Source organism: Oncorhynchus mykiss, chromosome 11 (assembly GCF_013265735.2).
Source record: "Oncorhynchus mykiss isolate Arlee chromosome 11, USDA_OmykA_1.1, whole genome shotgun sequence".
NCBI classification, from domain to species: Eukaryota; Metazoa; Chordata; class Actinopteri; order Salmoniformes; family Salmonidae; genus Oncorhynchus; species Oncorhynchus mykiss.
Window position 1 is genome coordinate 27,011,413 of NC_048575.1, and position 58,541 is coordinate 27,069,953.

At 43.2% G+C, this 58,541-nt stretch overlaps 2 protein-coding genes across 4 annotated transcripts in view; both read right to left on the minus strand.

Moving 5' to 3' along the window:
- Nucleotides 1-430: 430 nt before the first annotated feature.
- LOC118937384 (armadillo repeat-containing protein 4-like) lies at nt 431-20,686 on the minus strand. Its single transcript, XM_036936301.1, has 8 exons — nt 20,603-20,686; nt 20,050-20,310; nt 12,570-12,727; nt 11,982-12,180; nt 11,661-11,767; nt 10,740-10,876; nt 9,682-9,837; nt 431-526 (listed from the first exon to the last, which is right to left on the minus strand). Exons 2-8 carry the CDS (start codon nt 20,271-20,273, stop codon nt 431-433), a joined length of 1,077 nt encoding a protein of 358 aa, XP_036792196.1. The 5' UTR covers nt 20,274-20,310; nt 20,603-20,686.
- Nucleotides 20,687-48,801: 28,115 nt separating this feature from the next.
- The window catches only part of LOC110536594 (MAGUK p55 subfamily member 7), a 292,189-nt gene continuing 282,449 nt past the window's right edge, over nt 48,802-58,541 (minus strand). For all 3 annotated transcript variants that reach the window (XM_036935251.1, XM_036935252.1, XM_036935250.1), the window contains 2 exons: nt 57,012-57,155; nt 48,802-51,110 (listed from right to left, as the gene is read on the minus strand). In XM_036935251.1, the coding sequence (XP_036791146.1) occupies nt 50,931-51,110; nt 57,012-57,155 (324 nt within the window). In that variant the 3' untranslated portion in view covers nt 48,802-50,930. The remainder of the gene's footprint in view (nt 51,111-57,011; nt 57,156-58,541) is intronic.

Sequence of the window (58,541 nt, forward strand, 5' to 3'; positions counted from 1 at the left end):
TGGCGCCACCTAGTGTTCTACGCTAATATACAGTAAAATTGTGTTTCACCTGCTATTCGCCATTCTTTACTTGGGTTTCTCTTACGTTGGTTGGATCACTTCCATGAAAAAATATGTTGTGAGAGAAGTCAGGTGTGGTGGTTAGGTTGGCATGTTGGTGACAGTTTGGGATATGTGAGACTCAGGTAGGGTCTCCATCTTCCTGCACCTGGCAGTCCTGGTAACTAGGGTTAAGTCAAGCTAATGAAATAATAGCTCGCTCATCCTACCTCCCCTACCAACTTACACCTGTGTGTGATCTTAGCTAGGAAAACACTTGCATATGTAAGCTATTTAGTGGGCGGGGACAAACAAAGGAAGCTTTTAATACGGTGTAGCGTCGAAATGTGTAATTGTGTGTTTGTGTCTTTGTTTATGCGGTTCATAGCAATTACTGGAACTCTGGAGCTTGAGAGCCAGGCGAGCGGTGTCCTCCATTGGCTGCAAGTGCCTCGGCGAAGCCTTTCCAATTGACCAATGGCCTGGGCTGAAATCAAACCACAGAATTAGAGGCGTCTGTGGAGCAGCAAAGGCCTTGTTATATTTTGGTTGGCTGGAGAACAGGCGATCTGGTCAGGCTGTTTATGGAGAGTTCCCGTCTTAATTTGTGGGACTGGTGGCGTGTAACCTAACTGTAAACAAAGATCCTGAATTATTCTCCTCTGCTGTCTGTCCATACTCCATACGGCCGCCCTGGCCAATTATGGGGTGTTTTGGTTTAAAATTAGAGGAGGATCCTTCTTCTTGCTCTAGACTACTATTTTTCTCTATCCCCATTTCCTTCCAAAATTGCTGTGGTGTGGGGGTCTTCCAAGATTTTTGTTGTTGTCAAAATCTGTTGTTGACAAAATATGAAATTCTTATACTTCCTGGACTTTTGTCATGAAGTCAATCAGCCGGTCTTTTTTGAAACTATAGGCTACAATCTGACACCATTACCCATCTCTGTATGGATGATTAAACTCAGATTAATCCATTCACAATACTATAAACTATTCCAGGTTAAATACACTTTTCCAGCCGAATACTGTATTGCTTTATGTACAGTAGCATACTACTTTATACACAACAGTATACATTGAGCAGGCTTGGCAACATGCAGTTATGTGAATGTTCAGCTACTTCTCACATTTTGAATGTGTTGGTCCTCTGGTTCAGACAAAACACCAGAAGTATGAGTATAACATGATTAAAGGCAGAAATAAAACTCCAAAATGAAAAATAATAAGAGAGAAGATAAAAATAGAGTAGGTAAAAATAAATGGCAGCAAATTACTATCCCTCTGGAGTGGGACAGACATGCCATTTTAGAAAGGAGACTTACTTAAATAACATAGGGAGTAATTATAGATCTCAAATAGAAAGAAGTTACTGAAATAATAAAGTACCACCATGGCCTGTCAAGACTCTTCATCTATCGAGGAGCAGTCATAGAGGGCAAAATAATGTAGCCTTGGATGAAATAGGCCATGCCACCATCAATGTTTTGGTCTTCATGGGAAAACTATGAGACCATGCAACACACCAAAAACATACACTAGACTTCAGCTATTTGTAACTTTTCTATAGCTTTTTTTTACCTACGGAAGTCCAGAGAGGACATATGAAAACAAAAATTTATTTCCTGCGTAGTTTCTCTCATGATCAAGACATAACAAAAGTTGTTTTGTCGAAATCACAAGAACATTTTCTGGTGATCACAACATAACAAAAGTTGTCTTGTCGAGATCATGAGATAATTAAAAGTACCAGGCATCATCCATTAATTTGTTCAAATGCACGATGAGCACTTGATCAAGGAGTCTTGTGGATACGTTGATCGCAGCGCGGGGCATTTAAGCCCTGAATGATCACTGACATGCAGCCCCATCTCCCAGTCTGTGTGCTGCCCCCAAGACCACAGCCAAGCAAGAAACAACACAGCTAACTTTGCTAGTCTTGTCAGCTAGCTAGTTAGCTAAGTAGTCTTGTTAGATAACTAGCTTGCAAGCTAGCTTGTTATATTTGCTGGTTGTTAGCTTGCATAACTGATATGTGCATAGTTATAAGGGACACTTCATGTTTTGTGGATCATATTTACATTAACAGTGGGTGAACTGATCAGATTCAATTTCAGTCTCTGAGGCTGATAAGTTAGAAGGCTACCTTGGAGGTGTTTTCATAGGTAAGGCTCCTTGCAGGCAGATTATCTGTCAAAGAGATTCATAGGCAGATGCATATCTGATCCAGAGGGGTGAGCTCATTCCTGGCAGGCTGATCAGATTCAATAGCAGCCTCAGATGCTGAAAAATCAGGATGCTGCCTTGTAGGCTGTTTCATATCGAAAGGCTTCTTGCAGATGGCCTACTTGGAAGTGGTGGAAAAAGTACCTTATACTTGAGTATAAGTAAAGATACCTTAATAGAAAATGACTCAAGTAAAAGTGAAAGTCACCCAGAAAAATATTACTTGAGTAAAAGTCTAAAAGTATTTGGTTTTAAATATACTAATAGTAAAAGTACAAATCATTTGAAATTCCTTATATTAAGAAAACCAGACAGCACAATATAAATATATACATTTTTACAGATAGCCAGGGGCACACTCCAACTCTCAGACATCATTCAAAATGAAGCATTTGTTTAGTGAGTCCGCCAGATCAGAGGCAGTAGGGATGACGAGGGATGTTCTCTTGGTAAGTGTTTGAATTTGACCATTTTCCTGTCCTGCTAAGCATTCAAAATGTAATGATTACTTTTGGTTGTCAGGGAAAATATATGGAGTAAAAAGTACATTATTTTATTTTACATTAAGTAAAAGTAAAATTAGTCAAAAATATGAATATGCAGCATCCTGACTTATCAGTCTCTGAGGTGGCAATTGAATCTGATCAGCCTGCCAGGAATAGAGCCCATCCATTCTTGATCATATACACAATGCACTGACTGCTAATCTGCGTGCCTATGAAACAGCCTGCAAGGTAGAATCCTGATTTATCAGCCTCGGAGACTGCTATTGAATCTGATCAGCCTGTCAGGAATGGAGCTCAGCCACTCTGTACATTTACATATTTATACACATATCAGTTATGCAAGATAACAACCAGCATATATGACACAATTATTATAGCTAGCTAACAAGACTAGCCAAGTTACAGTTCCTTCAGAAAGTATTCATACCCCTCAACTTTTTCCACAATGTTTTTTTGTGTAACAGCCTGAATTTAAAATGGATTCAATTGAGATTTCCTGTCACTGGTCTACACACAATACCCCATAGTGTCAAAGCGTTTTTCAAAATGTTTACAAATTAATACAAAATTGAAAGCTGAAATGTCTTGAGTCAATAAGTATTCAACCCCTTTGTTATGGCAAGCATACATTTAACATGTGTACCTCATGTCTGTACCCCACAAATACAGATAATTGTAAGGTCCATCAGCCGAGAAGTGAATTTCAAACACAGATTCAACCACAAAGACCAGGGAGGTTTTCCAATGACTCACAAAGAAGAGCAACTATTGGTCGATTTAAAAAAAAGCAGACATTTAAAATCTCTTTGAGCATGGTGAAGTTATTAATTACATTTTGGATGGTGTATCAATAAACACAGTCACTACAAAAATACAGGCGTCCTTCCTAACTCAGTTGCCGCAGAGGAAGGAAACCTCTCAGGGCCTTGCCAGATGACATTCATCTCTGAAACTCATTTAGATAATACCTTTGATGATACAGTGGTAGCAATACAAGGTTATAACATTTACAGAAAAGATAGAAATGCCAATGGTGGAGGTGTTGCTGTTTATATTCAGAAGCACATTCCTGTAAAGATTAGAGAGGATCTTATGTTAAATTCTGTTGAAGTAATATGGCTACAGAAAGCCCATTCTGGTGGGAAGCTGCTGTAGACCACCAAGTCCTATTAGACAGTATCTGGATAACATGTGTGAAATGCTTGATAATGTATGCGATATCAACAGAGAGGTATATTTTCTGGATGATGTAAATATTGACTGGCTTTCATCAAGCTGCCCACTCAAGAAAAAGCTTCAAACTGTAACCAGTGCCTGCAACCTGGTTCAGGTTATCAGTCAACCTACCAGGGTAGTTACAAACAGCACATTAATTAAATATCAACATATATTGATCACATCATTACAAATGCTGCAGAAATTAGTTTGAAATCAGTATCCAGATCCATTGGATGTTGTGATCACAACATAGTAGCCATATCTAGGAAAACCACATTTCCAAAGGCTGGGCCTAATATAGTGTATAAGAGGTCATACAATAAGTTTTGTAGTGATTCCTATGTTGTTGATGTAAATAATATTTGTTGGTCCGTGGTGTGTAATGCGGAGCAAACAGACACTGCACTTGACACATTTATGAAATTGCTTATTCCAGTTACTAATAAGCACGCACCCATGAAGAAAATGACTGTAGAAACTGTTAAATCCCCGGGGATTGATGACGAATGGACATATTGAATGGTTGAGAGGGATGAGGCAGAAAGAATGGAAAATAAGTCTGGCTGCACAACCGATTGGCAAATTCAGAAATCATGTGACTCGACTGAATAAAAAGCAGAAGAAACTACACTACGAAACAAAGATAAATTACATAAAGAATGATAGTAAAAAGCTTTGGAGAACCTTAAATGAAATGTTGGGAAAAAAGGCCAACTCAGCGCCATCATTCATTGATTCATCACAAATCCAACTGATAGTGCCTACTTCAATCATTTTTTTCATTGGCAAGATTAGCACATTTAGGCATGACATGCCAGCAACAAATGCTGACACTACACATCCAAGTATATCTGACCAAATTATGAAAGACAAGCATCGTAATTTTGAATTCTGTAAAGTGAGTGACATTCAAATGACTGATGATTGGCTGAGAGAAATGTATGATAAAAAGATTGTAGGAGCTGTTTTGTTAGACTTCAGTGTGGCTTTTGACACTATCGATCATAGTCTGTTGCTGGAAAAACGTATGTGTTATGGCTTTACGCCCCCTGCTTTATTGGGGATAAAGAGTTACATGTCTGAAAGAACACAGAGGGTGTTCTTTAATGGAATCCTCTCCAACATAATCCAGGTAGAATCAGGAATTCCCCAGGGCAGCTATGTAGTCCCCTTACTTTTTTCAATCTTTACTAATGACATGCCACTGACTTTGAGGAATGTCAGAGTGTCTATGTCTGCGGATGACTCTACACTATACATGTCAGCTACTACAGTGACTGAAATGACTGCAACACTTAACAAAGAGTAGCTAAGTATTAGCTTAATAGGAAGAAGGCAGTTTCTGCTGAGGTGATGGACAGGCTTTAAGAGACGTACAACGTGAGATCAAAAGGCAGATACTGGTGGACAAGGAGGCATACAAGGGTGGAGAGGACCCTCTCCTCAGGAAACTCAAGGGTGGAGAGAACCCTCTCCTCAGGAAACTCAAGGGTGGAGAGAACCCTCTCCTCAGGAAACTCAAGGGTGGAGAGAACCCTCTCCTCAGGAAACTCAAGGGTGGCCTGGCAAGGGATTAAATCCATGGCTAGTGCCCCCCACATAGGCAGGGGAAAAACCAGTGCTGACCTTGGGAGACATGAGGGCCAGTACATGGCTATAGAACTGAATGTTTTCTTCTCAAGATTTGAATCAGAGATAAAACAAATGGAAGCATCGTTACAAATGTTTGAGAGGGTTGTTGTTAAACAGGTTTATGTTTTGAAGTTGTTCAGGGGATGTAACACACACAAAAGCCCCAGACAAAATAAGTGGACATGTGTTAAAGATCTCATCCAGGCCTGTTGAAAGTACAGTCTCTGTTGACTCTTTTTGTAGATCAGGTCTGTACATTTACTCCACAGAAGCTTATTGTCCAAGAGGACACCAAGATAATTGTATTCCTCTACAATCTCTATGTTCTGACCTCCGATAGATGTTGCAGAGGTAGGTGTTGTACGCTTCTTGAAGTCTATGCTCATCTCTTTGGTCTTGTTGGTATTGAGGACCAAGTGTAATTTGTCACGCCACTCTACAAATAAATTTAGGACCAGGCCATGGTGTTCCTCGACATCATGCAACAGGCTGACCAAGGCAGTGTCATCAGCCAACTTAACAAGGTGTCTGTCAGGATGGGAACTAGTAGAACTATTAGTGTACAAGATGTACAGGAGTGGGGACAAAACACATCCCTGAGGAGAGCCTGTGTTGGTGGTGTGTATGTCCGACACGTGGGGACTTACCTTTTTGACCCGCTGTGACAGCTCGGGAAGTCCAACAGCCACAAAAACAGCCCCCATCTAAGGAGAAGTCCCAAATGAGCTGGATTGTGTTGAAGGCAGAAGAAAAGTCAACAAAACAAACTTTGACATGGGATTTGGCACCCTCCAGATGTCTATAGACCATGAAGAAGAGAGTAAGAATGGCATAATCAACTCCACTGCTGGGCTGAAAGGCAAACTGAAACTTGTCGAGGAGCTTCTGGGTGGCGCTGAGAACATGACTTTGCACAATTTTCTCAAGACATTTCATTACTAAGGATGTCAAGGCAACAGGGAGATAGTCATTCAGCACAGATGGATTAGATGCTTTAGCAATTGGTATAATTATTGAGTTTTTCCACAATAATGGCACGTGTTGCTGGTCGAGCGAGGATTGGAAAATGTCTGTAAAAACCCCAGCCAATTGTTCAGCGCAGTGCTTTAAGGTCAGGGCCCTCCGCAAGGCCCACAAAATCATTTTCTATTTTTTACTACAGCTGACTTCCAAATCATTGGAACAATTATTATTTTTGTGCCACGTTCCAAGCCCTCACTGAGACACCTGAAACTCCAAATATTTACACATGTTATGGACTTGTATCGATAATGACTTGATCCACACAGTGATGGAAAATCAGAAGAGGTGCAACAAATGTGCAGCTGTCAGCTAATGGGTAGCTGTCAGCTAATGGGTAGCTGGCAGCTAATGGGTAGCTGGCAGCTAATGTGTAGCTGTCAGCTAATGGGTAGCTGTCAGCTAATGTGTAGCTGTCAGCTAATGTGTAGCCGTCAGCTAATGTGTAGCTGTCAGCTAATGGGTAGCCGTCAGCTAATGGGTAGCCGTCAGCTAATGTGTAGCCGTCAGCTAATGTGTAGCCGTCAGCTAATGGGTAGCCGTCAGCTAATGTGTAGCCGTCAGCTAATGGGTAGCTGTCAGTGGCGGAGCTCCGCGAGACTCCGTGTGGAGAGTGAACATGACAGCAGAGATAGATTGATTTCGGGACATTTGAATTGCATTTTTGCATGTGATCGCGCATGCATAACACAGACACCATGATGTTCAACTTCTAATCACGTTGTAATTTTCAGAACGAGTCAGTCCAACACTCGTTCTGTCAGTCCAACACACCAAGGAAGGGAGTAGCATTATGCGGTACGCTTCCCAGGTGCTGCACTCTTCTCCTCTGGCTGCCTCTTGCTTATTTGATTGAGAATGTCTGATCTAATAAAACTGTGAAAAAAAATCTGCTTCCGCGATGCTGGGAACGAGTAGATCATGTTCAGAGATTGGTGTTGTTATCTTTGGCTATCACCCTGCCAGGCTTCATGTTGACTTGGATCACAACCATTTTGGGCTCTTGGTGATACAATCAGAGAGCAGGTCCCGGCCGGAGCAGTTTCAGACGTACAGTTTTTTGTCCTCAAGATTGAGAGCAAATACTTTTTTGCTGTATGTCTGAACAAGTTACAGATATTCCACCAATCAATACAAAAGGCTTTTGATCTGCAATCAGCCTTCACTGAGTCAAGCTGACCCTTTCTCATATAAGAAGTGTGCTTCAGTATTGCAGAGGGAAAATCCTTTGGTGGGGTGTAAAAAGGCCAGAAAGACATTGCCTGATTTGAGTGCAAAACACTCCCTTTATATCACCTCACCGTCACAATTCAATGTTTTTCTACATAACTGTAGAAACTTCAAAGGGCAAAAGAAGTAGGCAGAGAAATCCTGTGACTTGATTTGTATCTCAGCTACCTCATTTACAGTAGTGTTTTACGGCCTACTGTCCAACATCCTCAGACCGACAGGTTCAACCTCATGGCATCACTCCTCACAGACACAGGGCTCATAAAACATTAAAGCCTGGATGGCCATTTTACACAGCACAGCACAGCGGCCTGGCACTGCTCATTGGGGTTTATACTGCCTCACTTACCCGCCACTTAACCTAACCTGTCTCTCTGTGGCACTAAGTCACACTGACTGGCCAAGCACAATTCAATTTAAAGTAATGAGGCGGCTCTTTCTCCTTGATAATATCGTTATTTCCAAATGGGGAGAACAATGGTTGTTATAGGCCACTGTAGTTACATGATGTAAATGGTAAATGTCTCAGGAACGACCATGGATTATGGAGGAGGGGCTATTATGGCAGATCGTACTTCAGACAACTCTTGTATGTCAAACAAGACATTTCCTTTGTCTTAAGCTTATTGTCCATAAAGCAAGCACGGACTTACCAGTTCCTGAAATTGATATATTATTGTCTGCCAGGCTTTACATTTGCAAACTACAATATATTAGTGTGACAACGTCCCACTGGTTGAGTTGTCAAGTAACGTGAATTCAACGTGAAATCAACCAAACATTTCACCATGTCATTGGATTGAGGTAAAAAGTTGGGTGGGGGAAAAAAGACTAAATTCTCTTACGTTGGTGATTTTTTTGCAAATCCAATTTGTTTTCCACATTGATTCAACGTCCTCACATAGAATTGTTGTTGTTGAATTGACATGGAAACAACGTTGATTCAACCAGCTCCTCATTTTAAAGAGCAAGATTTACAGAAAGGGGTAAAAGGAAATCAGTGTTAATCACATTTCCGTTCCAATAGCTCAAGGACAGAATGATCGTGAATATAAACCAGCCCAGGAGAAACCGGCAAGAGCAACAATGACCATAGTCTTTGCTAACAGAAATGAACGATTTAAAGTGGGAAAACACTCTTATTTGTTTAGCTAGTCTACTTTGTTGTAACTACTCATAAGACAGTCCAAATAGACACGAGGAAACTAATAAATACTCAATATACTTGTTGAATCAATTAAATAAAACATTGTGTCCTTTCCTAGAACATAAATAAATGTACAAAGTTTCTCCGTAAATATTTGGCCCCTGTAGCTGTATAGCTAGCATGCCTGTAAATTATACAGCATTTTCCAACAGTACATTATCGAGTCACTCGTGACAAAAAAATATGTCCAGATATTCAGATGATAAACACATTTTTTTCCCACCACAGCTTGAAGTCATTATTGGGGTGATTTGTTAATTCATCAAATCACTTAAGCAGGAAACAGCACTACTGAATGAATCACTGGCATTTCAGGGCAACACATGACTCTGTCTGTGTGAGTAACTGGACTGTTTTTTAAATTGTATTTTTTTTACATTCTTTTCAACTGGTGTGATTTGGAAAGTAAGGTTAGGTAGTGCTGCAATAGCTTCAGAGAGTTCTCACTGTGCACCGTGACAACCAGACACTAGCTCACCGGGGAGGACAAGCGCAGACACTGATTCACAATCCTAAACGCACTCTACTATGCATTACATTACGTCATCTGTGATCAGTTCGAATGCATACTGCTTCGTGGGGTTATCGGCAGAGCAAATATTACTCGGAGAAAACCCGCAACCTGCTTCACGTGAAACCCTACCTGTTTATTTATGTTCTCTGCAAAATGGGGAGACTTGCTTTTCAGAAGGGTTACCAGGTCTCTGTAGACATCGCTTGTTCTGTCATAGGCATTTTCCTCACCCTCCTGCCTTATGCCCTGTGAAGACCAAGATGACATTTTATGTATCAGATCAACACTACTAATACATAATACCATGAAGCTATTCACTGTTACTGGCAGAGACCCCTAGAGACTAACTATAGGCTCAGTTGGATATCTGTCAGAACAACTGAGGTTAGAGAGGGTCAAGGTATCAAAACGCAGCTTCACAGGCTGGAATTCAAAACCAGTGTGCACCGCCTGCACCCACAATATGTTCAACTGTCATCTTTTAGGTGTCATTTTTGTAAATATGCCATCAATGTCATACATGTCGGAACACGGGTTTCAGTGTCCTGAATTGAACCATTTCCAGGTGAGCAGACGGGGAGACAGGAAATGTACTAACTCGGGCAAATCAGGCAGTGACGGAGAGAGTGAAAGACGCTGAGGCATGTAAAATGTTTTCTTATGATTAATTGCAGACACGTTAAGGTCAATGGGGTGGTTGTAAATGTTTAACAACACAGGGCAAACTTGGAATTCGACCATACAGCTAACGCTACTTCAGTACATAAATCGCAAAACTTTTCAGTGACACTTACCTAATGTTTTGGAAACTTTACGGGCTATCATTAACAGAAACGTTTTATATCATAAAAATGTAGATTAAGATTATTTTTAACTTGCCGTGCTTGTTCATAACAATTGGCAAACATTCTGTGCTAAAATATCTTGACTATTAATTGACCGATGCCTAAAGCATTTATGACAAAACACATCCTGTAGACTAAAAATAATATCTAATGCGGAGAATGGAATACTGTTGACTGAAAGAGCGTTTCTTGATGCAGGATTTCTGTTTGACAGTTCAGACATAATCCACAACTAATTTGCTTCTCAGTCTACTGGAAACTGGTGGTGATTCAGTGACACTAATCTATCTCTAGCTATCTTACCCCGTTGAGAAAGACTCCAGCTGTGCTGCAGGTGATGTGCAGGGGCTGAGTGTCACACGGCTTTATCACTAGGTAGCAGATCTCACCATGCACCTGCCTCCAAGGAGGAGTTCGACAGCCATTGGTGAACTCATAATCTGCAGAAAAATAAGAAGAGCGTACCAGAGCATGTCAGTTCAGTGTACAATGTACATGAAATCAATAGGATTTCACCATACAGTAGTAATGTCTCTATAGGGAATTAGGCCACATTGTGAGTTTTCCCTGAAGGTACAGAACGTATGAGGGGATCGAGGATTAGAGGGAAAATACAGATCCAATACGGGTTCAAAGTGTGCAGCATCACAGGAGAAATCCTCGCTGGACGACGGATCAACTCCACCTCAGAGAGAGCAGTACAGGGGCTGGCGTCCCAAATGGCACCCTATTCCATATTTAGTGCACTACTTTTGACCAGGGCCCATAGGGCTCAGGTCAAAATGAGGGCACTATATAGGGGACAGGGTGCCATTTGGGACGCATGACAGGTCTGAAGACAGAAGACCAGGTTATTTAGAGCTCGCTGTGATTTCACTCCCTGATAAATCATCCTCTGAAAACAGCTACCCCGCAGAGCATCGTGACACACATACCACCCTATTTTAATGTGCTCGATATGACAGGTTGGAGACTATTTGCATAGAAGTTTTTTTCAAAAGACTGCATTTATCACTGGGGTGGTGCGTTTCCCACTGAACGGTTAATTGTTATGTCATCGCAAATGTGCCGCGCCGACTGAGGCAAGTGAAACAATTGATTGTCTCAGTACATCTGACATGTATAATGACTAACATGTTTTTCAGGGTTGAACACAGATATTTTGTATATCCCAGTATTACCCTCTAATAGCAAAAGAAAGAAAATGGGAAAGATAACTCAAACCTGATGTGTATTGAACAGACGTCAACACCCTTGTCTCCCCTTCACTGCAGAAGCTTTTCAGCAGCTCAACATCATTCTTCACTGCGGCAGGACTGAGCCTAACCTCCCTGTACAAAAAAAACAAAAACAAATACAGACAATTCATCTTGGGCCCATTTGTGGTTGTTCTGTCTGGTAAGAAACTGTTTTTTAATCAGTGAAACCCATATGTTTGGACTTGTCTGAAGTGGGAGTGGGAGTCAGTGTGTGAATTAAGATAGATTGATTTGTTATTGATAGAGATTGCAGACAGAGTGAGGAGGAGGAAGGAAAGGCACCCACTGGGAGATCTGCTTGAGGGAGCTGCTGAGGAGCTGAGTGTCCAGCTGCTGCAGTAGGATGATCAGCTTCACTTTGATCTCAGTCTCCTTGGCCTGGTCCCCCTCCTTTACCTCCTCCAGGAGACGCAGCACAGAGCTGTCCTCCCCCTCCACTGTGGCGAAGCTAGGTCCCAGCATCTTCGCAACAGGGTCTCTGTTGGCTACAAATTACAGTAAAAATGGTTAAGTCCATCATTTTTTTTTTCACTTTTCACGTTTATTTTGCCAGATTGTCCCATTGAGGTCAAACGATGTAGGCCTATTTTAAGAACGTCCAAGCCTAGGGTATTATAGACATACAGTAGATTAATGTTTTCTTTTCTCAAACTAACATAGCTATTAGCAAGTACCACATTATGGCTTGGAGGGTACAGTAAATATGACTGAAGAATTGCAAACATAATCTGATGCCAGTTTCTAATTGGATGAAAGCAGACGATAACAAGGAGGACAAACAAATTATGCCTGTGGCTTATGGGAAGTATGCAGCTTTGACTATTTAGGATGCAAATGGGATGCAAAGTCTCATTCTGTGGTTGACATGGTTTACCTTCCAGGCAAGCTCGGACCTCCTTCAGCTTCTTATCCGTTGCCAGCTGCACTATTTTGGACAGCTGACTGAAGCTGTGCACAGAAATGCTCGGAGGGGTGAGCTGCAACATAGGATGCCCATCCCTGTCTGTTTCCTGTGACTTTACAGTGGGGCCACTGAAAATAGAGAAACACACATATTTTTAAGCATAAACTGGCAACAAGCACACCGTTTTCCTTCTCTATCTAGGCCTAGATACTTTTTCCATTCTGTGTCTATGCTAATGTCATAAATATGCTTTTCGGAAGGAAAGGGGAATGTTCTCAGAGTTAACAAATGCGCACTTTTGTTATCAGTGAAATCTACAGTAAATGCACCTGTTTGGTTTCCCTTAGAGAAAAAACACGTGTTCCACATGTGATTGCATGTGATCACGTGATCTTAGTTGAAGTTAATATGATAACATGTAAAAGCAACATGCACAGAACATTGGCTAGTTTGACCCAGAGTGGATTTTTCCATGTAACATTTCTAGTGTTGAGTCAGGTGTTAACTCTGTAAGTGTGAAATTAACACTCATTGGTGTAAACGAACCCCAGTGTTGGTGGTAATAAGAAGTGTTAAACCAAAACCACGGCCATCATTATCTTATTTCCCAGCATGCTCTATTGCAGGTTGATTATTAGAATTGTTTGTTTCAATATCTATATTTTTGCATGTATATTGATTGATTAATGAATCTACTTATTTCTAAACTAATCCAATCTGTTACTTGGACTTATTGCACCCGTTACTGAAATGGTTGTTCCAGTTTCTCTGTTTAAGTTAGTCTCATAGATAAATAATCATTTTAAAAAGTATAATATTGAGCTGACAGACATGATAGAGGTGGTGGAGTGGCCATTTTTATAAAACATATTTTCTCTGGCTCTTTACTGAAATCCATGTCTCTTGCTAAAGAAATGACGATAATAACGAGCAACTATCTTTAAGACTTTGTCTGGGGAAAAATGTATCTACAACTGTTAAAGGGATCTATCGTCCTCCTTCGGCTAACCTTAGTTAACTCGTTTGTAGTCTTCCTTTACTAATTCAAAAGTTATTATCCTGGGTAACGTAAATTATGATTGGGAAATAGAGGCTTCGGACAATCGAAAAGACATGTGTAATGATCTAAACCTAACCCAGCTGGTGACTAAGCCTAATCTGATTATTATGTAACACCTCACATTGTTATCAGGAAATATTCCAAAAGTATGGGAATCAGCTCTTGTGCTGCCACTTCATAAGGACGGGGATAGTAGGGATTTTCATCATTGTCACCCCCATTTCAAGGCTTCCTTGTCTAGCTAAGATTCTTGAATCCTTGGTAAATGTACAACTTTGCTCTTTTTTATCTGAGAAATGTATGTAAAATGTAAAGCAATCAGGGTTTAGGCCTGAGCATAGAACTAGTACAGCAACCACTTCAGTTGTTAATGGTCTTGTCAATGCTTTAGACACCTAAATGACATGTGCTGCTTTGTTTGTGGACCTGTCAAAAGCTTTTGATACTGTTGATCATGCTGTTCTATTGAATAAGATGTCCTCGATAGGCCTGAGGTCTGACGCGTGTGAATAGTTTAATGATTATCTTAGCGACAGAGCTCAGGCCATCGTGATTGATGGGGTTATGTCTGCATTTCTTGATGTGCATAAAGGTGTACCACAGGGGTCGATTTTGGGACCTGTTCTTTTCCCTATTTAAATAAACACCATTAATCCATCTGTAACAAATTGTAAACTTCATCTACAGTGTATTTACCCCCTTTTCTGATTTTCTCTATTTTTGCATATTTGTTATACTAAGTGTTATCAGATCTTCAACTAAAACATAATATTAGATAAATGGAGCCATACAAAACAAATTGATACTTCTTTACTTAATTAACAAAGTTCTGCAACACCCAATTCCCCAGTGTGAAAAAGTAATTTCCTCCTTACACTCAATAACTGGTTGTGACACCTTTAGCTGAAATGACTGCAACCAAACACTTCCTGTAGTTGTTGATCAGTCTCTCACATCGCTGTGGAGGAATCTTGGCCCACGCTTGCATGCAGAACTGCTTTTTTCAAGTCCTGCCACAACATCTCAATTGGGATTAGGTCTGGACTTTGACTAGGGCATTTCAAAACTTCAAATGTATTGCTTTTTAACCATTTTCATGTAGACTTCATTGTGTGTTTTGGATCATTGTCTTGCTGCATGACCCAAATTAGCTTCAGTTTCAGCTCATGAACAGATGGCCTGACTTTCTCCTGTAGAATTCTCTGATGCAGAGTAGAATCCATGATTCCTTCTATTAAGGCAAGTCGTCCAGTTCCTGAGGCAGCAAAGCATCCACAAACCATCACACTACCACCACCATGCTTGACCATTGGTATGAGGTTCTTACTGTGGAATGCAGGGTTTGGTTTTTGCCAGACATAATGGGACCCATCTTATCCAAAAAAGTTGACTCAAGTTTGTCAAAAAGCACCTGGATGATCATCAAAACTCTTGGAAAATATTCTATGGACAGATGAGTCAAAAGTATAACTTTTTGGACGACATGGGTCCAATATATATTTGTGTATAATGTGCATATTCACAAGTGCATTCTGATAGTATTCAGATCCCTTGACTTTTTCCACATTTTGTTACATAACAGCCTTATTCTAAAATTGATTAATCCCCCCCCCCCTCTCCTCATCAATCTACACACAATACCCCCATAATGACAAGGCAAAAACAGATTTTTAGATTTTTTGCACATTTATTTTAAAAAATAAAATAAAAATGTAATATCACATTTACATAAGTATTCAGTCCCTTTACTCAGTACTTTGTTGAAGCCTCTTTGGTAGCGATTACAGCCTCAAGTCTTTTTGGGTATGACGCTGCAAGCTTGGCAAATCTGTATTTGGGGAGTTTCCCCCATTCTTCTCTGCAGATCCTCTCAGATCTTCTCTCGGTCAGGTTAGATGGGGAGTGTCGCTGCACAGCTTTTTTCAGGTCTCTCCAGAGATGTTCCATCGATTTCAAGTCCAGGCTCTGGCCGGGCTACTCAAGGACACTCAGAGACTTGTCCCGAAGCCACTCCTGCATTGTCTTGGCTGTGTGCTTAGGGTTGTTGTCCTGTTGGAAGGTGAACCTTAGCCCCAGAATGAGATACTTACTTACTTACTGACTTTATTGTCCCCATGGGGAAATTTTGTTGCAGTGTCATGTACACATTTAAAGTGGCGTTTAAATACAAAACAAGATTGACAACACAACTATCATAACAGTTACGCACCAATAAAAATAATAATAGTAAGAAATAAGAAATACAACTTTTTTTTTTAAATAAGAAAAGACTAGCCTGCTGGCCTTACGGTGTCAATGGGAACATTCCCTGAGCTATTTAGGAGGGATATCACACCTGGCACAAATGATTGTCTCGTTCTGTTTTTCCTGCTGAGGGGTGCCCTATACCTGCACCCAGAGGGGAGTAATTCAAAGTCCAGGTACAGGGGGTGGCTTGGGCCTAAAATGATTTTGTGAGCCTTACAGAGGGCCCTGACCTTAAAGATCTCATCCAGGCCTGTCTGTTTGACTCCAAGTACCTTGCTTGCTGTGGTAATACTCCTTCTCAGCATGTTTCTCTGGCTGACAGTGGCATTACCAAACCAACAAACAATACAAAAAGTTCAAATACTCTCAATAAAGGATTTGTAAAACAGAGTCAGTATAGTACAGTCTATATTAAAAGATCCCAACTTTTTTAGAGAGTACAGTCTCTGTTGGCTCTTTCTGTAGATCAGGTCTGTACATTTACTCCACTGAAGCTTATTGTCCAAAAGGACACCCATATATTTATATTCCTCTACAATTTCTATATTCTGACCTCTGATAGATGTTGCAGAGGTAGGTGTTGTACGCTTCCTGAAGTCTACGCACATCTCTTTGGTCTTGTTGGTATTGAGGACCAAGTGTGATTCCTCACACCACTCTACAAAGTCATCTAGGACCGGGCCATGATGTTCCTCGTCATCATGCAACAGGCTGATCAAGGCAGTGTCATCAGTGAACTTAACGAGTTGTCTGTCAGTATGGGAACTAGTACAACTATTAGTGTACAAGATGTACAGAAGTGGGGACAAAACACATCCCTGAGGAGAGCCTGTGTTGGTATTGCGTATATCCGACACAGGGGGACCTATTTTGACTCGTTGTGAGCATTGGCTCAGGAAGTCCAACAGCCACAAATCCAGCCCCCCGTCTAAGAAGAAGTCCCGAATGAGTCTCTGTGCCAGAATGTAAGGCTGGATTGTGTTGAAGGCAGAAGAAAAGTCAACAAACAGAACCCTGACATGGGATTTGGCACCCTCTAGACGTCTATAGACCATAAGAATGATATCATCAACTCCTCTGCTAGGCTGATAGGCAAACTGAAATGAGCACTCTGGAGAAGGTTTTCATCAAGGATCTCTCTGTACTTTGCTCCGTTCATCTTTCCCTCGATCCTGACTAGTCTCCCAGTTCCTGCTGCTGAAAAACATCCGCACAACAGGATGCTGACACCACCATGCTTCACCGTAGGGATGGTGCCAGGTTTCCTCCAGACATGACATTTGGCATTCAGGCCAAAGAGTTCAATCTTGGTTTCATCAAACCAGATAATCTTGGTTTCATCAAACCAGATAATCTTGTTTCTCATGGTTTGAGTCCTTTAGGTGCTCTTTGGCAAACTCCAAGTGGGCTGTCATGTGCCTTTTATTAAGGAGTGGCTTCCATCTGGCCACTCTACCATAAAGGCCTGATTGCTGGAATGCTGCAGAGATGGTTGTCCTTCTGAGAGATTCTCCCATCTTCACAGAGGAACTCAGAGTGACCATTGGGTTCTTGGTCACCTCCCTGACCAAGGCCTTTCTGTTCCGGATTTCTCAGTTTGGCCGGGCCGCCAGCTCAAGGAAGGGTCTTGGTGGTTCCAAACTTCTTCCATTTAAGAATGATGGAGGCCACTGTGTTCTTGGGGACCTTCAATGCTGCAGACATGTTTTGGTACCCTTCCCCAGATCTGTGCCTCGACACAATCCTATCTCAGAGCTCTACGGTCAATTCCTTCGACCTAATGGCTTGGTGTTTGCTCTGACATGCACTGTCAATTGTTGCACCTTATGTAGACAAGGTGTGGACATGGACTCCAATCAAATTGTAGAAACATCTCAAGGATGATCAATCGAAACCGGATGCACCTGAGCTCAAGTTCAAGTCTCATAGCAAAAGGTCTGAATACTTATAAAAAACAGAAATACCTTATTTACCTTGGTAATACATTTGCCAACATTTTTAGAAACCTGTTTTCGCTTTGTCATTATGGGGTATCGTGTGTAGATTGATGAAGAAAAATACTAATTTAATCCATTTTAGAATAAGGCTGTAACATAACAAAATGTGGAAAAAGTCAAGGGGTCTGAATACTTTCCGAATGCCCTGTTTGTTGTATCATACAGGGCTCAATTGAAAAAAAAAAAGATTTGAGTCTCTATATGTCTTCCCTGTTAAAATAAAGCTTAAATCAAAAATATATATACTGTATATATTTTTCTTCTCAACCGAAAAGTCATTCTGAATGCAGGTTGGAGGTGAATAAATGGATTTCCCCATTGTGGCTGGATTCCAATAGGAATTACTCATCACTTTGCAAGACAGCATTGAATGACTTGCAGGCCAGATATGGCCTGTAAACCATGAGTTTCAGGCCACTGTATTAGGGTAAATCTAGTCCCTCAAAATAAGGCCGTATGAAATATGTGTTGTATTGTCTTCAACAATTACATTTTAATGATAACATATTTGGTTAGGATCTCTCTTGGTTAAGGCCACAGGACTGAAAATGGATGAATGCAACCATGTCTCTGTCACTAACAATTCACTCAAAAGACACTCTGGGAAATATGGAAATAAAGTATTTTCAATAAGCAGTGTGTTAATTTAACAGAGGAAAGTGTGGACCCGTATAGACACTGGACCAGTGTTAAATATAACACTCTCAGTGTTGATTTAACACCGGACATATAGCTGTGTGTGATAACGTGAAACTATACACGTGAAAACATGATCGCATGTGAAATAAATGTGACAACATGGGAATGCAACAATTCAACAGTTTTTTCACGTGAAAATGCAATTCCACATGCGAGGTAGATTTTCACATGTGAAAATGCAAATTAGATTTTCAAGTGAAAGTTTTTTCACATGAAACTGCAAATTTCACAGGTAAACAAACGCACATTTCACGAGAATCTGCAATTCACATGTGAGGTGAAAACATGGTATTCCCCTCATGTGAAAATGTGGTGTTAACATTTGAACTTAAAATGTTACACATGTGAACAACTGGTTTCACATGTGAACAACTGACGTGTCTCTATTTTATTTACATGTGAAAATGTTAACGCAAATGCAATTTTCACATATATTTTTTTTAGAAGGGAATCATATGATATGGTGGTTTTAAAGTAAGTGGTACACTGCTGAAATAGAGTAAAAAATGTAACATGATCACTTAGTTCTGACTTTTCAATATGACCCTAACTAGGATTTGAACTCACAACCTCTGGATTTGACTATTCTCTCATCATTGATTTCATTTACTTATTTTAGCAATTTGAGGATTTTCTGTATAGTCTGTTGGTGAGGCATTTTAACATGTTTTAATGTTACCCCCTAATTCACTAAGATAAATATAATGGTTTTTCTTGAGTTTATATTTAAGCAGAGATTCACTTTACTTAAGTCCCAAGTGTAGAAAGACAGGTGAAATCAGTCATTGACACAGGCGTGGCGGCATACCAGGAAGATCGGAATGCAATGAACCAAGAGGTTATGAGTTCAAATCCCAGGTGATGACATGTTGAATAACAAGTATTGTACAAATAAAAAAACACAATTGAATAATGTATGCCAAAATGTTTCAAATATGTAAGTTGAAAACACTATGTTAAAAGTACTGTTTGTGTGTGTATCCTAACAACTCATTTTTGTTCGCACCTGTGAAATCTCATGTGGGAAAAAATATGAATCCGCATTTGGAAGGTTATATCGTCACATGTGAAGTGTTCCAAAAACACACGGTTTCACATGATTTCAGATGTGGAATTTCAGATCTGAAATCAAATTTCACTTGTGCAAAATGTGGAAAATTCACATGTGAAATCATGTTTTTTTCCCCCCCGCAAGGGTTACCATTTACCAACTGTAGAATAACAACTAATCACAGGCAGACAGCCAGGGAAAAAAAGAACAGACTTTTCTGATGAAGTAGTCTAGATGTTTCCTGTCCTACTGAAGTTGAACAGAAAACAAATACATTCAAGAACATAAATATGAGTCCTGCTGCAGGGCTCAAAATACGTTTAGACTCCATGACAACATCCCCAGTCAGTAACATTACACCAAGCACACAGGCAGCACCGTTTGCCTCGTGATTACCTTATGTCATACTCGGTTTTGAAATCAGAAGCCTCCAAAGAGGTAGTCCACTGCAACGGCTCCTTGAACACATGCTTGGCCTCCTGAGGGTGTCTGGAGCTGAACTGTTCCACAAACTCCAGGATCTCTTTCAGCAGAGACTCGTTGACTGGAGTGATCTCCAGTTTTCCAGTCCCAGAACTTGCTGTGGTCCATTGCGCTGCTCTGGTCAGCGCTACCCCCATGGTAGCAGCTGTGTGGGACTGGCAAAGTCCTGAAACGCTATGTGGGATTAATTGGTGACAATTACACTTTTAGCAACAAATGTCAACAAAATATTGAATCGCTAGCTACAGTTATAGTAGACTGGCAGATAAGACGGTATCGACCTAGCTATGTTAACAGCCGGTTATTCACTAATGTAACGTTAGCTAGCCAGCTGACCCCCGCGTTGCTTACATCCATCACATCCCAAACTTTTGAAAGGTGTTGAAGCTTTCATACACAAAAAAACGTATAAAATGTTTTAGCTAAGTGTACAGTAAACATTTATCTTTTACATATGACAACTTACCAGCTATTTGAAATTGTCTTCTAGAGAACCCCGAGCTAGCTACCAATCAATGTTAGCAGTTTAGTCGGTTTCCTTGGAAACAGACAAGCACCACTGCCTCAAGTTGCTAGGATACCTCTCAACAACGTTGCGGGAGGCGTGTCAAAAATAACATGAGTCAGAAACGCAAAACTCCATTCCTTCCTGCCTGCAGCCTGCTGGTGTGATATTTGCTTTAGCACAGCGTGAGTCTGAGTATGCCTTCATAAGAAAAGTTAATTTTTTAAAGTAGAGTGTCCCCAGAACCACACATGTGAGAGCTTCTTTAGAAACATCCTCTAGGATTGCTGTATGGTTTGGCACTGCAGTGTTACGCAGACAAACAATCTGGGCAAACTGGAAATAGTCTATTTGAAGTAGATTTTTACCCATTTTGGCTCTGCAAATCAAGTAATTCAGACTTCATTCAAATAAAGTAATTCAGACTTCATTCATTCAGTCATTGAGAGCAACATCCTCTTACTGTATAAAAAGTCTTAATTTTCAAAACAAAAGCCACCTCACCTGGCTGTAATTTCAAAAGCTGAGTATGGAAAGGATTTCGTTATTTCAGGTTGGCAAAAAAAGAAGAAAGAAAAATCATCCAGGAGAGTGAGATAAAGGCATTGGTATGTTTTGAGACTGGTAGGCCACCCAAAAACCAGGCCTAGTTGATTAACCAGATCCGATTGCATATTTTTCCTTTTCAGGTAGATGCAAAAGGAAAATAACCAGAAGACTCTAAACCTTTGATTGTGCACCACTGTGGAACCTTCCATTCCTTTAGCCACTCAGCCCACCAGAAGTGAGCTATGAGTCAGACAGTTAATGGGGAGATCCACCCTCCACAGAAAGGTATCACAACTCCATGGTTGCATCCCAAATGGCACCATATTCCCTGCATATGTACCATGGGCTCCTCGTATTGGCTAAGCATGCCCCAGACCATGATTGATAACACTGGAGTATGTTTTCATTAGATTATAACCCCCCTTTCCTACGCTGAATGAACGGCAACAATTTGTGCAAATCAACACTGTGTGTCTTATTGTCTGGCAGCTGCCCTCCCGGTCCGTGGTGTCCCGTATTTGTGTATCGCTCTCTCTATGTGTGTGTCTCTCTCTCTCTGTGTTTCTCTCTCCCTTTGTGTGTGTGTCTCTCTCTCTCTCTGTGTGTCTCTCTCTCTCTCTGTGCATCTCTCTCTCTGTGCGTCTCTCTCTCTCCCCCTCTCTCTCCTTCTGTGTCTTTCTCTCTCTCTCTCTCACTCTCGTTCACTCTCGTTCACTCTGTCCCTCTGTGTGTGTCTCTCTGTCCCTCTGTGTGTGTCTCTCTGTCCCTCTGTGTGTCTCTCTGTGTGTGTCTCTCTGTCCCTCTGTGTGTATCTCTCTCTCCCTCTGTGTGTATCTCTCTGTCCCTCTGTGTATCTCTCTGTCCCTCTGTGCGTGTCTCTCTGTCCCTCTGTGTGTGTCTCTCTCTACCTCTGTGTGTGTCTCTCTCTCCCTCTGTGTGTGTCTCTCTCTCCCCGTGTGTCTCTCTCTCCCTCTGTGTGTGTCTCTCTGTCCCTCTGTGTGTGTCTCTCTCTCCCTATGTGTGTGTCTCTCTGTCCCTCTGTGTGTCTCTCTCCCTCTGTGTGTCTCTCTGTCCCTCTGTGTGTGTCTCTCTGTCCCTCTGTGTGTGTCTCTCTCTCCTTCTGTGTGTCTCTCTCTCCCTCTGTGTGTGTCTCTCTCTCTCCCTCTGTGTGTGCCTCTCTCTCCCTCTGTGTGTGTCTCTCTGTCCCTCTGTGTGTGTCTCTCTCTCCCTCTGTGTGTGTCACTCTCTCTTTTTCTGTGTGTATCTCTCTCGCTCTGTGTGTGTCTCTCTCTCTGTGTCTCTCTCAAATTCAAATTCAAATTTAAGCTGCTTTATTGGCATGAAAAATATTGTGTCAATATTGCCAAAGCAACACTGTATACAATATACATTGTAATAAAATTATAAATAATAAAGAAGAATAATATAAAATGGTAGTAAATAATAATACAACAATTAAATACAAAAATAATAACAATATAATGGTAACAGTCAATAGTAGAAATTTAATAAATGTACAAATCTAACTATGGAAAATGAAACTGTAACTAACTTATAACTAAAAATGGTCATCTTCACCATTACATCAGTACTACAACTTCCATCACCATCATTAAACTGCTATCATTACCATCACCCTACTACCATACCACTACTGTTTGGAATGAGAAACAACAATAATGGTAATAACAATAATAGTAATAATAAGTAAGTTACTGTTTACTATGCGGATGTTATTATTCAGTGTCCCTCAGACTATGGCAGGGAAATACATATTTGGCTGCAAGAGGAGCCATTGCTCCTTCGCCCATGATTATTTTTAGTTCTTCCTCTGGTTTTAATAAGTTAAAATTTGGAATAAATGTAGTCATTTCTGTGAATAATGAATCTCTTTGTGAGGAATATTTCTCACAGTAAAGGAGAAAGTGCATCTCTGTCTCTCCCTCCCCTGTCATGCAGTGACCACATACACACTCCTCTTTGGTTAGCCATGTCTTTTTATGTCTGCCGGTTTCTATTGCCAATCGGTGGTCACTCAGCCTGTACTTGGTAAGGATCTGTCTCTGCTTCGTATCTCTGACAGAGTAGAGATAATCAGCCAGTTCATATTCACTGTTTAGGGTCAGATAGCAATTTAGTCGGCTTTGGGATTTTGTTTAGTTTTTCCAATGTTGTAAATATGAGTCCTTTGATTGGTTCATGATTTTGTTTATTGGAATTCTTTCTTTTGAAGCAGTGCTGGTGTCAGCTTGGTTGTTGAGGTCCAACACCAGCTGACTGAGAGGGCTCGTTTCTGGGCTCAGCTCTTGGGTTTGAAGTGCTTTAAATTGCAGACTTGAATTTGCACTTGAATTTAGGTGTAGCCAAAAAATGTATGATCTTTTCTGTATTTTCATTAATACTGGAAAGCGGCCCAGTTCTACCCTACATGCATTAGTTGGTGTATTTCTCTGGACTTGTAGAATATTCAGACAGAATTCTGCATGTAGGGCTTCAATTGGATGTTTGTCCCACATTTTAAAGTCCAGTTTATTGAGTGGCCCCCGAACCTCACTTCCATAAAGAGCTATTGGTAGGATTACACTATCAAATATTTTGGTCCACATTCTAATTGGAATTTTGATTTTGAATAATTTCCTTTTTATTGCGTACAATGCTCTGCGGGCTTTTTCTTTGAGTGCATTCACTGCCATAGTAAAGTTTCCCGATGCAGATATGGTCAGACCAAGATAGGTGTCATTTTTAGTGTGTTCAATTATGGTGTTGTTCAGGGTGAATTTATATTTGTGTTTCTGCCATCTTTTTTTTGTTGTTGAAAATCATGATTTTCGTTTTTTGGAAATTTACTGCCAGGGCACAATTATGGTAATATTGCTCTAGAATGATAAGGATCTGTTGAAGACCTTCTTTGGTTGGTGATAGAAGTACCAAGTCATCAGCATATAGCAGGTATTTCACCTCTGTGTCAAATAGTGTGAGTTCTGGCGCTGGAGATTGGTCCAACATGTCTGCTAATTCATTGATATAAACGTTGAAAAGATTTGGACTCAAACTGCTGCCTTGTCTCACACCTCAACATTGTAAAATAATTCTGTTCTTTGGTTTTTGATTTTTATTGCACACTTGTTTTCTGTGTATATACATTTTATGAAGTCATACACCTGACCACCAAGTCCACTTTGTAGAATTTTGAAGAATAGCCCTTCGTGCCAAATAGAATCAAATACTTTTTCAAAGTCAATAAAACAAGCAAAGATTGTGCCCTATTTTTTTTGGTGGACGTGTTTATTAACATGTTTATAAATTAGTGTGTGTAAGGTGTATACAGTGGGGCAAAAAAGTATTTACTCAGCCACCAATTGTGCAAGTTCTCCCACTTAAAAAGATGAGGCCTGTAATGTTCATCATAGGTACACTTCAACTATGACAGACAAAATGAGAAAAAAAATCCAGAAAATCACATTGTAGGATTTTTAATGAATTTATTTGCAAATTATGGTGGAAATAAGTATTTGGTCACCTACAAACAAGCAAGATTTCTGGCTCTCACAGACCTGTAACCTCTTCTTTAAGAGGCTCCTCTGTCCTCCACTCATTACCTGCATTAATGGCACCTGTTTCAACTTGTTATTAGTATAAAAGACACCTGTCCACAACCTCAAACAGTCACACTCCAAACTCCACTATGGCCAAGACCAAAGAGCTGTCAAAAAACACCAGAAACAAAATTATAGACCTGCACCAGGCTGGGAAGGCTGAATCTGCCTGAAATGTAATGATTTCTATCTGGAGATTGTCAAAAAACTGATCATCATAATATGATGAATCTGAAGGAGGAGCATAAGCTGCACATATGTATACATCATTGTCACAATAGATTGTACCTTTGTTAAGTTTTAGCCAAATGTGATTCATACCTTTTTTTCATTTCATTCAGTGCTAAGTCCTGCTTATGCCAAATGATGATTCCACCTGAGGCTCGGCATGGAATAAGAATGCACAAAAAAGTACAACGCAATCTGCAACCCTGTGTGTGTGTGTGTGTGTGAATTAAAGGGTCTGTCTAGCTCAGTGGTCTGCATATTAGATGCAGTAGTTGGCACACCTCTCCAATCTCTGATTGTTCTAGGTGTCTTTTGCCAGAGGTTACCTCAGCATCTCTCTCTCTCTCTGTGTATGTCTCTCTCTCTCTCTTGTGTGTGTGTGTGTATCTCTCTCTTTCTCTGTGTGTCTTTCTCTCTCTCTGTGTGTCTCTCTTTCTCTCGCTCTCTGTGTGTGTGTCTTTCCCTCTCTCTCTCTGTCTGTCTGTCTTCTCAAATTCAAATTCTAGCAGCTTTATTGGCATGAAAAACATTGTCAATATTGCCAAAGCAACAATGAATACAATATACATTGTAATAAAATGGTAAACAATAACAAATAATAATATAAAATGATAGTAAATAATAATATTAAATGAAATACAAAAATAACAATATGTTATAAATGTAATAAATATAAAAATATAAATATGGAAAATGAAACTGTAACTAACTTATAACTAAAAATGGTCGTCTTCACCACTACATCAGTACTACAACTATCATCACCATGACTAAACTGCTATCATCACCATCACCCTACTACCATACCACTACTAGTTGGAATAATAGTAATAACAATAATGGTAATAACAATAATAGTAATAATAAGTAAGTTACTGTTTACTATGCAGATGTTATTATTCAGTGTCCCTCAGACTATGGCAGGAAAATACATATTTGGCTGCAAGAGGAGCCATTGCTCCTTCGGCCATGAGTATTTTGAGTTCTTCCTCAGGTTTTAATAAGTTAAAATTTGGAATAAATGTAGTCATTTCTGTGAATAATGAATCTCTTGGTGAGGAATATTAACCTCTATCTCTGTGTGTGTGTCTCTCTCTTTCCATTTTCAATTCAATTCAATTCAATTTGCTTTATTGGCATGACGTAACAATGTACATATTAATAATGAGAATCAAAATTGTCAACACATTTTGGGAAATAACGCTCTCTAATTGTTTTATATTTTTGACATTTTGTCAGGAAATGCAGCTCCGTCTCAGGTTCTGCTGTTGTGCAGTGGTTGCACAGCCTTTTCTCTACAGGGAGCCAGGTTTTCCTGTGTCTATCCTTCTCAATGGCAAGGCTGTGCTCACTGAGCCTGTACTTTGTCAAGGTTTTTCTAAGGTTTTGATCAGTAACCATGGACAAATAGTTAGCCACAGTGTACTGTCGATTTAGGGCCAGATAGCACTGCATTGTGCTTGTGTTTCCCAATAAGCAATGTAGTTTTGTTTTGACTGTGTTGTAATTTGGTTTATTCTGATTGATTGGATGTTCTGGTCCTGAGGCTTCAGTGTGTTAGTCGAACAAGTTTGTGAACTCTCTCTCTCACTTTGTGTGTGTCTCTCTCTCTCTTTGTGTGTCTCTGTGTGTGTGTCTCTCTGTGTGTGCGTGTCTCTCTCTCTCTCTGTGTGTGTGTGTCTCTGTGTGTGTGTGTGTCTCTGTGTGTGTGTGTGTCTCTCTCTGTGTGTGCGTGTCTCTCTCTCTGTGTGTGTGTGTCTCTCTCTCTGTGTGTGTGTGTCTCTCTCTGTGTGTGTGTGTCTCTCTCTGTGTGTGTGTGTCTCTCTCTGTGTGTGTGTGTGTGTGTGTGTGTCTCCCTCTCTCTGTGTGTGTGTGTGTGTGTCTCCCTCTGTGTGTGTGTGTGTCTCCCTCTCTGTGTGTGTGTGTGTGTGTCTCCCTCTCTCTGTGTGTGTATCTCTCTCTCTGTGTGTGTGTGTCTCTCTCTCTCTGTGTGTGTGTCTCTCTCTCTGTATGTGTGTCTCTCTCTCTGCACGTGTGTCTCTCTGTGTGTCTCCCTCTCTGTGTGTGTGTCTCTCTCTGTGTGTGTGTGTCTCTCTCTCTGTATGTGTGTCTCTCTCTCTGTATGTGTGTCTCTCTCTCTGCACGTGTGTCTCTCTGTGTGTCTCCCTCTGTGTGTGTGTGTGTCTCCCTCTCTGTGTGTGTGTCTCTCTCTCTGTGTGTGTGTGTCTCTCTCTCTGTGTGTGTGTCTCTCTCTCTGTATGTGTGTCTCTCTCTCTGTATGTGTGTCTCTCTCTCTGTATGTGTGTCTCTCTCTCTGTATGTGTGTCTCTCTCTGTGTGTGTGTCTCGCTCTCTCTGTGTGTGTGTGTCTCTCTCTCTGTGTGTGTGTGTCTCTCTCTCTGTATGTGTGTCTCTCTCTCTGTATGTGTGTCTCTCTCTCTGTATGTGTGTCTCTCTCTGTGTGTGTCTCTCTGTGTGTGTGTGTGTCTCTCTCTCTCGTATGTAACATGCTGGACAGAAATTTGAGATATCCCTGGGGAGAAGCCGTAGCTCATCCCGAGAAGAAAAGGAAATCAAGAAACATCATCCTGAGTGTTGTTGTTGTTACAAGGGAAGATTTATTAGTTCCCCGTTTCAGGTATTTCATTTGGAACAAGGTAGTCTGTCTAAATTAAGAAGCATGGAGAAAAATCCCCGTAGCCACAGCAGGGTGCCGGAGCAGAAGTGGTTTCGGGTACAGGAGGCCAGACAGGCTTGTGTAAGAGTTTGGAAAGAAGCAAGGGCGAGAGAGAAGTGTAGAGTATGGGGTACAAAGAGAAAAGGTGAAATCCACGTAGCCACAGCAGGGTGCCTGATCAGGCCAGTGGTTCGGGCAAAGCAAGAGCCCAGATACACATGCTTGTGTATAGGACATAGAGGAAAGGGGGGGGGGGGAGTAAGAGAGGAACAAAGAGAAGGAGAAATCCACATATCCACAGCAGGGTATTAGGTCAGGCTAAAAGGAGAGAGAGTGTACAGACTCAGGGCACAGGAGTCCAGACAGGAGTTTGGATAGAGGAAATGGGAAAAGAGAATCAGAGACAAAAGGATAAGGAGAGAAGGAGAATGAAGGACTGCCTTAATATTTCTGGCTCAAGGACTCATTAGCAACTATAATTTCTGTTTGTTAAAACGCCTAAATGGAACCGTCTGGGGCTTCCAGAACCTTTTCAAAACAAATATGGCTCTGTGGTCTAGGGCACCTGCTGGGTCTTAGATGCACTTAGCGTTTAACGTAATACACCCAAATAAACAAAACCAGTCTCCATGCTTCTGCTACAATGCTTGACTGGAGCTGTTGAATGAATCGCATGGTAACATGCTGAGGACTACTGGAGAAAGGTATTGTGTGCCAGGTACATTGCTATCGGATTCCATCCGTCTACAGTGTATTCGATACTCAAACCGTTAACACTGAAATGAAACAAATGATGAAGAGTATGGACTACTGTTCCTCCTCCTGTTGAGGAGGTATAACACCATATCTCCTGCTCTAGTCTTCCTCCTGTTGAGGTAGTATAATATATCTCCTGCTCTAGTCTTCCTCCTGTTGAGGTAGTATAACACCATATCTCCTGCTCTAGTCTTCCTCCTGTTGAGGTAGTATAACACCATATCTCCTGCTCTAGTCTTCCTCCTGTTGAGGTAGTATAACACCATATATCCTGCTCTAGTCTTCCTCCTGTTGAGGTAGTATAACACCATATCTCCTGCTCTAGTCTTCCTCCTGTTGAGGTAGTATAACACCATATCTCCTGCTCTAGTCTTCCTCCTGTTGAGGTAGTATAACACCATATCTCCTGCTCTAGTCTTCCTCCTGTTGAGGTAGTATAACACCATATCTCCTGCTCTAGTCTTCCTCCTGTTGAGGTAGTATAACACCATATCTCCTGCTCTAGTCTTCCTCCTGTTGAGGTAGTTTGATATCATATCTCCTGCTCTAGTCTTCATCCTGTTGAGGTAGTATAACACCATATCTCCTGCTCTAGTCTTCCTCCTGTTGAGGTAGTATAACACCATATCTCCTGCTCTAGTCTTCCTCCTGTTGAGGTAGTTTGATATCATATCTCCTGCTCTAGTCTTCCTCCTGTTGAGGTAGTATAACACCATATCTCCTGCTCTAGTCTTCCTCCTGTTGAGGTAGTATAACACCATATCTCCTGCTCTAGTCTTCCTCCTGTTGAGGTAGTATAACACCATATCTCCTGCTCTAGTCTTCCTCCTGTTGAGGTAGTATAACACCATATCTCCTGCTCTAGTCTTCCTCCTGTTGAGGTAGTATAACACCATATCTCCTGCTCTAGTCTTCCTCCTGTTGAGGTAGTATAACACCATATCTCCTGCTCTAGTCTTCCTCCTGTTGAGGTAGTATAACACCATATCTCCTGCTCTAGTCTTCCTCCTGTTGAGGTAGTTTGATATCATATCTCCTGCTCTAGTCTTCATCCTGTTGAGGTAGTATAACACCATATCTCCTGCTCTAGTCTTCCTCCTGTTGAGGTAGTATAACACCATATCTCCTGCTCTAGTCTTCCTCCTGTTGAGGTAGTTTGATATCATATCTCCTGCTCTAGTCTTCCTCCTGTTGAGGTAGTATAACACCATATCTCCTGCTCTAGTCTTCCTCCTGTTGAGGTAGTATAACACCATATCTCCTGCTCTAGTCTTCCTCCTGTTGAGGTAGTTTGATATCATATCTCCTGCTCTAGTCTTCCTCCTGTTGAGGTAGTATAACACCATATCTCCTGCTCTAGTCTTCCTCCTGTTGAGGTAGTATAACACCATATCTCCTGCTCTAGTCTTCCTCCTGTTGAGGTAGTATAACACCATATCTCCTGCTCTAGTCTTCCTCCTGTTGAGGTAGTATAACACCATATCTCCTGCTCTAGTCTTCCTCCCGTTGAGGTACTTTGATATCATATCTCCTGCTCTAGTCTTCCTCCTGTTGAGGTAGTATAACACCATATCTCCTGCTCTAGTCTTCCTCCTGTTGAGGTAGTATAACACCATATCTCCTGCTCTAGTCTTCCTCCCGTTGAGGTAGTTTGATATCATATCTCCTGCTCTAGTCTTCCTCCCAGACACACTCACACAGTCCAGAGAACTCTTATTATTGCAGGCTTCATGTCAAGTGCAGTTCAGCACAGTTCAGGGACGTGGTTAACTTAACTTGGGTTGCAGCACAAATGGAAACCTATTCCCTATATATTGCACTACTTTTGACCAGAGCCCATAGGGAATAGGGTGCCGTTTGGGACGCAAGCCCATAGGACGGGCCAGGCAAGGAATGAGGTGACACTGGTCACAATAATGAGCAAGTGCAAGATCTGTCACACACATTTCAGATATATGACCTTTCCAAAATAGAAAATAGTATAAATAGCCTAAACAGTTCTAACAAGAGGAGAACATTGTATCACCGTATCCTCCTGTTTTAAAGCTGTAGACCTTCTATAATCTGCTGAGTCTTGTAGGGACAGGGAGTTAGTGGGGGCAAATGTTGCTCTGAGAGAGATTCAGGTCTGAGTGACTAACGGTATGATGAACAAGAGACTTGGTGACTTTTTCCAGGGAACAATTTAGAGTGGGCCTAGAGTACCGTGCCCAAGGGCACTGCAAATAGGGTTATTTCTTTTATATTTTACTACCTCACCCCCGTAGCAGCTTGATTTTATCATTAGATATAAACGGGGTATAAACAGGATTTGGGTCATTATAAATAATCACCCAGTTTATTGACTGTTTGGACAGGCAGCATTATAGATGAGTTACTGTGGATTCCCACCAACATGGAAAATACATAAGTGCTTCTGGTTCTTGGTTCAGTGAGGACGGACTGATAGGTGAGGCAGACAGACAGAGGTGCCAAAGAAAACTGCACTTCATTTTACTTCACTGACAAACCCAGGCTGAGGAGCATCTCATTATTAATGGGCTGTTAAGTATGTGTGTGTGTGTGTGTGTGTGTGTGATGCGATTCACGGGTGCTGCTTAGTGAAATATTTTCAGATGGTTTGATATGATGGTAATATAAATGGGTCAGTGAATCGGAAATACCTCGATATCTATATAACCTTTGTTTTCTCTAAATAATAGCTACATTAGTAAAGAATTAAGAACTCCAGCCAAACCTCTAGATTAAGACCCAATCAGATACTGCCCATGAATCAGAACATTGTGAACCAATGGCGATGAAGGGAAATCAAGGGCAACTATGAAATACAAAGCAATAAAGTCCATTATATCTACACTAAACTAGTCTCACTGTAAGAAAAACAAAACCAGATACTGTTGAAACAGTTTGCTCTGTAACAATGAATATCATTGCTTGGGCTTCTTATGGATGTAAACCTGTAATTGTGGTATTTCAAGTGCTGTGTATATATTTCAAGTTGTTGGTGCCAATGCTTTCTTTGGAGCAGCTGGTTGCTTGTCAAATATAGAAGTAAAACAAGATTCATGAATACATAGATTTATGGAATGGAACGACTTTGAATCTGTATGTATTAAAACCAATTTTTGTTTATTTTGCTATTTGGTGGCATTGGCAAAACCCCACCAATACCTCTGCTAAATCCTGTACCACTTTCACAAGTGGTTTTGAATTTGAAAAAGAAATTGAACTAGCACTGTCAAACCTCAAAACATATCTTTTAGAAAATGGTATCACCATGAAGTTGAACGTTTCCAGCCATTTCAAATGATTGATGTCCACACTGTCATCACCAGAAATGTATTTGAAATCCACAAGCTGTCATTTAATGTACAAATAGAATGAAAAAGCTGACCATGTTTTTATCTGACCAGGTTTCCCATGACATCAGCAGGTAGCCCAGCTGTTAAGAGTGTTGGACCAGTCACTGAAAGGTCATTGTTTTGAATCCCTAAGCTGACTAGGTGAAAAAACTGCCAATGTGCCCTTGAGCAAGGCACTTAACCCTAATTGCTCCTGTAAGTCGCTCTGGATAAGAGCATCTGCTAAATGACCAAAATGTAAATATGTCACCCTGTATATAAATGTAAATGCATTGTAGGGCCTAACAGACAGTATGAACATATATCAGCATGATACTACAAGCAACGTTGTTAACATGTTACTGTGAACAAATCCAATTATTTAGTCCTAAAAGTTTGTCATTTAGTTGTTTTGAGATTAAGAGGAAAACCTCAAAACAACTGTACAAAATGATATTGGACTTCACAGATGTTGGACAGTTGTCGTAACCATTGTTGGGGAATGTCCCGTATCCTGCTTCCTGATTGGTTCATCTGAGGTCAGACAGGTCAGACACCTCTATCCCGGAGCTCAGCTGGTATCCCTGAGCACAGCTAGTATCCCTGAGCACAGCTAGTATCCCTGAGCTCAGCTTGTATCCCTGAGCTCAGCTTGTATCCCTCGTTTGACCAAGTACCACTCTGCCATCCCTGTTGCCTCTCACCATCCACCCCCCCCCCCCCCCTCTCTCACCTGGGGCCCTCATTTATAACCATTGCCGAAATTTCACACAAAATGTCTGCGTGTGCCATTTCTGAAAGGTTGAGATTGAGATTTATAAAATTCGCACAGGCCATAGGAATGTTTCCCATTATAAATCAGTTATGTCCTAAAACTGTGTGAGTGTGAAAGAGCATTATAACTCAGCCTGGAAAACACCATTTGTCTTTTAGGGTGACAATAACACCCTTTATTTGCTGCAGAAATGGGAACTACTGGCATAAGGCCACGGCATGCAAAATACGAATGGTTTGTCTTTCAATAGATTCTTGGATTTTTATGTCCTGCCTTGGTATAGGCTCTGCCTTGGTATAGGCTCTGCCTTGGTATAGGCTCTGCCTTGGTATAGGCTCTGCCTTGGTATAGGAAAAAATGTTGTTTTCCTATCGCACAGCAATACTGTAGCTTACCAATGCTTCCAAATATTTGAATATCTGACATATGCTAGGGGTCTATTGTAATTAGACTGTGTTTAATCTTTAGCAGTAATTTATCTGGAAAAGTTTCTGAAAGAGAAAACAATTGTATTGTGGACCTGTCAGTGTAACAGTATAGCTTCCGTCCCTCTCCTCACCCCTACTTGGGCTTGAACTAGAGACCCTCTGCACACATCAACAACAGTCACCCACGAAGCACCGTTACCCATCGCTCCACAAAAGCCGCAGCCTTGCAGAGCAAGGGGAACAACTACTTCAAGGTCTCAGAGCGAGTGACGTCACCGATTGAAACACTATTAGCGCGCACCCCGCTAACTAGCCAGCCATTTCACACCGGTTAAATCAGCAGAGTTCATAGGAAATCAGTCAATTTAAATAAATTCATTAGGCCCTAATCTCTGGATTCCACATGACTGGGAATACAGATACGCATCTGTTGGTCACAGATATCTTTTAAAAAAAGGGTAGGTGCGTGGATCAGAAAACCAGTCCGTATCTGGTGTGACCACCATTTGCCTCATGCAGCGTGACATTTCCTTCACATAGAGTTGATCAGGCTGTTGATTGTGGCCTGTGGAATATTGTCCCACTCCTCTAAATTGGCTGTGCGAAATAGCTGGATATAGCCATGAACAGGAACACCCTGTACTACATGTCGATCCAGAGCATCCCAAACATGCTCAACGGGTGACATGTCTGGTAAGTATGCAGGCCATAGAGGAAATTGTACATTTTCAGCTTTCAGGAATTGTGTACAAATCCTTCCGACGTGGGGCCGTGATGAATGGCACGACAATGGGCCTCAGGATCTCGTCACGGTATCTCTGTGCATTCAAATTGCCATCAATAAAATGCAATTGTGTTCGTTGTTCTGCCCATACCATAACCCCACCATGGGGCACTCTGTTCACAATGTTGACATCAGCAAACCGCGCGCCCACACAACGCCATGCATGCTGTCTGCCATTTGCCCGGTACAGTTGAAACCAGGAATCATCCGTGAAGAGCACACTTCTCCAGCGTGCCAGTGGCCATCGAAGGTGAGCGTTTGCCCACTGAAGTCGGTTATGATGCCGAAGGTCAAGACCCTGGTGAGGAGGACGAACACGCAGATGCGCTTCCCTGAGACGGTTTCTGTTTCTGCAGAAATTCTTCGGTTGTGCAAACCCACAGTTTCATCAGCTGTCCGGGTGTGCAGGTGAAGAAGCCGGATGTGGAGGTCCTAGGCTGGCGTGGATACTCATGGTCTTGCGGGTGGATGGATTATCTTGGCAAATGTAGAAATGCTCACCAGAAACACGCTTTTTATGCATATGGAACATTTTTGAGATCTTTCAATTCAGCTCTTGAATCATGGGATCAATACTTTACATGTTGCGTTTATATTTCTCTTCAGTATATTTACTAGGCTAATAGGTCCAATTAAATGACAGCTTCACATGATAAATTGTATTATGGCTCCTTTGGGAATGTGAAGCCATCATGGCCAGAAAAGGTGAGGAATGTATTACGGTTATGAAATTCAAATGAAATATACAGATTTTCCCTCTGCTCACTAACTGCACATGTCTGCATTCTTGTTAATATGTTTTCTAGTTTTTTATTTTTTATGAATAAGCTTTTCATCACATCCCAAATTTGCACAAAATACTTGCCAGCTTGCAATACAATATTTCAACCACTAGCAGATGTGTGTAGGCATGGTCTGAAGTTAGCGAGGAGGTGAGCACATTCTCATGTCAAGTTAATTTCCTATAAATGCCAACTTCTGCGTGAAAACCGGTGCACATTTTGGGGTCTATTTTGTCCTTATGTAAGGTTTATAAATGAGGTCCCTGGAGATACCAGCTGGTTCTACTATTTCAAAGTCATTCAGCATAACAAAAACACAGATCTTCACTCACTTTTCTCCTCCCCTCTCCCTCCCTTCCTCCATCCTTCCCTCCTCACTACCTCAGTCTCTCACAGCGTAATTATTATTTTGAAACTGCGGTGTGAAGAGCTGTCCATGCTTGGCGCTGCCTCACTCGCTAACACTTGGGGAGGTTTAATACAATTTGACTTGTGTTTTATAATCTTCCCTGGAAGAGATCAGGGCCTCTTTGTTCCTCCGCCTGTCTGTCAGTCTGTCAGTCTATCTCAGCATGAACAGGCAGAGAGAGGCACTGCCATGTGCCGCGCCTGGGTGTGGGGCGAGGAGAGAGGTGGAGAGAGGGAGAGGAGGAAGAGGAGGGGGGAGACGGGCACTGGCATGTGCAGAGAGAGGTGGATAGAGGGGGAGGAGAAGTACTGTAGGAAAGGAGAGGGGTTCTTGAGCCGGGCGCTCCTCCCTCCCAACCATTGGTTGAGGAGGTGCTTGTTGAGTGCTTATGTTGCAGCCGCTCCAGCGATGGTATAGCTAAGTGAGATGCAGACAGAGGGAAAAGAAACCCGTAAAGGGAAACTCTGACTCTCTGCAAATAATGGCACTTCAGTTAGTTAGGCAGGCAAGAAAAGTCACACGAGAAGACAAGGGTTTCCTGTGAACAGACAAGAAATGTTAATAAACAGAAGTCTGTATGTGCGTCCCAAATGGCACCCTATTCCCTATGTAGTGCATGTCTATTGACCAGGGCCCAAAGGGCATCCATTTGGGATGCATCATGTGTAAAGTCTGTTCGAAGGGGAAGTCCAATAGACAAGTCATGTTAAGGGAAAATCCATCAGTGCACTCACTGACTTTGAAGTCAGGAATGTGGAAATACGATTTGTTACAGAGTACATATAGTGAGCTGCTAAATGTTGAAGGCCTATGAACGCCAGAGGAGACTCTCAAGGAGTGGAGAGCGTTCCAATGCTAACAATGAAGCTAGTCTAATCACAGAACACAGAGGACCAATCAGTCTGTCTGCAGGCTTCGTGTGAGCCGCTCCGCTCCAGAGAGAGAGGGTGCAGGAACTGGACCCGGCCTCGTTCCTGCCGGCCTGCTCTGGGGACCTTCGATGTGGGCTGTAGACTTGGAGAGCCAGGCTGCTGCTGGGCCTCCCCAAGGCTGCGGGTAGTTCCCATTTCCCTTTCCAAAGGGCTGGGTTCAGAGGGAGGCGGTGGGGTGTGTGGGTGTGCCCTGTCTGTCAACCCACTACACAACCAGGCCAGTAGATGATCACTCATTATGGGCTGTTAGAAACCCCCTGTTCCCTTCAGACCTCAGCCAAACTCCACCACCACTTCACTCCCAAGACCACTCACACACCACTCCCCAACATCAACACCTGTTAATACATGACACACCGACCAGCACACTGAAAGACTGCCTTCACCTTCCTGCGTTCTGCTCCCACTTCTGTCTTTTACGAACTAGAACCTCACTGCATCTCCTTCCCCTTTCAACTGCATGCCGGTCTCTCAAAGAGACACAAACAAAACGGTCAGCCATGTTCTTTCAGGCTATTTTCTTCACTGGATTTGCTCACATATTAAGGAAGTTGAACATTGAAGGCCATCCAAAGGTGAGCTGCTGCTTCACAGCTCTTACCACCTGGTTCTGCTCATATGAGTCCTGTCCGGTTTGACAGTTTAACACGGTGGCGGCTGAGATCTTCTCACAACCCTGCACCTTACTATATAGTGTACTACTTTTGACCAGAGCCCTATGGGATCAAAAGTACTGGTCAAAAGTAGTGTACTCTAGGCCTCCCGGGTGGCGCAGTGGTCTAGAGCACTGCATCGCAGTGTGCCACCAGAGACGCGCCCAGGCTCTGTCGCAGCCGGCGACGCACAATTGCCCTAGCGTCGTCCGGGTTAGGGAGGGTTTGGCCGGTAGGGATATCCTTGTCTCATCGCGCACTAGCGACTCCTGTGGCGGGCCGGGCGCAGTGCACGCTGACCAGGTCGCTAGGTGTTTCCTCCGACACATTGGTGCGGCTGGCTTCCGGGTTGGATGCGCGCTGTGTCGACCTTCGTCTCTCCTGAGCTCGTACGGGAGTTGTAGCGATGAGACAAGATTGAATTTTTACCCCCTTTTTCTCCACAATTACGTGGTATCTAATTGTTAGTACTAACAATTAGATACCACGTAATTGTGGAGAAAAAGGGGTAAACATTTAATTGAAAAAAGTAGTGTATTACATAGGGAATAAGGTACCATTTGGGAGGCATCCCCTGTCCCCTCCAACTAGGTCTGGCCATATATCTGAGGACCCAGTCACCAGTACATATGGCCCTGACCCCGCCGATGACTCTTTACTGACGATTACATCACCTTGTAAAGGGACACGACCCAATACAATATCATACTGCTCCTTGTTATTCTTCCCCAGCAAACCAGACAGGTCTCTCTGTCTGGACCTCTCTCCCACTCCCTCCCACTTTTTCCACCTCCTGTGTTTTACACATTCATTGTATCATGTGAGTTCCCATCTTGTCGCTCAGGCGAGTCAGTCAGGGGGAACCACTGATTGGAAATAATAACACACTCACGTGTGTGCGTGCCATTGTTTGTGCGTGTGTGTCTGACCACCCTCCACACTCCTAAGAGAAATGAGAGGGACATCTTGTCAAAACAAGGCCTGTGAGTGAGTGTTCTTCCCTGGGTGAGTCCAGGGGCTCTGGGCTGTAGGCTTTGGGAGCGAAGCGAGACACGGCGAGGTGCGGCGAGGGACGTCCTGGTGATTGCCATGACCTGGCCCAGTCATCGTCACGCTAAGGGCCTCCCTTTCCATCTGGACCTGGGTCTCTGTTCACATCCCAAATGGCACCCTATTCTTTATTTAGTGCACTACTTTTACCAAGGCCCTGGTCAAAAGTAGTGCATTAAAATAGGGAATAGGGTGCCATTTGGGATTCATTTCTCTGTGTTACAGAGGTGTCAAACAGCAACAGCCTCAACCCTGCCTCTGAGAACACAACTGGCGCCACCGATATGACGCTACACGTCTCTCACACGTCTCCTACAAGGCCAGTCTGGCCAATTGTATCCCAGGAAAAGTATGGGTTTTATCAGCATGCCGTGCTTCGCTGGAATGTCTTGTTGCTTCCTGGTTTGGAACACGCCAGGCAAAGCATTTCACAGTTTCCTTGAGTTGAGGCAACGTCAGAATCGGAGGCTGAGCATACACAGTCTTTATAGGAGCAACTTGAGATCCTGTATGCCGATCGTCTAAAATGTAATTAGCACATGGCCATGGAGTTGAATCTGATTTCATTGCGTGTGATTTTTATCAGATTTCAGACCATTGAAACAATCCACAATCACTTTCTCTATTGAAAAACCCACTATTCATGTCTCATCTATTCCTATGGCCTAAGACAGTATCTTTATTATTGGCTCGTACAGTGGTGAACTTTGATATGACAACAGGATGTTTTTGTACTCTCACTTCACACGAGCATGGAAATAAAATATTCCATAAACACAGCAAACTATGGTATGAAATAAATGAGGAAAACCACGAAACAAGTTATTTTGAGTCGTCGCCACAGCAGAGCGCTGATGGCTCATCTAGATGGGCCTACAGAGACATTTAAACAGTAAAGGTATCGCCGGCAGAGCAGAGATCCGCGTCCGGTCCCAGTACTGGGTGTGTGCGTGTTTATTTGCGGCAGGATGCTGCTGAGACGTGGTGGTAACTCGAGAACCCTCGACAGTAGAACGGCTATAAACGACTGACGATCAGCCTTCGCCGTTATAACCTTAACACCATGACTGACTACCGGCCTACTTCTGCTCTGTATTCACATCCAAGCTGGACTGGGCCCACCAACACATTCCTCTGTGGATGGATGTATATGGGCTGCCCAAACAGAACAGGTTCATTTTTGTTGAATGTATTTTTTATATGTGGTCGGGCTAACCAACAAGTTCCAACCAGAGCATGGTTGTAAAGTTATTATAAAGTGGCATGATGAGAAACTTACCCATTAGGCTCTGAAACACAAAACCAAAGTAAAGTGACATAGTAAAAATATTTAAATAACATTTTTAGAGGTGGTCTTATCCCCCCCTCAAAACACCACAGAGACCGTGCTAATTTCTCTGCACAACAAGCCAGTCCTCCCTCGACCCCCATTCCTCTGACTTTAAACATGATAGTTTCTGTCTAAATAATTAAGAACTGGGTACAGAGAGGTTGAGGGGAACGGCACAGCGAAAGTTTAAGAAAACACAGGTGGACAGTTTGGTGTCGCCGTAACATAGTCAATGTGTTCACACAGCCTCGGTCTCTCGACCCTGTTTTACCTCCACACGTCAGAGGAAATTCCACTAATACTAACAATGGACCCACCACTTCCACCTGAACTTTTACCCCCTGCTCTCATTTTCACTTTACACAGGGTGCCTCTCTAACCATAACCTGCACATCCCTAACAGGGAATGCATACTCCAGCAGCACACCACCCAGCAGAACACCACCCAGCAGAACACCACCCTGCAGCATACCCCTGCTGGCTTGCTTCTGAAGCTAGCCAGGGTTGGTCCTGGATGGGAGACCAGATGCTGCTGGAAGTGGTGTTGGTGGGTCAGTAGGAGGCACTCTTTCCTCTGGTTAAAAAAAATATCCCAATGCCGCAGGACAGGGATTAGGGACATTGTTCGTTAAACGGGTGTCCTGACTCTCTGTGGTCACTAAAGATTCCCTGGCACTTATCACAAGAGTAGGGGTGTTAACCCTGGTGTCCTGGCTAAATTCCCAATCTGGCCCTCATACCATCATGGCCTCCTAATCATCCCCAGCTTCCAATTGGCTCATTCATCCCCCTCCTCTCCCCTGTAACTATTCCCCAGGTCGTTGCTGTAAATGAGAATGTGTTCTCAGTCAACTTACCTGGTAAAAATAACTTTAAAATAACTTTGGGCAAAAGTAGTGCACTATGTAGGTAATAGGACGCCATTTGGGACGCAGACATGAAGAAAGGTATGAAGGGCATCCTCTGTTCTCTCCTTGGTTCCCCAGACCCTGTCTGTAACTGTGTAATACAGCTCAAAGTAACGGGGCCTGAAGACCTTTGCCTACAGACATGAGGTAATGTGTCGTTAATTAGCAGGAGACACATGGTGGGCAGAAGCCCCAGCCAGCACTTGAGAGGTGTCCCAAACGGCTCCCTACATAGTGATCTACTGTTGTCCATAGCTCTACGGGACCTTGTCAAATGCAGTGTCCTACATAGGGAAAAGGGTGCCATTTGGAATGCAGCCTGGAACTCTCCCTCCGGTCAAGGTCATTTACCAGGGATGAGGAAAACAGAGCTGCGACGATGACGGCCCAGATCACAACACGAAAGTATGGACAGAACAGGATGGAATGGGCTACTATTGAAAAAGAGAAACAATGAAATAGTGAGACAGAGAGAGAAAATGGAGAGAGGGAGAGAAAGAGAAAGGTTATTTTAAGAAGAGAACCTTCATGAAAGAGATCTGATCTCAGCAGGAGCCCAGGACACGCCCTCTACCTCCCCTCCTCCGATGCGCATGATGTACAATTTGTCATGCAGCGAATGCAAGGACTTATCACGTTGAGCAGGGTTCAGGATATTGGCCCCGAGGTCGTAATTTAGAGCAGTAAATCAAACCAATTGGACTGTATATCAAATCGAAGAGGGCGAGTCACTTTGCTTTAATGGTTTCGGAAAAGCATCAGAGGGAACGCAGTAGGAACCTCTGTGACATGTCGCTGTGCCTCGCTGTGATGGCGGTGTGTCTGGCTTTTCCACAACATAATCTCCTGTTTTTCTCTCTCCACCTCGGCCCTAGCCCAGTTAATATGGGCATTTATGGACATGACTATAAATACATCAAAAGGCAGAAGGAGAGCGATTCATGAAAACGTACGACAGGCCCTGCGGAGTCCAACATTAATCTTGTGGATCAGAGACAAAACAAAATGAGGAAAAGGGCAGCTTTTTGATTCTGTGAGCTCTCAGTCACATTCATATCATAATTGGGGAAACCAATTAAAAACCAACAGTCACATGAGAGAGGAAGATTTGTTTTCTTAAATCAGTCATGGACTAATACAGGCACGCATGATGTTTATTCACCTTTATAAGGATGTATTTAAACTGCAGATCTCATCACCTCGTTAGGGCTGTGCAACTTCAGATTCATGCTGCCTAGACACAAACACACAATTAATTGATCGCTGTGACGTCACCATCTGTCAAATCAACCCTGATTCATGTGATTGAGGGTGAGTGAGAGAGAGAGAAAGGGGGAGAAATGTGGGGGATAGTTCTGTCCTATTCCATCAGCAGCCCCCTTCTTGTCCCGTGGCAGTGGGAGAAACGTAACAGTGGGAACAAATGATGTTCTGGGCCTCGCACCGACATGACTTACATCTGACTGAGCAAGTGCACTTCTTCCTTCCCCATAGGGCCTCTAGAAGGTGTGACAGGAGGACTTACAGTACATCTACATGTCAGTGTGCTGGGAGAGAAAACGCTGTGTCAGTCAAACCCCCCCATGACAGAATGTCTTAGAACATCAGATACTAGGGTGTTTTGTTGAGGAGAACCGTTTGGAATTCACATGGAACCCATCACCCTCATGTACATTGTTTTGAGTGTTATCAAAACATACGGGAACGGGCAAGAGGTCAAACACTCAAACGTGGACATGGTCAAATAAACAGGCAAGGATGAAACACTATCTAGTGGGTGAGGTAGTGGGTTAACAAAAAAATTAAGGTTTCAATCTAATGAAGTGTACTGTAGATTGAAAGCGATCTGAGCCTTTTGTGTCCTAAATGACACCCTATTCCCTTTATGGTGCACTACTTTTGACAAAAGCCCTATGAGCCCTGGTCAAAAGTAGTGTGCACTATGTAGGGAATAGGGTGCCATTTGGGGCACATACTTTGTGAGCCATTCAGAGAAGATCTAAACCAGAGAGGACAGGAGAGTGGCGATAGAGGAGATGGACGTGGCTCCAGTCACTTTGGCTCGTTGCAGGCTGGAAAGAGAGGGACATTTTTACCCAGAAGAGCTAGCCAGCAGGCCCCAAACTGTGTGTCTGCAACCTGTCTGGCCCTAGTCAAAAGTAGTACACTATAAAGGGAATATAAAGGCGCACCCCAGACAGTGGGCACCGTTAACGTAACTGTTGACGTGGAGGGAAATGGAAGTAAAGTCAGCGCTTTACTTAGAAGTCTCTAAAAACCTTTCTTACCTGTCACTGGGCCCGCGCTCCCACGGCTCTAGTTTCCCACGCCCAAGGGACGATGTGAGGCGGGTATTTTTCTGCTGTTAAACATGGATCATTGAGCTTGATGGCTTTTGGAAGGTAACACCAAAGTGGAACTCTGTCTTCTTTCCTCTTTCTTTCAGTCTCCCTCTCTGTCTCGTTCCCTCTCTCTCTCTCTTACCTCTAAAGCCTGGCATGACAGGCCAGCTCCAGCACCTTGTCATGTCCCCACTTACAGTATTGAGTCCAAAATGGCACCCTATTCCCTTTAAAGTGCACTACTATACTACCCTACGGGCCCTGGTCAAAGACGTGCACTATAAAGGGAATAGGGTGCCATTTAGGACACAACCAATACTGTGGAGCCTGGTGAGTAAGTGAGTGAGTCACTGCTTAATTCCAATTAAGGGGAAGAGGACAGTGAGTCCTCCTGAAAAACTGTTTTCAGCCCTTCCTCTTGGCCTCCTCACAGAGTACCATTACCTCTCCCTGACCTCCCCCCACTCTCTCCTCCCCCACTCCTCCCTCGGCATGTCTCCAGCCACCTCTTTCCTCCTCGTCACCCTTCAATCAGGTTTCAATCAAATGTATTTTTTAAAGCCCTTCTTACATCAGCTGATGTCACAAAGTGCTGTACAGAAACCCAGCCTAAAACCCTAAACGGAAAGCAATGCAGATGTAGAAGCACGGTGGCTAGGAAAAACTCCCTAGAAAGGCCAGAACCTAGGAAGAAACCTAGAGAGGAACCAGGCTCTGAGGGGTGGCCAGTCCTCTTCTGTTTGTGCTGGTTGGACATAGTACATGGCCATTAATGGCAGATTTGAACATCTTGAAGAACAATGTTCATAGATGACCAGCAGGGTCATTCAGAGGTTGAGACAGCAGGTCGAGATAGCAGGTAGAGAGAAAGAGAGTGGCCCCGTCCGACCAGGCAGGATAGACACTACAGTTCAAAAGTTTGGGGTCACTTAGAAATGTCCTTGTTTTTGAAAGCACATTTTTTGTCCATTAAAATAACATCAAACTAATCAGAAATACAGTGTAGACATTGTTCATGTTGTAAATGACTATTGGAGCTGGAAACCGCAGATTTTTAATGGAATATCTACATAGGCGTACAGAGGCCCATTATCAGCAGCCATCACTCCTGTGTTCCAACGGCATGTTGTGTTAGCTAATCCAAGTTTATCATTTTAAAAGGCTAATTGATCATTAGAAAACCCTTTTGCAATTATGTTAGCACAGCTGAAAACTGTTGTACTGATTAAAGAAGCAATGAAACTGTCCTTTGGACTAGTTGAGTATCTGGAGCATCAGCATTTGTGGATTTGATTACAGGCTCAAAATGGCCAGAAACATAGCACTTTCTTCTGAATCTCGTCAGTCTATTCTTGTTCTGAGAAATGAAGGCTATTCCATGAGAGAAATTGCCAAGAAACATGAAGATCTCGTACAACGCTGTGTACTACTCCCTTCACAGAATAGCGCAAACTGGCGCTAACCAGATTAGAAAGAGGAGAGGCGACTCTGGGATGCAAAGAAAAAGCCATATCTCAGATTGGCCAATAAAAATAAAATATTAAGATGTGCAAAAGAACACAGACACTGGACAGAGGAAGACTGGAACAAAGTGCTATGGACAGACTAATCTAAGTTTGAGGTGTTCAGATCACAAAGAAGAACAAAAGATGCTGGAGGAGTGCTTGACGCCATCTGTCAAACATGGCGGAGGCAATGTGATGGTCTGGGGGTGCTTTGGTGGTGGTAAAGTGGGAGATTTGTACAGGGTAAAAGGGATCTTGAAGAAGGAAGGCTATCACTCCATTTTGTAATGCCATGCCATACCCTGTGGACGGCGCTTAATTGGAGCCAATTTCCTCCTATAACAGGACAATGACCCAAAGCACAGCTCCAAACTATGCAATAACTATTTAGGGTAGAAGCAGTCAGCTGATATTCTGTCTATAATGGGGTGGCCAGCACAGTCACCGGATCTCAACCCTATTGAGCTGTTGTGGGAGCAATTTGAAGTGCCCATCAAGCCAATCCAACTTGTGGGAGGTGCTTCAGGAAGCACGGGGTGAAATCTCTTCAACATATTGACAACTAGAATGCCAAAAGGTCTGCAAGGCTGTAATTGCTGCAAATGGAGGAATCTTTGACGAAAGCAAAGTTTGAAGGAGACAATTATTATTTCAATTAAAAATCATTATTTATAACCTTGTCAACATCTTGACAATATTTCCTATTCATTTTGCAACTCATTTCATGTATGTTTTCATGGAAAAACCGGTGCAGCATCCCTCCTTGGGACGGCACGGAAGAGCACTTAGTAAGCCAGTGATTAAGCCCCCGTAATAAGATCAGAGGCAGAGAACCCCAGTGCAGAGGGGGCAGCCAGCCAGGCAGAGACAGCAAGGGCGGTTCGTCGCTCCAGTGTCTTGCTGTTCACCTTCGCACCCCTGGGCCAGACTACACTCAATTGTCTTCAGTAAAGACTTAAAGGTCGAGACCGAGTCTGCGTCTCTCACGTGGACAGGCAGACCATTCCATAAAAATGGAGCTCTATAGGAGAAAGCCCTGCCTCCAGCTGTTTGCTAAGAAATTCTAGGGACAATAAGGAGGCCTGTGTGTTGTGACTGTAGTGTATGTGCAGGGTTGGGGAGTAACGGATTACATGTAATCCTTTACACGTAAGGGATTACCAAAAAAACGGTAACTGTAATCAGTTACGTTACCAGCAAAAATATTGTAATCAGATTCCAAATATTTGAGAAAAACTAGATGATTACTTCGAGGATGACTTCTAAATTCCGAAAGGATGTTTGCGGAACATTTTTTGACACTTCTCTGTTTCCTGTATGACATTCAAATCAGCATTGAAAAAAGGCACAAGTTATTGATATCTACATAGCGCACTGATGTGAATCACACTGCTGCTCTCTCACCCGATGTCACAGGAAGGCAAAAAAAAATAAAAATAAATAAATAAATAAATAATCAGGGACAACAACCACCCGAGCCACTACCTGTTCACCCCGCTACCACCCAGAAGGCTAGGTCAGTACAGGTGCATCAGAGCTGGGACAGAGACTGAAAAACAGCTTCTATCTCAAGGCCATCAGATTGTTAAACAGCCACCACTAACACAGAGAGGCGGCTGCCTACCCTACAGACTTGATATCATTGGCCTCTTTAATAAATGGAACACTAGTCACTTTAATAATGCCACTTGAAGAATGTTCACATATCTCATCTCATATGTATGTATAATGTATCCTTCACTATCTATTCTTTACTATCTATTGCATCTTAGCCGCTCTGTCACTGCTCATCCATATACTTTATACTTATTTATTCTCATCCCATTCCTTTACTAGAATGTGTGTATTAGGTTTTGTTGTGGAATGGTTATATATTACCTGTTAGATATTAGGTTTTCCTTTACTAGATTGTGTGTATTAGATGTTATTGTGGAATTGTTAGATATCACCTGTTAGATACTGCTGCATTGTTGGATCTAGAAGCACAAGCATTAAGCTACACTCACAATAACATCTGCTAACCATGTGTATGTGACCAGCACAATGTGATTTGATTAAGCTATTTGCACCTTACAGATTGTGGTTGTTGTGGATGGCTGTTCACAAATCTAAAATGTGTATTTGAACCCATTAATGTTTGAATTCAAGAAGTTTAAGCTGCCTATCAATCACTGTTTTTGAAACCAGTGGACAGTGAGTGAAAAATAATGCTCCTGCAACAGCTGCATAGTGCAGATCCAAGCCTATGGAATATAGTTGGGGCTTTTAGTGCTCAATCTAATTCATGCTGATAAAAATAAATAAATCCATAGGCCTAATGGACATATGCTCAAACTCACACTTTTAATAGACTTAAAGGGTCAATCTGTAGCTGCTCCATACCAGTCCAAAGTTTGGACACACCTACTCATTCAAGGGTTTTTATTTATTTGTACAATTTTCTACATGGTAGAAGAGAAAATATGAAGCAAAACCCTGGAATGAGAAGGTGTGTCCAAACTTTTGACTGGTACTCTATTTCAAAGTGTGTCTAAAACATACATTGAAAACACTCATGTTAAAAACACTGTGTGTGTATCAAAATGACTCATTTGCAGGGCATCACCTGTGAAATCTCACGTGAAAATTTGAATCCACAAAAGTTAGGTAACCACGTGAAAATCCACATGTGAAACTTCATGTGAAATATCATCACATGTGAAGTACTACATTTGATATTTTAGTAATTTAGCAGGCGCTCAGCTTCTACCCCCAAGCCATAGGACTACTGAACACCTAATGAAATGGCTTCCCAGACTATTTGCATTGACCCCCCCCCCCTCTTTTACACTGCTGCTACTCTCTGTTATTATCTATGCATAAGTCACTTTAATAACTCTATCTACATGTATATATTACCTCAATTACCTCGACTAACCGGTGCACCCGCACATTGACTCAGTACCCTGTACACAGCCTCGCTATTGTTCTTTTACTGCTGCTGTTGAATTATTTGTTACTATTATTTCTTATTTTTCTTTAGATATTTTTCTTAAAACTGCATTGATGGGTTAAGGGCTTGTAAGTAAGCATTTCATTGTACGGTCTACACCTGTTGAATTCGGCACATGTGACAAATACACTTTGATTTGACTTACAATTAGTGCATGCATCTTAAAATAGCTAGGCGAGAAGACAACCTATCAGAATCTTATCAAGTACATTTTCCGCCAACAAAGTATTTATCAGCAAAGTCAGTGCAGGTGGGAAAAGGGCTTCAGATGTTTTCAGGTTCTCCGCTGTCCTGACTTTAGGGGGAAGCTTGCTCCACCATTGGGGTGCCAGGACAGAGACAAGCTTTGACTGGGCTGAATGGGAGCTGCCCTCCTGTAGGGGTGGGAGAGCCAAGAGACCAGAGGTGGCAGAGCAGAGTGCTCGGGTTGGGATGTAGAGTTTGAGCATAGCCTGAAGGTAAGAAGGGGCAGCTCCTGTGGGGTGACAAGGGAGAACTTAGGAAGGTTGAACAACAGGCTGGCTGAGGCATTTTGGATAAGTTGCAAAGGTTTGATGGCACAAGCGGAAAGCCCAGCCAACATAGTTGCAGGAGTCTAGATGGGAGTAGGACCTGCGCCACATCCTGTGTGAGGAAAGGTTGTACTCTACCTGCAGGAGTGAGTCACTACTTTGATGTTTGAAGAGAATGACAGGGTGCTGTCCAGGGTCACGCCGGGGTTCTTTGCACTCTGCGAGAGGGAGTAAGAGCAGCTCTGTTTTGTCTGTTTTTGGCTTGAGGTGGTGGGCCGACATCCAAGCTGAGATCTCTGGCAGGTATGCACAGGTGTGTCGCCACTTGGGTGTCAGAAGGGGGGGAAGGAGAAGAGTAGTTGAGCGCCATCCACATAGCAATGATAGGAGAGACCATGTGAGGATATGACAGAGGCAAGAGTCTTGGTGTAAAGAGAAAAGGGCCTAGAGCCGAGCCCTGGGGGACATCAGAAATGAGAGCATGTGGTGCAGACAACTCTTCTCCACTCCACCTGGTAGGATCAGCCTGCCAGGTAGGATGCAATCCAGGAGTGTGCAGAGCCTGAGACGCCCAGCCCTGAGGGGGTGGAGAGGAGGATCTGATGGTACACAGTGTCGAAGGCAGCAGATAGATCTAGGAGGATGAACAGAGGACAGTCATCTTTGTCACAGCGTGGACCCTCTGTGACACAGAGGAGAGCGGTTTCAGTTGAGTGAGCTACCTTGGTCAAGAAGACCATTCTGAGACAGATAACAAGAGAGACATCACGCTAAAGTGTTTTGGACAGAAAAGAAGGGATACTGGTCTTAGTGTTTTCAAGTGCAACAGTTCAGAGGAAACAGTTTAGAGATTTAGCGAATGTTCTAACGATAAACTTAGCCTTAAGATGCTTTTGGGGCCCTGTTCTGTAGGCAAGCAGTAGGTCACTAAGCCCCGGAGCATGAGGGGAAGGTTGAGCCGGCTGGGAGGAAAGGGGACAGTCAAAGGATGCGGAAAGGGAGGAGAGTAGTGTCGAAGAGGCAAAGACATGATACAGGAGGGAGAAGGATCTAGCAAACAAAGTAGTGATCAGGAAACAAAGTAGTGATCAGCGACATGGAGGGGGGTTGTAGTGAGATTAGTAGGCAAACAGCCTCTAGTGAAGTGTGAGAAAAACACATGGTTTCATGTGATTTTACATGTGGAAATCAACATGTGAAACTTCATGTGAAATATCACCACATGTGGAATCATGCGATTTTCCGTAAGGGGTTACATCCCAAATGACACCGTATTCCCGACACCTTATTCCCGACATAGTGCACCACTATAATCAAAAGTAGTGCACTATTAAGGGAATAGGGTGCCTTTTGGGACACATTCTCAGTTCTATTTACACAAGTGTGCACTCCGTGTAGGTGTTTTTCGTCTTTATCGGAGCGAGCGAAAGTTGCGCTAAATGGCTCAGAAACAAATTCTAGACATACAAGATCGTGACAACCCCAAGCGTCCCATGTCACTGTCGTGATCCTATGAGAGGAAAATGAACTCATGGCTACAATCATCATTCACTTGCCATATTACAAACTCTAGTTTTCCATACGGGTTATTAGCATCTTAGAAAAATACACATTTGGTTTAATATTTTTATATAAAATGTACAAATAAAAAAGAAAAAAGTGAAATCACACAATTTGCCTCACAGTAATTGAATGTACAGTCAGAAGGACAATATCTGCACAGACAGAACTCTGATACGGCTGGCTGGAGGGTAAATATGAACCTAACATCATATAAACATGAAATAAAAGAATGAGGAAACTAGAGGGTTAAACCTGTAGTGTAGATAAACATGGTAGTGTAGTGGCTTAACCTCAAACAAATATATTTGTTTAAATAGATACACAATCTCCTGATAATCAGAAAAATACAGAACAGGTGTGTATCTGCGATACTAAGAACATTTGAAATGAACAAAAACACTGGGATAAAGGAAGCGAGGGATAGAGGGAAACCTGCTGTAAAAGAGAAGAGACACCAGACAGCGAGATCGCTCTGGTGCATCGTCATGACTCATGATGACCTTAGCTCAACACAGAGCTAACGAACTAACGCCACATGATTGGTGATGTGAGAGTGTGAAATCACGGAGAGAGACAGAGAGAGAACATAGGGGCACTGAGGTCACTGCACCCAGCAATTTCGCAACCCTAGATATGGTACACACAAATATTCTCTCATCAAACAATCGAAGACAGGCTCTAGTCTAGACACATAACCCTAGGATACAGCCAGCATACTGTATAGGAGGAACATGGTAGAGGGATAGACAGGAGGGTTAGAAAGAGAGGGGTGGAGGAATCCTGCAAATAACTAGCGACTCTAACCTTTCTCTATATAACCTGAACCGTGCAAAGGTAAAATCAGCTACTTTGTGTTTCTGTCTGTTGTAAATCTACTTGCGCCATGGACCCCTCTATTAGGTTCCTTGTTTTATGCCTGTTTTATGAGTGTAAAATAACGCTAACTCCACCCTAATTATACTAGATTGAGAACATTTGACTTACAACCGACGAGCCAACGTCTGCTGGTTGAAATAGCAAACTGTTATGCTGCCTGGGCACAATCATGAGTAGGACAGGGTGGAGGGCTTTATATTTAAAAAAGCCCCTAAAATAAAATGAGAAAACACCTAGGTCTGTGTCCCAAATGGCACCCTAATCCTTTTAACCAGGGCTCATTGGGCTCTGGTCAAAAGAATAGCTTGCCATTTAAAATACACGCGGTGTAAGTAGGACCTTGGGAAATTGAGGTGCCACGACATAACCCTGACTGAAAAAACGTCCAACGTCAAAGTAACATCAGAAATCACCTCAGGTTGTAGCTTACAGTGTCATGATGCTATAGATATGTTATATATAAAAAAGGTATGTAAAACTGCAGAAAAATATTCAAATATATTAATTTATCTTAAATAAAATGACACCGGTTGTTGCCGTTTTTTGAGTGTACTGTCCCTGACATGTTTTTGCTTTGATACCTTGGTGTAGCAGACTATGGAAGCGTTAGAAATCACAAGGGAAACGTTTATCTGAGTTTGAGGCTGTGTCTGAAATGGCACCCTATCCCCTATGGGCCCTGGTCAAAACAAGTGCACTACATAGGGAATAGGGTGCCGTTTCGGACCCAAGCTGAGTTTAAGACTTGAAGGCAAAGAAACATTTTCATCTGTTCCCCCATTCTGCATTAATATACAAACCACCCACCATCCACAGAACAATTCAAATCCCTTAGGTTTCTATGAACTAATGTTAAAAACACACTAAGGAAGGAGTCCGAAGTTACAGTACGTTCTGGCACAGCACTGATGGGCAGTCACACCGATCTGATGAGAAGACAGTGCAGCGGTCTAGAACCAGATCAGACCAGCCCCACCCTCAGATGTCCAGCGTGTTGCATGTTGACTGAGCTAGACAGGGCCCAGAAGAAGACCAAGACAGAGACAGGTTTCGTCCCAAATGGCACTCTACTCCCTATTTGGAAAGTACTTTCACAAAGCAGTGCACTATATAGGGAATAGGGTGCCATTTGGGACACACATCAAGTCAGCCCACTCTGCTGTCCAGCTGTGTTACGATCCATCCTAAACCCGACAGCACCCACCACCTACGCAGTGGACACAGAACCAACTTCATTAAAAAGCCCTCCCCTTTTTATATCCTTCTTTCTCCAAACGGTATTTCACTCTTTCTCTGTAGCTCTCAGGAGTGAGTCCAGCTGATGGGGACCCAGTGCGTGTCAGTCTCCACCTTCTTCAGAGCCACCTTCAGCTCGGTGAATGCCGCCGTCAGGTCGTCGTTGACAATGATCTTCTCAAACAGGTGGCCGTGCTGGCTTTCCATCTGCTGGGCGGTGCTCACCATCTCCAGGAAGTCCTCCTCCTGTTGGACAAGAATAGAATGGAATAAAATATACACTCAGCGGACATTTTCACTTAGGGGTGTACTCACTTTTGTTGCCAGCGGTTTAGACATTAATGGCTGTGTGTTGAGTTATTTTGAGGGGACAGCAAATTTACACTGTTATACAAACTGTACACTCACTACTTTACATTGTAGCAAAGTGTCATTTCTTCAGTGTTGTCACATGAAAAGATATACTCAAATATTTACAAAAATGTGAGGGGTGTACTCACTTTTCTGATATACTGTATATACATAAAGCAGGCACACAGGCATCGAGGCATTCAGTTACTGTTTAATTGAACGTTAGAATGGGCAAAACGAGTGACCTACAGTAAACGACTGTGTGGTATGATCGTTGGTGCCAGGCACGCCGGTTACAGTATCTAAGAAACGGCTGGCATCCTTGGCTTTTCACGCATGACAGTGACTAGGGTTTACTGAGAACGGTGAGACAAACAAAAAACCTCCATTCAGCGTCAGTCCTGTGGGTGAAAACAGCTCGTTGATAACAGAGGTCGAAGGAGAATGGCAAGCAGGCGGGCCACAAACAGACAAATAACAGCGCAGTACAACAGTGGTGTGCAGAACGGCATCTCGGAAACACACAACTCATCGGTCCTTGTCACGGATGGGCTAAATCACTTACAAACAAGAAGTGGCTCCAGTGGGCACGTGATCACCAACACTGGACAATTGAGGAGTGGAAAAACATTGCCTGGTCCGACGAATACCGGTTCCTGTTGCGTCATGCTGATGGCTGAGTCAGGATTTGGCGTAAGTCCATGGACCCATCCTGCCTGGTGTCAACGGTACAGGCTGGTGGCGGTGGTGTAATGGTGTGGGGAATGTTTTCCTGGCACACGTTAGGTCCCTTGATACCAACATGTCCATGTCCCAAAGAATTCAGGCTGTTCTGTAGGCAAAGTGGGGTCCGACCCGGTACTAGATGGGTGTACCTAATAAACTGTATATTTTACTGTCCATTTTGAGAGAAACAGACATATATTTTCTGCTTATCTTCGGGACAAGCTTTTGTTGATGGCCTATGAAGACTAAAGGGCATGAGTAAGTGAGAATCTCAGGGACGACAGAGACATACACATAAACAAACATAACAGCCATTAATACAGATAAACAGACTGACCCAAACAGCCCCGTGTAAGTGAAGGACACACACACTTTACAAAACCGTAACACACACACACAAGAGTTCCAAAACCTCAAGGAATTTTCATTATTTCCTCATTTGGCTACACATAGCCGATCTGATTCCGAAGAGAAATAAAATATTACTTAAAACGGAAAAATACTAAACATATCTATAACTGACAAAGCAAGTAGAAGGTCCATAATTGATACATGCCACTTTGGTTTTATGGAGACAGGCCAAAGACTGCTTGTGGACAAGGCATTAAAAATGGGAGGGCTTCAGAAATGGAAATGGCTTGGGCACATGAACCTAGTAGCTATACAACTCCTGGCCTCAACGCTAGCTTGGTCCCAGATCTGCTTGTGCTGTTTTGCAACTCCTATGGTCACTGTCATGAATGGAGTTGGCAAGACAGCACACATAGATCTGGGACCAGGCTAGCTACCTCCTCACAGTTTCCCCTCTCTGATGGCATGGTATTATACTGCACGGTGATATGTTTATATGGCCTGGTCCATTCCAGCCTCAAACCCAGGGAACATGGCAGGGTTAGAGCGGCTAGCTACATTTAGCTAGCTCCTTTTACTAGAGGAATACTGAGCTTCAGATCTCCACTGACTCTGCCAAACACACAAATATAAATACATATATACAGACACATTCATAGGCAGGAATACAGACACACATACTGATGTAAATGCGCACACACACACACACAAATTCACACACAAACTCATTAAAATCTACAATTTTAGAATGTCTCCTTTTTGTCAGCCTAACAGCTCCGAGCCAGGAGTTACTTGCGGCTCGCGGTTTTCCACCTCATAGTTGATTAGTCGTGCAGCTAAAATTAAACGGTCGCCATGACACGACAATAACTCGTTTTCAAGCCAGTCTCCGCAAACATACCACTCTGCCTCCGACACAGCCCTCGTACAGCTTTCTCTTCCACTGGGTTCACTGTCTACTGTACAAGGCAGTAATAAATCCACCCACATTATCTCACGGTCTATTGTCTTTTGAGAGAAGACATGATGGCTTTATCCTCCTCCGTCTGGGAGGAAGGGAAGAGGTTGAGGAGGGAGCAGGAGGTTTGTTGGTCAGGGCTGAGAGGAAGTTGAAGTGGCTCGGTCCGTCCGTACACCATATATTCCCTCCGGTGATCCAAGGCTGTTGACCCTTGGTAACCTTCCTCTGTGGTCAGCCCTTGGAAAGGATGGAGGTTGGACGTGGACACAGTGACCCAGGGTGCTCCTAAATGGCACCCGATACCCATAGGGCTCTGGTCAAAAGTAGTGCACTACGCAGGGAATAGGGTGCCATTTGGGACACACCACCAGCTATTGCTGCCAGCAGCTCTCCAACCCTTTGGACATTAGACCAGGAACTGGCAACAGGACGGTGGGGTGGACATGGACAGAAGAAGCCCTAGAGACGCTGTGTATGCCGTTTCCATGTCAACCAGGCGGTCAGTGTCCATGACATGGCAAGTCTCCCTCTCTATGACCATAGCAGGCCATTATGGGGAAAGAGATAAAGAGAAAGACCTGACAGAGACCGAGAGAGAAAGAGAGAGAGAGAGATACAGAGACCGAGAGAGAGAGAGAGACCTTAAATTGAATTGAAATTGAGGAAGAGAAACAGAGACCGAGAGAGAGAGCGAGAAACAGAGACCCGAGAGAGAGAGATACAGAGGCAGAGAGAGAGAGATACAGAGACCGAGAGATACAGAGGCCGAGAGAGAGAGCGATAGAGGCCGAGAGAGAGAAACAGAGGCCGAGAGAGAGAGATGCAGAGGCCGAGAGAGAGAGATGCAGAGGCCGAGAGAGAGACAACAGAGGCAGAGAGAGAGAAATACAGAGGCAGAGAGAGAGAGAAACAAAGGCAGAGAGAGAGAGACTTAAATTGAAATTGAGGAAGAGAAACAGAGACCAAGCGAGAGAGAGAGAGAGAGACCGAGAGAGAGAGATACGGAGACCGAGAGAGAGAGCGATAGAGACCTTAAATTGAATTGAAATTGCGAAAGAGACCAAGAGAAACAGAGACCGAGAGAGAGAAACAGAGAGAGATCTCTATGGTACTGAGCCAGGATAAGGTCTCCTCTCAGTCCTGATGTCTCTTGGCCATCCCCTCGGAGGTCAGGCCCTCAACGGAAAATCTGCTTTTATTCATACCCATAAAATGCACCTGCCCTCTGTATTAAAATGATATAAAATATCAGAACAGATCTGGTTCGGCAAGAGGTCCCTGATTTACTCTCTCTCAAAGAAGACAGAATGTCATTGCTTGGCTAGAGGGAAAGTTAAGACATCAGTAAGTAGCCCTATCACATGAACCCTTTACTTATTATACTGCTCTTACTAGGAATATGAATATGGACATATTCATTATCGTATTACAGTATCATAACTGATTTTGGGCTCATATTTCACATCAGCCCTATTTGAAAACAGATATGAATGCATTCAGGTAAAATAAAGCATAGCCGGCTCTGTTAAAACAATGAAACGTCTGTTCTCCAGTAGTCTGGATGGGACAATGACCAGACCTGCTGCCTCTAACATTCGTCTCGACTGAAAGAAATATAGCAGACGGAGAATATTATCCAGCAGTGACATTTCCACCAAACAAAGTCTTTCTTTCTTTAATAGCTGGCACCTGATGGTTTAAAACGCTGTCTGTCAATCTCCACAAAAGGTTACAGAAAGGGCTTTGGTAACAGGAAATATTTCAACCAGGTAACAAAATAAAACGCTGGGGCTGGATGTGTTACCTGAGCTCTGAACTCTGGATCTAATAAAGGTATTATAGGCCAGGGCAATCAATGTCAAAGTCTGCCCTGTTTTTGGCAACGACTGCTCACTGTTCACATGAGTTATACTGAGAGCAGAGGGTTACTTTCACCCAAAGGTCAAATAAAGGTCGATAGCAAAACCTCTGACCTCTCTCTGTTTGACCTCTCACCCCTCAGGATGGCCGTCATCATGCATGATGGAACTGTTTACCTATGTCCTCTAGCCCAAGAGCTCGGCGGGAAGAAATCCCTGTCTTACTGAGATGAAACAAAAACATATCAGCGACCTCAGAGATGTGTAGTCTGTACACGACTGGGGGACAAAGTGATGCTTCTGACTTTAATACATTATGTCTGTATATCAGTGAGGTGACCGGTGAATTGATGTCATCATCTAATGCTTTAAGGATGATTTTTAGAAGAGATGCTGTCCCTCTGACATGTTGTGTTTAAAACAGTGACGGTACTGTGTAACTTAGTGACGGCTCAACGAAGGATGTTCTGAGTTAAGAGCAGCTGTGTCTAACCCTGTCCTTTTCCAGAGCCGCGTTGGGCTGTGTGTTAGGTTAGGTCATGGTGAAAACACAGAGGTATGTGTGGAGTAACACCTCAAAGTGGGGCTGAGGCGGCGCTCTAAATTGCTCCCTTTTCTCTGAATAGTGCACTACTTTTGACCAGGGCCCAAAGTGCACTATATAGGGAATATGGAGCCATTTGGGGCAGGCCCTGATGCTCTGAGCTGAAAAGAGCAGACACACTGAGGGAGAGATGGAGAGAGAGAACAGACGAAAGGCAGAGAGCGGCCCAGAGCCCTGCGGGGCCGCGAAGGCCGAGGCAGACATCCCACTGAGCCGCCAGCCGATCTGATCTGCACCTGCCGGTCTAAACCTCCTCCTCCTCTCCCCTCCCCCAGCTCGGTTGACACGACCTTCAGCGCTGGCGCGTGGAAAGCCTCCACGCCTCCAACATGACAGCCACTCTCTCTCCCCCCTCACGCTTTCTTTCTACCCCTCTCCCTCTCCCTCTTTTTCCCCCCCACCCTCTCTCTCCTCTCTCTCGTCATCATATCACTCCATCCCGGCCCGGCATGCTGTGACCTGGGTTCTGGCCCGTAGCGTGGCCCAGCGGAGAGAGAGAGACACGCGAGCGCCGGACCTGATGACCCGGCGGGCTGGGAAAGCCATCAGCTGCCACACGTCTACGCCGCCACCACGGCAACGCACCACGGCTAATTGGTTTCATGTGGGGCCCGGCTGTGAGCTGCGACTTGCTGCGGAGGAAAGGTGTGTAACACACACAACCACACACAACCACACACACAAATGCTCGCACACGCACGCACACATACACCCTAGCCTGCAACAGAAAGCTGTAGGTAGTAAATATGACCTCACCACCACAACTAGCTCCCCCAGAGCCCCAGATAAAGTTTGTGTTAGATGGGTTTCTGATAACCCTACAGCTTGGTCATGTGGTACACGAACACTGCTCGATGACCTTTGATCCTACCTTATAACGTGTCATTACACGCCCGCACACAGTGACACACACAAAGACCACATCACTTTTCACTGGAGATGTCTGAGTGGGAAGTGTGCTTCCAACGCAATTAGCCAATCATTATCCATTTGGTGGATTTCTTACCTTTAAAAGAAGAAGTTGTTTGACGTTCTAAAACTGCCTGTTTTACAGGAGTACTGTTCTTCAAAACATGTTTTACACCCCTGGATCAAGTTTGATCCTTCCCACCACGTCACCAATAGCCAGTCATTTCAACTTTCTGACGTTGTGTGACATTGTTTTTACTTCAAAAAGACGCAAACTTTTAAGCGCAAGGCTTTTCTGTCCCAGCTTTTTGACAAGGTGAAACGCTGAAACGTTTCTTCTCTTGACAATACGAAAACATTTCATTGTTTTTGCTGACGTGACTTACGGAGAATGATTTGGCAGATCCCTTGTCGTCCCTGCCTGAGATGACCTTAGCGTTCCTTCTGCTCTCCCGCAGGCGCTCGACGGGCGGCGGCTTCACGAACACCACATAAGGTTTAAACTCTGCCGTCCTCAGGTGCTTTATCGTCTGCAACACACAGAGGAGAGAGAAAACACAGTTAGCAGAGGAGAGTGTCTGGTTCATCTATCTGGAGATATCGCAGAGTGGGATTAGACCCAGATCTCCATCTGTCACAGTGCAGAGGCGATGACACATTACACAGCTGGGTCGCGTTGACACGTAGCACACAGTGTGTGTGTGTGTGTGTGTACTGAACCGCAGCCGAGCAGTGTTAACCGGTGCCGGTCCACCTCCCTCTGGGCCCGATACCACGGCCTCTCGCTGTGTTCTGCTGAGCGGGTTCGAAACCCTGGGCCGGTACGAAGGCCGAGTCCAACACGACATCCTATTCCCTATTAGGTGTACTAGATAGGGAATAGGGTGTCACTTGGGGCCCAGACGAAGACAGGAGCAGAAGACAGGAGGGAAGTGGCGCTAGACAACCATTAATCTCCATCACAGAGAGGGAAGAGAGGAGAGCTTTCATCCGGTCAGCACGGGACCAGTCAACATCCCTCGCTCTGCAACACCACCAGGCTGACACGAAACTCATGTTATTGACTACTGAGCGGGGTAGAGAGCTACAAGGGAGCACAAAGGCATAGACACGTGCGAGCACGCACATATAAACACATGTACACAAACAGCATGGGCTAACGAGGCACTTGACCAGGGAGAGATGGTTCGAAAACATGCCAGTAATCTATATAATAGTGTATTTCGGACTCTATATGATTACTTACTCAGAGAAAACAAACAGAGGATGCCTATGGGGCCCAGGCAAGAGTGTGTGTGTGCGAGACAGGCTTGAGGCAGGGTGGGTGCTAGGCCTGGGGTAAAAGGATTGTAACTGTGGGGTTTGTGGGCTTTCAGCGACATACAGGCCACTTATGAAAGGCAGATTATCACCACCACCCAGACACATAAGCCAAAGAGGAAATCTTCAAATAAGGAACATTAGCAGTAATTGCTGCTAAAAATGGCCCTTTAAGCCAGGTTTGGTTGGTAACCCTGTAAGCAGCCATGGCCTGCAGAAAGCCACCGCTGCCTCTGAAGTCTCCTGAAGGATGAGATTCCTCCAGGAGATAGGCAGAGAGAGAGGTGGAAATATAAACGCAACATTGGCCCCAAATTTCATGAGCTGAAATAAAAGATCCCAGACATTTTCCAGACACACAAAATGCTTAATTTCTCTAAAATTCTCTGCACAAATCTGTTTACATCCCTGTTAGTGAGCATTTCTCCTTTGCCAAGATTATCCATCCACCTGACAGGTGTGGCATATCAAGAAGCTGATTAAACAGCATGATCATTACACTGGTGCACCTTGTGCTGGGGACAATTAAAGGCTACTCTAAAATGTGCAGTTTTTTCACACAACACAATGCCACAGATGTCTCACATTTTGATGGC

What these genes read in the sequence shown, in the direction of transcription:
- LOC118937384 (XM_036936301.1), bottom strand. Translation starts at nt 20,273, where the DNA reads ATGGGGGTAGCGCTGACCAGAGCAGCGCAATGGACCACAGCAAGTTCT. An exon ending in AAAACCGAGTATGACATAAG is followed by an intron (nt 12,728 to 20,049) that starts GTAATCACGAGG and finishes CTCTATTTTCAG; the next exon opens with TGGCCCCACTGTAAAGTCAC. An exon ending in GGTCCGAGCTTGCCTGGAAG is followed by an intron (nt 12,181 to 12,569) that starts GTAAACCATGTC and finishes TGTAATTTGTAG; the next exon opens with CCAACAGAGACCCTGTTGCG.